The 72,089-nt window shown below is 33.5% G+C and overlaps 3 protein-coding genes across 3 annotated transcripts; 2 read left to right on the top strand and 1 right to left on the bottom strand.

Annotated features, from left to right (window-relative positions):
- The first annotated feature begins 8,129 nt into the window (after positions 1-8,129).
- Positions 8,130-14,194, top strand: LOC138310964 (microfibril-associated glycoprotein 4-like). Its single transcript, XM_069252340.1, has 3 exons — positions 8,130-8,454; positions 11,307-11,418; positions 13,398-14,194. Exons 1-3 carry the CDS (start codon positions 8,149-8,151, stop codon positions 14,087-14,089), a joined length of 1,110 nt encoding a protein of 369 aa, XP_069108441.1. The 5' UTR covers positions 8,130-8,148; the 3' UTR covers positions 14,090-14,194.
- Positions 14,195-14,921: 727 nt separating this feature from the next.
- LOC138310038 (uncharacterized) lies at positions 14,922-16,894 on the bottom strand. The gene is made up of 2 exons (XM_069251188.1): positions 16,890-16,894; positions 14,922-16,116 (listed from the first exon to the last, which is right to left on the bottom strand). The coding sequence occupies exons 1-2, from the start codon at positions 16,892-16,894 to the stop codon at positions 14,922-14,924; spliced, it is 1,200 nt and encodes a 399-aa protein (XP_069107289.1).
- Positions 16,895-28,813: 11,919 nt separating this feature from the next.
- On the top strand, positions 28,814-65,626 carry LOC138310813 (metalloprotease mig-17-like). Its single transcript, XM_069252138.1, has 17 exons — positions 28,814-29,317; positions 38,649-38,842; positions 39,572-39,655; positions 40,667-40,787; positions 49,312-49,462; positions 50,472-50,550; positions 51,068-51,145; positions 51,593-51,744; positions 53,093-53,127; positions 53,552-53,657; positions 55,695-55,877; positions 57,095-57,236; positions 57,864-57,983; positions 61,596-61,647; positions 62,383-62,499; positions 63,205-63,354; positions 64,229-65,626. The coding sequence occupies exons 1-17, from the start codon at positions 29,221-29,223 to the stop codon at positions 64,417-64,419; spliced, it is 2,052 nt and encodes a 683-aa protein (XP_069108239.1). The 5' UTR covers positions 28,814-29,220; the 3' UTR covers positions 64,420-65,626.
- Positions 65,627-72,089: the final 6,463 nt, after the last annotated feature.

Genomic DNA, 72,089 nt, shown 5'->3' with positions numbered 1-72,089 from the left:
ACTGCCCCCCCCGTTCCCCAGGACGGGGGGGCAAACATGTCTTTTTGCCCCCCCATTTTCGCCGACTGAAATGTTCTAAAAATGCATATTTGAAAGAAAAATGGGTCCTCCTGCACATTTTTCGTTCTTCATTCTAAAAAATTTTCCGCTGCGCGGCGCATTTCCTAAAACGTTCAAGCACATAATGTTCAAACTTTTTATAGCAGAAATTCAATACACATGAACTACACTGAAAATGTCCATTCAGGGATTTTACGTACTTCATTTGTATTTCAAAAAATGTCTCTTAAAAGATTATACTTTGTTTATATGTCTTAGCAAGACAATTAATTCATTATCATTTTGAGTTCAGATCGAGCAGGGTTGCATAATGATATAACGACACTATTATCACAATTATCTTTTCTAAATGCGTGTTACTTTAAATTGAAAAATTACCATGGTAAGAACGCTTTAAAATCATTAAAATACATCGTAAAACTCATCTCAGCCATTCTAAATCGTAATTTTTTTTCCGGGGGAGACCCCCGGACCCCCCAAACACCAAAATCTCGCGCCTTCGGGCGCTCATAAATTCATCCAAATGCATCGTAAAACTCATCTTAGCCATTCTAAATCGTAATATTTTTTCCCGGGGGAAACCCCCGGACCCCCCAAACACCAAAATCTCGCGCCTTCGGGCGCTCATAAATTCATCCAAATGCATCGTTAAACTCATCTTAGCCAATCTAAATCGTAATATTTTTTCCCGGGGGAAACCCCGAACCCCCAAAACACCAAAATCTCGCGCTCGCAAAATTATCAAAATACATTGTAAAACTCACCTCAGCCATTCTAAATCGTAATATTTTTCCCGGGGTCGACCCCCAGACCCCAAAATCTCGCGCCTTCGGCGCTCACACGCTAATTTGGCCAATTTGCGTATTCGCTAATTTGGCCAATTTGCGTATTCGCTAATTTCCTTTTAGCGACCCCACTGTCAATAAATGTGCACAAGGATTATATTTAATGATATATAAAAAGTATGTAAAGTATATATGGTTGTGTGTTGAATTAATCTCCTCCTGTAGGTGCGGCGGGGGGGGGGGGGGGGGGGGGGGGGGGTTACAAAATATTGAGGACCTTTGCCCCCCCATTACGTTTCATCTTCCTACGCCACTGATCTATGTGTTGTAAATACTGTTTATGCATGTAAGTCATCATACATAATGAGTTTCACAGCTTAATGCATCAATCCTAATGATTTATAATAGATTACTGAGGACAAACATGTCAAAACATTTTGCCAAAATATAGCATATATAACTTAAACTTGAAAATTTAAGATAACAAATAAGAGTCTTGGACATCTCAACTGAATGGAGAATGGAAGCGTTGAAATTGCAAATACTCGCTCAAACTTGTCACACTGTCGTTTACCTTTATTGTGGGAAATAACCGATGTTATTTGTTAAGTCAATATTTTTTTTCGATTCATAGTACAGTGTAAATATATTAATTAACTGTTATTTATGCAGTTACACCGAGTAGCATTCTATGTACCGGGAAGAATTGAATAACGCAAATGTAGACCAACTATAACTGAAGAAACATGGTTTGTATGTAGTCCAAAATAACAATGACTTATCGCAAAATGAACACATACAATATCCAACTGTCTACGTACATTACATTTACAATATTTGATAAAGCCCATCGGAATCAATAAATAATATATTTGATAGGCCTATCTGTCAAATAATTTTTATCAATGCTTAATACAATAATAAAGATCAATTGAAAACTGACGAAAAACTATTAATAATTGTAATGTATTTAAAATATAAAATGATGTATAAATGTAAATTCCATCTACAATGGACTTGTACAGTTTATTGCATAATTTACTTACATCTTAATATATGTGCATTAAACCAATATCACAAACCTTCAGATCTACGCAATATTACACATATTGATAACCACCAAAATTATGAACTAGAGCACAGTAAATATTTGGATAATATATCACTCATGCTCATCTGCAACAAACCAGATATTTATATAATAGCTCATTTGCAAAAATGTCATACCCCAGGGGTTCCGATCACTTACAATATCCATACCCTTGGGCTTTATTAAAGCAAAACTGAATGCAGCTATGGGGAAGAAATCTGAACCAATCACAGACCTGCAAAAACTTTTCTCTGAATACTACAGAGAGAATGAGGCCCTCCTTCAAAGCTACACAATCAACAACCATGTACCATTATACGGCTCGTTTCATAAACATTAAAGAACTAAATTACTTGTTTTGTTCTGTTATTTTCAGATTACTATGAGATAGATCAGGGATGTAGAGATCGTAGGTGATCGGAACCCCTGCAGTGTTGAGGATGCAATAATATATTAGGATATATATTGGTTACATTTATGAATCGTATTAGGTCTGTCTTGTATAATATTTATATATTTTATAAATTGTAAGTGAAATGAGTTCATTGTTGACAAAATGATTGAATCAAATGTATTTAAGGTATAATAGTATCTAGGTGGTAATTTCTTTCTATTAGGCAATAATTGATCAACATTTACTGTAGTTAAATAAATAATTTCATTCTAGTTACACAATCTACAAATTCGATGTGCTCTCTGATTCTACATTTACAAAATGTGGAGGAAGAACAAAGAAATAGCTTTCCAAAATCAGTTATGCTTATAAATTTTGTAACAGGTCCATTTTATTGCGTTCACACGTAATAATTACTACATTCACATGCAATACTATTGCGCTCGCACGCATTTATTTATTTTCCAAGACCTTTTCCAGCTACCGTAGAATTGCGAGGGGGGATGCGAGGTGCATGTTTTGGGCGACTGTGCACACACAGGGCGCGTTTTATGGAATTTCTGTTGAGTTGGCATTCATATTGCACATGCCTGTTGATGTCATTTCTAACTAAACAGCATGTGAAGTTTTTATTTATGTTTTGTAAATACACCGGGTTTTTCCTTGGCAATTAAGGTCTATATCATCAAACAAACGGTGCGTATTTGAACCCATTATAAACGTCTAATGAGTAAATACGACACGTCGGTCTATAGTATTGACAGAAAGGATCCGAACATGCCTAGACAAACAGTCATATAATCAATTGTGTTCCGAATGGACGGATATTGTATTGGAATTTCCATTTCCCATCATTTCAAAGAATTGCTTGCTGTAAAAAGAAATAAAATACGACCCAATGTCTTGTATATTTACTTTTCTGGACGTTTCTTTCTGTAAATTGATTTATCAAAAGACAACAAACATGACTAGCAAAAATCAATGAATCGATTAGTCAATAGTAGTAATATTTACTTAAAAGAGATATTGATTTTCACGGGACATTATAAAGTTACGTGAATCGTATTAAGAAGTCATATCGGGGTATTACCATTGAACAGCGCTCATTACCAATCATTATGGATTTTAATATTTACTCTTGTCTTTTTAAATTGTTTCTTTTACCGGTAATTATGGCGGATTTTCGCCAGAACACGTTTACGATAAGGACCGACTGCGGCGATACGGGTTTTCAGCCTGGTGATGTATCTGCCGTAATTCCGAACCATGATCTGATGGAATGTGTCTTAGCGTGTATGGATAATCCTGATTGTCTAAGTATGGCCTCCGTAGAGACCAGCAAGATTTGTACTCATACCAATGTCACACTCTCCCCAACCTGTGCGCCCAGCAAGACCGCCCCAGGCTCCGTCATCATAGAAAAGGTAACATTTTATATTTCAACAATATGCTTTAAACGTAGAAGTTTTGACGAGAGGGAATTTTGTACAAATTATGCGAATGTCGCTTGATCGCGAAAATATCCCCGTGCGTACGAAATATAAAGTTTTGCTTATCTTATTTTTATTAATAACAGTTAAGTGGTAAATATAATTTCACAGCAAAGGCTCGTGACATATCAACTTATTGGCCTCGTTTGATAAATTCCATATCACAAAGTATTCATGTAAGATCATATATTTAATATCTCGATATATAATATGTGGAAAATCCTGTTGATATTACTCCTTTTACCCTTATAATATGTATATGATATACATGGATGATGGGGTTAATGATATGATGATAGTGTTGTCACATTGAAATCGATAAGCAAATTGACATTTTTCTGTCATAACGGTTTTTTTCGTCTCAGTTGTAGTACAAGTTATTAGATGTGGCTTTTTGGCTGCCATACCTTCGTCATTTCAATTTCTAAATATTCTCTCCGGGTTGGAAAGTTTCGTCTGTATAATGATATTGTAAACAACAAGTGACTATTTTTGTTCGATGTTTCGATGACTATGACGATGTATCCCCTGTGACGTTCATCAGATAAATTACCAAGCATCTTCATCTATGAAAATTAATAGAAATAATTAATTCAATTAAACATTAATTCAAATTCGTTTAACGCACAATGCTTATGTTTAATTGAAATATTCCTTTTGATATGGCTAAGCAGGGCCCAGTATCACGAAAGTTCCTTAAAATTAAGGAAATCCATAAATTAAAAGTATCCATAGACAGAATTAAAGAAATTAAGAAAAGTTCCCTAACTTAAGATTTCCACTTATCTTCTTTACAACAATGTGTTTTAAAGGTTAATGAATTCCTAAAGGAACGTTCATGAAACTTGAACACAGATCATGCATGTGTTTATACGTATAATACACAAAAATCTGATAATTAGTTACAGTTTATATAATCATGGACCCACCAGAGTGCCCTTAACCATTTTTAGACGTTTTAGAGGCCTCGATAAAAAAACAGTGAAAATCATGTCATACATAGTACTGTTTATGTATATGGTATGTTGGCTTAAAATAGGAAAAAAAAATCATACAATTATCTTTTCTGCAATATCAGGTTGAATGTAGTCTCATCCTGTTGATATTTTTGTTCATTTTCCTAACGATAGAACTATATACAAAACTATTGTATTTTACAAATGTTTACTAATTTTCTTTATTTCCCATGACCTTTTACTAAACGTAATTATCTTGTTTTGACATATTTTGCCTCCAAAAAATCAATGAATAGGCTAATTTCAAACTAAACAGCATGTGAAGTTTTTATTTATGTTTGTAAATACACCGGGTTATTTCCTTGGCGCATCTCTAAAGGTCTATACATCAAACAAAACGTGTCAGCTGTATATGACAACACCATTATATAACGTCCTAATGAGTAAATACGACACGTCTCAGTCTTATAGTATTGCACAGAAAGGATCCCGAACATGCCGAGACACTAACAGTCAATATAATCAATTGTGTTCTCGAAATGGACAGATATTGTATTAGGATAATTTCCATACTCCCATCATTTCTAAAGAATTGCTTGCTGTAAAAAAGAAAATAACACATACGGAACCACATGTACTTGCTTAATTTACTTTTCTGGACGTTTCTTTCTGTAAATTGATTTATCAAAAGAGAAACAAACATGACTAGCAAAAATCAATGAATCGATTAGTCAATAGTAGTAATATTTACTTAAAAGAGATATTGATTTTCACGGGACATTATAAAAGTTACGTGAATCGTATTAAGAAGTCATATCGGGGTATTACCATTGAACAGCGCTCATTACCAATCGTTATGGATTTTAATATTTACTCTTGTCTTTTTAAATTGTTTCTTTTACGGTAATTATGGCGGATTTTCGCCAGAACACGTTTACGATAAGGACCGACTGCGGCGATACGGGTTTTCAGCCTGGTGATGTATCTGCCGTAATTCCGAACCATGATCTGATGGAATGTGTCTTAGCGTGTATGGATAATCCTGATTGTCTAAGTATGGCCTCCGTAGAGACCAGGCAAGATTTGTACTCATACCAATGTCACACTCTCCCCAAACCTGTGCGCCCAGCCAGACCGCCCCAGGCTCCGTCATCATCAAGAAAAGGTAACATTTTATATTTCAACAATATGCTTTAAACGTAGAAGTTTTGACGAGAGGGAATTTTGTACAAATTATGCGAATGTCGCCTGATCGCGAAAATATCCCCGTGCGTACGAAATATAAAGTTTTTTGCTTATCTTATTTTTATTAATAACAGTTAAGTGGTAAATATAATTTTCACAGCAAAGGCTCGTGACATATCAACTTATTGGCCTCGTTTGATAAATTCCATATCACAAAGTATTCATGTAAGATCATATATTTAATATCTCCGATTATACTACATATGTCTGGAATACCGTCCCTGTTGAATATTTACTCATTACTTTACCCCTTATAATGATGTAATATCGGATATACATGGATGTACTGGGGTTAATGATCATGGATGATAGTGTTGTACAGATCAAAACTACAGAAACGATTTAGCAAATTTGACATTTCTTCTTGTCCATCACGGTTTTTTTTTCCGTCTCACAGTTTTCTACAGGACAACAAGTTATTAGATGTGCAGATGGCGTATATTTTCTATTGCTCGGCCGATACTACCGTTCATAGTTCATTTTCCTAAATTCATTCTACTCACGGTGTTGGAAAGTATTATTCGTCTTTAATAATGATATGTTAAACTACAGCAAGTGGACTATTATTTGTTGTGACTGTCTTCGATGACTCTGCAGTACGAATGTATCCCCATAGTGCGACGCATTTCATTCCTGCATAAATATTACCAGATAATCTATCATCTATGAAAATTAATAGAAATAATTAATATTCTAATATAAACATTAATTCAAATTCACGTTATTAAACGCCACAAAGCATAGATGTTTAATTGAAATGCGTTTCCTCTATTGATATCGCCTAAGCCGGGCCCAGTATTCACGCAAAGATCCCTTAAAATCTAACGGAAATCCAATAAATTAAAAGTATCCCCAACGACAAACTTAAGAAATTAAGAAAAGTTCCCCTAACTGAAAGATTTCCGACTTATCTTCTTTACAAACAATGCTTTTTACTACAGGGTTAATTCCGAATTCCACTAAAGGAACGTCCTTGAAAAACTTGAACACAGCATCATGCATGTGTTCTTACCGTATAAGTACACAAAGATCTGATAATTAGTTACATGTTTCTAATAATCATGGACCCCACCAGAGTGCCCGAAACCATAGCTTTCCATAAAAAACAGTGAAAAATCATGTCATACATAGTACTGTTTTATGTATATAGTATGTTGGCTTAAAATAGGAAAAAAAATCATACAATTATCTTTTCTGCATCCTGTTGATATTTTGTTCATTTTCCTAACGATAGAAACTATATACAAAACTATTGTATTTCACAAATGTTTACTAATTTTCTTTATTTACCATGACCGTTTCTAAACGTAATTATCTTGTTTTGACATATTTTGCCTCCAAAAAATCAATGAATAGGCTTTCCAAAATCAATTATGCTTATAAATTTTGTAACAGGTCCATTTTATTGCGTTCACACGTAATAATTACTACATTCACATGCAATACTATTGCGCTCGCACGCATTTATTTATTTTCCAAGACCTTTTCCAGCTACCGTAGAATTGCGAGGGGGGATGCGAGGTGCATGTTTTGGGCGACTGTGCACACACAGGGCGCGTTTTATGGAATTTCTGTTCAGTTGGCATTCATATTGCACATGCCTGTTGATGTCATTTCTAACTAAACAGCATGTGAAGTTTTTATTTATGTTTTGTAAATACACCGGGTTTTTCCTTGGCAATTAAGGTCTATATCATCAAACAAACGGTGCGTACTTGAACCTATTATAAACGTCTAATGAGTAAATACGACACGTCGGTCTATAGTATTGACAGAAAGGATCCGAACATGCCTAGACAAACAGTCATATAATCAATTGTGTTCCGAATGGACGGATATTGTATTGGAATTTCCATTTCCCATCATTTCAAAGAATTGCTTGCTGTAAAAAGAAATAAAATACGACCCAATGTCTTGTATATTTACTTTTCTGGACGTTTCTTTCTGTAAATTGATTTATCAAAAGACAACAAACATGACTAGCAAAAATCAATGAATCGATTAGTCAATAGTAGTAATATTTACTTAAAAGAGATATTGATTTTCAGGGACATTATAAAGTTACGTGAATCGTATTAAGAAGTCATATCGGGGTATTACCATTGAACAGCGCTCATTACCAATCATTATGGATTTTAATATTTACTCTTGTCTTTTTAAATTGTTTCTTTTACCGGTAATTATGGCGGATTTTCGCCAGAACACGTTTACGATAAGGACCGACTGCGGCGATACGGGTTTTCAGCCTGGTGATGTATCTGCCGTAATTCCGAACCATGATCTGATGGAATGTGTCTTAGCGTGTATGGATAATCCTGATTGTCTAAGTATGGCCTCCGTAGAGACCAGCAAGATTTGTACTCATACCAATGTCACACTCTCCCCAACCTGTGCGCCCCGCCAGACCGCCCCAGGCTCCGTCATCATAGAAAAGGTAACATTTTATATTTCAACAATATGCTTTAAACGTAGAAGTTTTGACGAGAGGGAATTTTGTACAAATTATGCGAATGTCGCCTGATCGCGAAAATATCCCCGTGCGTACGAAATATAAAGTTTTGCTTATCTTATTTTTATTAATAACAGTTAAGTGGTAAATATAATTTCACAGCAAAGGCTCGTGACATATCAACTTATTGGCCTCGTTTGATAAATTCCATATCACAAAGTATTCATGTAAGATCATATATTTAATATCTCGATATATAATATGTGGAAAATCCTGTTGATATTACTCCTTTTACCCTTATAATATGTATATGATATACATGGATGATGGGGTTAATGATATGATGATAGTGTTGTCACATTGAAATCGATAAGCAAATTGACATTTTTCTGTCATAACGGTTTTTTTCGTCTCAGTTGTAGTACAAGTTATTAGATGTGGCTTTTTGGCTGCCATACCTTCGTCATTTCAATTTCTAAATATTCTCTCCGGGTTGGAAAGTTTCGTCTGTATAATGATATTGTAAACAACAAGTGACTATTTTTGTTCGATGTTTCGATGACTGGGACGATGTATCCCCTGTGACGTTCATCAGATAAATTACCAAGCATCTTCATCTATGAAAATTAATAGAAATAATTAATTCAATTAAACATTAATTCAAATTCGTTTAACGCACAATGCTTATGTTTAATTGAAATATTCCTTTTGATATGGCTAAGCAGGGCCCAGTATCACGAAAGTTCCTTAAAATTAAGGAAATCCATAAATTAAAAGTATCCATAGACAGAATTAAAGTAATTAAGAAAAGTTCCCTAACTTAAGATTTCCACTTATCTTCTTTACAACAATGTGTTTTACAGGTTAATGAATTCCTAAAGGAACGTTCATGAAACTTGAACACAGATCATGCATGTGTTTATACGTATAATACACAAAAATCTGATAATTAGTTACAGTTTATATAATCATGGACCCACCAGAGTGCCCTTAACCATTTTTAGACGTTTTAGAGGCCTCGATAAAAACAGTGAAAATCATGCCATACATAGTACTGTTTATGTATATGGTATGTTGGCTTAAAATAGGAAAAAAAAATCATACAATTATCTTTTCTGCAATATCAGGTTGAATGTAGTCTCATCCTGTTGATATTTTGTTCATTTTCCTAACGATAGAACTATATACAAAACTATTGTATTTTACAAATGTTTACTAATTTTCTTTATTTCCCATGACCGTTTCTAAACGTACTTATCTTGTTTTGACATATTTTGCCTCCAAAAAATCAATGAATAGGCTAAAAATGGAAATGAAAACCCATGTAAATTGCAAAATATATGTATATGATATGCCCAAGGTAATATATTTTTCAAATATATAAAAAGCATGGGCTACTCGATCAAATTTTCACAATTTTGTAAGTTTGAAGCTTGTAACTCTACCCCAATTACATCCAGTTCTAACATGGGTCATATTTGACTTTATCATGAAAATCCACATTCAATTCATTTGTTTATGTGATATTATATCTGAAATAAGTCCGTTTATTTTATGACTTTCTTTGCCGCAGCGTATTGAAAACCATTCTGGAATTCAAACAAACTCCGCAGTTTCCAGTTAAGCGCCATATATGAGTTGGAGCGGTTTTCAATGTATGGACTTACCTTGATATAATCATGACGGATAGACATGAAACTAGGAATGTTAAGGGAATTTCTATTAGACGGATATATATTATAACTAGGGCTATATAAGGAATGTCCATTAGACGGATAAAGACTATAACTAGACATTATAATTAAGGATATATAATGTATAGGGAATGTCAAATATTGATGTAATGATAAGAAAAATACACGTACTTATTTAGTCCGCTAAACATGCCTGTCATATTAGTTTTCCCCACATTTTTCCTTATCATAAACTCTTTATATGAGGCAAAAAAAATAAAAAAATAAAAAATTGAACAGCCTCATAATATTGGCAGGTTTAGCGGACTTGTACCTAATATCATGACAAATGAAAATAAAATAATTTTAGAAGCAAGTATAAAACCATATAATATACTAAAAATTCTTCTTTATGGCTGCAAAAACCTGTACAGTATAGGATTATTTACACTTAGAAACTCACAAAACTTCTGCATACGTTTCAACGTTTGTTAGATTTAGCACAGTAATCAGGAACATGTAGTCGATAAATTTGTGTTTTCAGTCGATAGCAGATATGTCCATTAGACAGATGAGATTTCCTTCGATCGGATGTTTGGAATGTTCACGCATCGCGCATCCACATAGGAGTTGTTTACACTCTCCGAAAGATAATAATATGAAATAGTGACAATGTCGTTTCTATTTATTTTCAGTTTTTCTCCATTTTGAACACAATGGTTATACAAACTTTTAAATTATTTTCATATCTATAATTCTTTTTATCTTTTATTACATTATTTTTTAACGGTTTAGTCCCTTTAAATGAAATTCAAATGCGTGATATTGTAGCCGACTACATCAAACCAGAACCAAGCACGTGCCCGTTGCCAAACTGGGGGTGTAGCCATATCCATATGCATGTTACGTGTAATAGCCAATGAAATCAGTTGTAAAAAACCTTACCTAGAATGCAACTTATCTAATGTGCATATTTTCATCTCATTTATTTAACATATATATGTATTTTATCAAACACAAGTTATTTTTTATCACATGTATATTTGAAGAATATTGAAAATATATCTGTATTTATTGGATATATATTTTTTGAATTTTAAAATGTTTGGCATGCCAAAGACTATCAAGTGACCGCTTCTCTTCACGTGCTCGTTATCCTTTCAGATTGTTGAAACTGGACCGACTTGTATGAATGGAGGGACCTTCGATACATTGAATGATATCTGCCTCTGTGACGGCGGATATGTGGGACAGCACTGCGAACGTTTGGCTATAGGTAAATACTATTGAAGCATTAAACTGCCTTCTTGGGTGATTTATGGTCCTATAATTTTCCCAGGATCACAGACAAATTGAATACCACGCGTCATCATCTTTTATGACGTCAGAAGTAATCCTGATGATATTTGCGGTAGAAAATAAGGCCTATGAAATACACATGATGTCGCCAGTTCACTTTTGAACATTTTATTAAAAATGTTCTATCTTTAGGACATTCATCATTTTAAAATCTTAGCTACACATAATGTTGGCTTTTTACCCCGGTAGCACGTAAGTACACACAAACAATAGCGCATTGTTAAATAACTCATTGATACCGTGATTTGGTTATGCTATTGAAATTGAAAGCACAGGCAAAAAATGTTTTAAGAAATATTGTCTTGCAAACAATTTTTTTTCATTATCCGATGATATTAATTATTATGACATCAATGCTTATAATTAATTTTCCATTGTCATTTATTAAAATAAAATACGTTTACCCGTACGATACGATTAACATATTAAGGGATTATTTTCTCAAATCAATACGCAACGTCAATCTTTCTATTGTGACATCACGATGTCTGAAAATTTTAGTAAAATAGTTGAATCAAATTTACCCTGACTACCAGATCACAAAAATAAAAACTGCTGAAATTTAGATTAATTTTATCAGTTTTAATTTAAATCGCGAACATTTTGTCCGACGTAATAATTGGTTATACCACAAGCGTTTGACTCTCTAGACATTTTTCCTCTATATATGTAATTTTGCAGAGGCGTTTGGCTCTATAGGCATTTTCTCTCTATGTATATATAATATTGTAGTAATATGAATATTATGAGCCAAACGCCTGTGGTTATACAGTATGTGCGTTTAGAACAGTTTTTTTTTGTTTTTCAATGTAGGGTTATGTAATATGTAATCGGGTAGACAAAGCATGTAAATGTATGCACACATTTCAATAGTTTAACAATAAATGCGAAAAAGACTAAGAAGAAAAAAAAGAGGTTTTGTTTTGTATTCCTTCGCTTACTTGATCACCAAGAATAGTATGATATAAATATTCACAAAAACGTGATGTCAGAAAGTGATATTACTAGTCTGGTATAAAAACAAACATCTCTACTTTCATTTCCGCCAAAAAGTGTGAAAACTATATTTCCGATTAAAAACTAAAAACTACAAATGTACTTTGAATTCGTTCTAATTTCAGGACCACGACGTGGACTTTGACTTGTCGATGGTTACATAAATAAAAATGTTTGAAGTATGTTTTGTGAAATTTAGAAATACATTTTACGAAATACTCAGTACTTCAGCTTCATTAGAAAACTACATATGTAATAATGCCTCTTCGTGTGAAAGATGATATGAGATATAGAAATGATTGGGAAAAATACTCGGACATTTCCGTCATATGCTTGGGAACAACAAAGTGCTTTTCCGAGTTTGCCGGAAAGACCCGATGATTTCCGATTGAGGATATACGCCGCACGATTTTTGTACTCTTGTTATCTAGTTTTCTATTCAATTCGTATTTTCAGTGTACCCAACCGGATGTGGGTAACTGTAGTTACGCTACACAAAAATGGTGACGGCGATTCAGGTCAGATTTAGCATGCCTCAGTTTCCATGTTTGTAGGGCAATGATGACGTGCTGTCAATTATATGTGTTTATTAGATAAATAAATACATTTTGAAGCGTGGCCCTCAACTTTAAATCTCTATAAAAGAAGAAAATAGCCATGCAAATATGACCAGGTGGAAGGTAACTGAATACATGTTATGATCACGTGATTCACCAGATGTAAGTAACTGAAATGCAATGGAATGGTAAATTGTCTTGTAAATACCACACAAGCATTAACTGACATGAATGAAATGGCACACATTTTTACCAACCGGAAGTTGACGTTTTACAGAAAACATATATATTGTTATTACCACTCCATACATAAATTAGTAATATGTACGTTTCGTATCCACAGATTGTGCCGAACTGAGCGAGTTCCCGAACTACATAGGTCGGGAAGGCAATTTCCTGATACAGCCGACTCTCTCTCCCTCTCCGTTCGTCGTGTTTTGTAGCCTCGACACATCCTATCCCAAACCACGCCTGTATATACAGCGACACTTCTCAAAGACGGCCGTTTTCGACAAAACTTGGACGGAATATGCAGAAGGGTTCTATTTCAACGACACCAACTTGTGGCTTGGAAATACATACCAGAGTTATATAACTCGGTCCCGTTCGGATTACGACCTTATTATAGAGCTTGCGGGTCCTCAGTGGACGGTAATTAAACAGAGAGCATACCACGGCTTCCGAGTGGACGACGAAGCTGATAATTTTATCATGACCTTCCAGTCTTCAACTCCCTACTTATTCCCCGACCCAGGCGATTCTTTGATATATGTGAACGGTTCAAATTTCACGACATTGGACCGTGATATGGACGGGATCCCCGGATCTCACTGCGGAGACTTAAGGAATTCCGGATTCTGGTTCACAGCAGGGAATAAATGTGGTCATTGTAATCCCAACGGTCTTCTCATACAGGCCAATAACGAAGAGAGGCTGTTGACAGAAGACGAAGTATTTTGGACCTATGATATGGCTCTATGGTCTCCATGGTACGTACAGATGTACTTAGAAAGACCGCCGCCCAATATAGGCTAATAAACAATTCATGTTAGGGACATCCTCGATACTCCATAGACTATTTTCACTGACGTTAGAGACATCCTCGATACTCCATGGACTATTTTCACTGACGTTAGAGATATCCTCGACTATTTTCACTGACGTTAGAGACATCTCAATACTCCATGGACTATTTTCACTGACGTTAGAGATATCCTCGATACTCCATGGACTATTTTCACTGACGTTAGAGATATCCTCGATAGTCCATGGACTATTTTCACTGACGTTAGAGACATCCTCATACTCCATGGACTATTTCACTGACGTTAGAGACATCCTCAATACTCATGGACTATTTTCACTGACGTTGAGATACTCGATACTCCATGGACTATTTCACTGACGTTAGAGACATCCTCGATACTCCATGGACTATTTTCACTGACGTTAGAGATATCCTCGATACTCCATGGACTATTTCACTGACGTTAGAGACATCCTCGATACTCCATGGACTATTTTCACTGACGTTAGAGATATCCTCGATACTCCATGGACTATTTTCACTGAGTTAGAGACATACTCGATAGTCCATGGACTATTTTCACTGACGTTAGAGATACCTCGATAGTCCATGACTATTTTCACTGACGTTAGAGACATCTCAATATCCATGGACTATTTCACTGACGTTAGAGATACCTCCATGGACTATTTCATTTCACTGACGTTAGAGATACCCATACTCGATACTCGATACTCCATGGACTATTTTCACTGACTTAGAGACATCCTCGATACTCCATGGACTATTTTCACTGACGTTAGAGAATCCTCGATACTCCATGGACTATTTTCACTGACGTTAGAGACATCCTCGATATCCATGGAATTTTCGATGAGATATACTCCATGGACTTATTTTCACTGACTTAGAGACATCCTCGATACTCCATGGACTATTTTCACTGACGTTAGAGACATCCTCGATACTCCATGGACTATTTTCACTGACGTTAGAGACATCCTCAATACTCCATGGACTATTTTCACTGACGTTAGAGATATCCTCGATACTCCATGGACTATTTTCACTGACGTTAGAGACATCCTCGATACTCCATGGACTATTTTCACTGACGTTAGAGACATCCTCGATACTCCATGGACTATTTTCACTGACGTTAGAGATATCCTCGATACTCCATGGACTATTTTCACTGACGTTAGAGATATCCTCGATAGTCCATGGACTATTTTCACTGACGTTAGAGACATCCTCGATACTCCATGGACTATTTTCACTGACGTTAGAGACATCCTCGATACTCCATGGACTATTTTCACTGACGTTAGAGACATCCTCGATACTCCATGGACTATTTTCACTGACGTTAGAGATATCCTCGATACTCCATGGACTATTTTCACTGACGTTAGAGATATCCTCGATACTCCATGGACTATTTTCACTGACGTTAGAGATATCCTCGATACTCCATGGACTATTTTCACTGACGTTAGAGATATCCTCGATACTCCATGGACTATTTTCACTGACGTTAGAGACATCCTCGATAGTCCATGGACTATTTTCACTGACGTTAGAGATATCCTCGATACTCCATGGACTATTTTCACTGACGTTAGAGATATCCTCGATAGTCCATGGACTATTTTCACTGACGTTAGAGATATCCTCGATACTCCATGGACTATTTTCACTGACGTTAGAGATATCCTCGATAGTCCATGGACTATTTTCACTGACGTTAGAGACATACTCGATAGTCCATGGACTATTTTCACTGACGTTAGAGACATCCTCGATACTCCATGGACTATTTTCACTGACGTTAGAGATATCCTCGATAGTCCATGGACTATTTTCACTGACGTTAGAGATATCCTCGATACTCCATGGACTATTTTCACTGACGTTAGAGATATCCTCGATAGTCCATGGACTATTTTCACTGACGTTAGAGACATCCTCGATAGTCCATGGACTATTTTCACTGACGTTAGAGATATCCTCGATACTCCATGGACTATTTTCACTGACGTTAGAGATATCCTCGATACTCTATGGACTATTTTCACTATGGTTAGAATGGACGGCTTTCGATATCTAATTTTCAACAAGTTTTACAAAATCCTAGTATAACGTACAATAATTTATAACATGGATATGATAATTATAGTGTTTAGCGCATTACCACGATATTTAAGGAATCAAAATAAGAATACATTGATTTGAATCAAGAAGACCGATGGGTCTCGCGATCTAAGATGTTTTGTAATCATTTGTTCAAGTATTTACATTGAAATATATTTTGTAGTATCAAAACTATACCAAATTGTACTCTATCATTTTCTGAAAAGTTTGACATCATGTTCTGAAATAGTTTGACGTCTAATATATCAATTTATGAAAATACTCAAAGCATCGACAATGGTATAAGGGGCATAATCGGGTTATGAACATGTTCCATGGTGCACTATAGGAATTTGTGAACAGTTTCACAAAGAGTTGTTGTTCTTGACCCACAATTGTACAGAACATGAATTCTTTTATAATTGGCAGTATTCGACAGCTCATAAATCGCCCGAGTAGAATTTAAAATAATTATTTATAAAAATATAGTATTTATTCTACTCGGGCGATAACACTATATGGACCTCAGAAAGGTTCATAATTGATATACAGTATATATATATAAATTGACACTGTACATACACATATAACGTCATTGTACCCAAATTGATACTGTACCCAAATTAATACCCTAATTGAAAAAATACCTAAAACATTTGTGTTGTTAAAGTTTACCTCATTCTCAGTGGTGATACCAAAGAAGCATCATTTATTGATAATTACGCTTCGTTTTACGTAACTATTTCTGTTATTTTCACCGAAAAATGACTTTGAAATTGATAACTCTGTCTGAAACGTGTTAATCCCTGGAAATGTGGCCGTGCGACAATTACTATTTGTACTATAACAGTGGATTTTTTAAAGCGTAAGGCCTCCTCAAAGAAAATTTTCTTAAATAATGAAATTTAAGATATAAACACTTAACAGAAATAGATAAAATATAGTTGCCACACATTATTTTTTTATTTAGTCACGTGCAAATTGCTCTTTGTATAGCGTTATTTCTCCATCCTAATTTTTACTAAAACTGACTAGATTCAAGTATTTTATAACTTGATTGATTCATAATTAAGTTTGTAGATTTTTTACATTGAAATTTTTTACAATCATTAAAAATAATTGATGGTGGTCTTTTGACATATACACCACATTGGAACTATAGCTTAGGTGAATGCCACAGAAAACTTATTTTAAATCATTGAAATATCACACAAGTCATTACGTGGTGTGACGGGGTACCAAATTAGCACAGGTACTGTTGTGAAAACACTTGTACAATTTTTACAGTAAAATGTATAACTGAATTCAGTATAACTTGTTATAATAAACGCAACTACGTCCCCTTTATAAAGTAAAATCACAAAAATCTATATAAATTGATTTTTCTTAATTTTATACATTTTTTCTTGCTGGGTATCAATTTGGGTACACATCATGTGACAAAACTAGAAATTTCGAGACATGATATTAATCGTTCTAACAATAAAAATAAGCACTGTAATAAGAAAAACAAAGCATCAAAATAAAGTTTGTATGCTCTTTTTGAAAACAAACCAGAAAAAAGTGAAGCATACCAAACAACAAATGTCATATAGGAGAAATCTACGTGTATTGGTATCAATTTGGGTACAATGACGTTACAGTGTCAAGGATTTGATTTCGGGATGCAATGAAGTATTTTAAAGAGGCTCTACCGCCGACAGAGCATAAATAATACTCATCATTTGAACAACAATTAGTGTTTAATCGTGTATATGTATGTCTAATTAACGCAAAATATAATACAAAATAATTAACTATGCGGTGCATGAGTAATCAGTACTTCATTCCATATAGGATATAGTGCCATGGATTTTTTGCGGGATGCAATTAATTATTTTTTAATAATCAAACTTGAAGTAAAATTAGAAGCTCAAACGTTTTAATGGTGATGGTGTAAAGTAAGTAACTTTTGCAACTGAAGAAAAGTACTAAATCATCCGCTTCTGTTTTTTTATAGTGAATACCATTAATCAGCGATGGGGCATCTATAAATACTTTTATCTGAAGTGAAATAAGAAGCTAAAACTTTGCAATGATGGTAATAGTGTAAAGTACGTAACTTGTGTTACTGAAAAACAAGTCAAACTCATCTGTTCCTGTTTTAATAGATATACAAATCACTATTCGTCGGCTCTGTAGCATCTTTAAATGATCATTTGTTGCAATTTTGTCCATGTTGTATTGTAGTCAACATGCACGTATACTTACTAAGCTTCTGTCGTCTTGGCCGAGGCCACGATGGCTGAAGGACATTGCACCCTTTAAACAAATCTCTTTTATTCCAGTAATGTCTTTTTAGTCCCGTTCATTCTTTAAAGTACGTAAGAACTTTCGGCCAAAACGGACATTGCACTTTATATTGTAATGACCTTGTTTCTGCAGTTGTTTACATGTTTCAATAAACTCATATTTCACGCGTGTGAAATTCATGACTGAATGAGTTAAAATACACAATACATTTAAGAAAATATTGCCGTTCTAGGTGAAACGTAGCCGCAATACCATTAGGGTCCAGTTTCTTGAACATTCCCTAAACTTAGGGTATCTCTTAACTAAAAATTATTCATAGGAAAGCATTTCAGATTTTAAGAAAGGCTCCTTAACTTAAGAATACATCCTTAACTTTTGTAATGATTTCCTATGGGAACAAATAATTCAAGGAGTTCCTGAAAGTTAAGGAATGTTGATGAAACTGACATAACTAATTCCCGGAGATGAACATTCTCGTATGTACTGGGATCGGCGTAATTCGCGAAATGAAATCGTTGGTGTATAGAACTTTAGCATAGGCAAGCTATATACGACAAAATGAGTTGCATGATCAACAGTCAACCTAAAAGAATAAGGATAATATTGTAACCGCATGGTTTTGAAATTAAAATAACGAAACTTCTGCCATTAATCTTGTAAGGAAATCGATCACCAATTGTGACAGTTAAAAGTCGAATTAGATTTACCGCGACCATTTGTTTCAAGTTGTTATGTCGACATATAATTCATAGGCAAGAACCTATACAGTTTTGTCTGTTAAATCCTTTCGAAGATGACGTCTTGTCAATAAAATATGTTGAAATTAAGCATATATATTGTATGTAGTATCAAGACGAGTGTTACAGACTGGTCGCAGGGTCCTTGACGGGAATGAAGATTACCAGGTAATAACCGTGGATTTCTTGCCATTGTGTTCGTATTCAAAGTCATACAAAAGAAACGTTCACTGTCTTTTATTACCAAAACTTTACTGTCAAACCCATTTTTGGTAATGATCAATACTTTTCAGCAATAAAGGAATGAATTCAGATTATGTTATCAAGCATTTTATTTATTGGCAATTATAGTTTCCATTTTCCAAACAATATTTGTTTATTTGTTCTATTTCATAATTTTTTATAAGCTTTCCCATCCTAGCTGTATGTAATGGTATATGAATGTAATATGTGGATGTGGCGCAGTGTTAGAAGGCGCAGGTATGTTTGGCTAGGCGATTGGGTGCCGTAGATCGTGAGTTCGAAGCCCGGATAGGGCACGAGTCAATAAAGTGTCATGCTTTGTTAAATTGTGTCTCTTTGATATTTTATATGAATGTATATCTTCATTGTTTATTTGAATAAAATATTGCTTCAATTAATATAACGTACGTCAAATATAGGTATTTTATGTATGAACAACAGTAACGTTCATACTGCCATACTCATGATTACCCTAATACAAGGCGGTACAACACGAATGTACCACAGCCATACACACACAAGGGGACGCCTTCCTGAAATGACTATTGATGATAGGACATTTAAAATAAAAATAAAAATAAAAACCAACCAAACCGCAGCATCCAAATGGATGCAGACATTCGGATCGTATGCATGACAGGTTGCCAATGACCTCCCATGTGTGTAGTGTGTTTCGGAGTATGATTGCTTATATGTTTTGGAAGGCTGTGGTATATTCGCGTTTTGACTCAGTATAATATTGTAAACATTTCCCCTTTTTGTACTGCTATTTGACTCTACACATCCTATTTACAGACTGTCTTGCTTTTAAGCACAAATGTTATAGTATTTACCCTTGTGAGTAATTGCGGTGGATAGCAGCACGTAGCACAACGAAATAGATAGATGTGAACACATGGACTGAACCCATTTATAATTTACATACTGACACAGTGAATATGTCGCGGCCCTCGCACCTGCACCCTCTAACCTCACTAACCTGAAACATACAGTCGTAGCGTGATTTATAAAGTCATATTTGGCCTGAACGTCGTAATCCTTGAGCTTAGGTCATGTAAGAACGCTTGACAGTACGATCAAAGGTAGCCGAGTTTATTTTTTGTTATGGCGCATTCTAAATGTTCCAATTTTTAATTAGTTTACTCAATAAGGTTTGGAGACATGCACCATGGAGTCTTTTATTTTTTCGGGCTAAAAAGACGCGGTTTTAGTATGACAAAATCGTCAAGCAACTTCGATATTCACAAATAAAATCAAAGAGAAATACCTGTATATAATGAGAATACCAGATTAAGGAAAATTATTCAACATTTATGACTATTTCATACAAGTTCAATAGGTCCGAGAGCTGAATCTTTCACCGACACTTTGGAACTAAATGTCACTAAAGATATATTGGCATCACTGTTTGGCATTACCAACACACACGAAATACATCTATGGAAAGTATTTGATATTTAATTTTGAAGGTAAGAATATTTAAATCTGTAGTCAACTAGATCCATTTTGACCAGCCCAACAGTACACTGACTGCTCTAAATGACCATATAGTTCGTAATTATAATTTGGCTTTGGTCTGAAAGGGTTCTGCAATGTTTCATTAAATTTGTATCAGTGGTTTTGGAGATATCGAAAAGAAGATATTGATCGTTTATGAACACACATCAACGATTAGAATATGTATATTTTAGAAGTCTTCGTCTAAAATGACAAAATGACGACGTAGATATATAAAAATGTTGACCTGGTGGACAATTATCAATACAAATTTATATATATAATTCAATTTAAAACACAATATATATATATATAGTGTTACGTTTTCATCGCCGCTCAGTATGTTTCAAAGCACTATATAGAGCGATTATTTTGTCCTTTTAGGGTCCGAGAAGAAATATTCCTATGATTATTAATTTTGATATAGACTTTTTGAAACAAAAGGTTATCGATACCTCACAAATGTCTTTCGGACGGCGGGTTTCAGTTACACGAAACCTTCACATCAGAAGACATGTAGCGATATACTCCGACAGATTTGCTTCCTGCTTTGACGGAATCAGAGATGTTTGGTACCTACGGAACAACTTGCCATATCCATAACCAATCACACATACTTCAGCTTTATTCACAAATTTAACTCTTGATCATTCGCAATGTTATATATGGTCTTGACGTTCTGCATTATTTCTCCACTGTCCTGGCTTCCGACATCGCACTTTCGTTAAAGATCGTTTTTTTTGTGATTTTTTTACTAGCTGCTATACAAACCTTTTTATTTCCTCATCTGTATCGTGATACCGCTGAATATTTGACATTAAATCTAGCATTTGCCCTCATTAGGCAGACTTGGAGACTTCCTGCTTCAGTCGCCCGAGTTTCTACAAACAATTCGGGAAATGGGACGACTTACTCGCCCTGGCAACAGTGGTTTTACGTGCTGCTCGATGTTCCGTTAATATACGTGCAATGTATAGTAAACAAGAGGGTTTTATTGTGTTGGGTTATATTAGTTTAACGTCCTATTAACAGCCAGGGTCATGCAAGGACGTGCCAGTTTTGTTGGTGGAGGAAAGCCAGAGTACCCGGAGAAAAAAACACCGACCAGCGCTTAGTACCCGGGAACTGCCTCACACGGGATTCGAACTCACGACCAAGAGATGGAGGATTTGTGGTAATATGTCGAGATAATAAACACTCGGCCATCGCGGCCCCTGTAGACAAGACAAGAGTCCCTGTTATAAGAAGAAATCGCTCTCTTCAAAAACTATCAATTTCTTACTTATTAGCGTATCACATATTTTCGCGGTCATATCCTGCGAAATCGCGATAAAATTAACGTCGTCAAAATAACCGGATATTTGTATTTGCTATTTCTCACCAGTAATGGAAAATGCCTGGACTAGAAACAGGACATTTTTGTTACCACAACTGGTCAAATGCGTCTATGTGTGACGTAGATTAATTATCTGAGACAGTTTTCAGAGGAGATATCTATGTCAGTAGGTTGATAGAATGCCAAAACGTTTCACTGATATCATACCCCCGGGGGTGTAGGTTTCATCTGTACATACTGTTGTAGATAGCTCTCGTTTATACTTCTGAGTCAATCAAACCAAGTGTTCTACAACTAAAACATCCACTGCATGATAAGCTTCATATACAACAAATGAATATCATAAACAGTTTTACTTTTTGACATGTAATGCAGTTATTTTTTCCAGTGAGAGAAAAATGTATTATGTTCACGGTTTAAATCCTAAGGTGGAAATATTTCTTTTCTGAATGTCATTATCTTAGAAGAACTTGTCGTTTCTGCAGTGAGATACGGATAACCAGACGTAACAACCTGAAGGACGCGAGAACCAAATGCGGAAACTAAATCGGAACATGAATCATGGATGCTGCGAGTGGCTGGATTTTGTGGAGTGATTTTTGATTTTTATATTTGCGTCGTACCATCAGGACATCAGGCCTCAAGGTTTAGCTCTATGAGTAAGACTCGCCGTCTGGGTGAATTCCCTAGTAAATCATGAAATGCATAAGGCATGTAAGGAAACGACAACTGCGATGAAAGTTTCATTGCTATTCATCGTTGTTTGACCGTCTGTTACTGGCCCACCGCCTACATGATTCTGTCTATGACTTAGTTTCGTCATAATTAAGTATGCTTCCCCAATATATAACATCAGTTAACCGGATGTGGTTTACCACTGACATCCCAATCAAGTGTCTAGATGATCTATATATGGATGTATGCAACGAAAAAACGAACCCATTGCAATTTAGTAATGCGCTGGGCTGTGTTATGTTTTAAAACAAATCATAGAGATACATATATAACTATACGTCAAAGCATAGACTGCTAATCGTTATGTTTGGTTGGTCTGGTGGGGCTGAACATCCAGTTACCAACCAATGTCATTGAAGGACGACCTCTCCTGCGTGCAATATGTTGTGTATGGGACTGTTTATGGGAGGCTGTAGCATGTTCGTGTTGTGTCTCTTGTAACTCTTAATGTTAAGACACCGAACAGCAAATCCCATTGATCACATTAATGACAAGACAATGGGTTAACCAGTCGTCCTACTCCATGTATGCTGAGCGCTGTGCAGGAGTAGAAACTACTACTTTTATAGACCATGGCATGTCTTTGCCTGGTAATAAGGATATGTTTCCTATCATTACATTTTTTTTTTCATTTGGTTACTAACATATAGACAGAAGCAGATACTGCAAACTAAGTTACTATCTGGGCGAATTCATTTGTCGTTTTCACGCATACGTTTTCACAACAAACATATTTGGAGACCGCATCTACCGGCGATTCAGTTTCGCGATATCTAAATGCTCGTGAAATACACGAAAAATAATCTCACGCGAAAATGAGTTGGTTTACAGTACAATTTTTACACTTCCGTTTTTTTCTGCTATATAACCTTTCCAGCAGGGAAATCGTTTACACTTGTGTAAACGCAGTCGGTTGTCGTGCAAGAAAACATACACCGGAACACTGACTTCCGCAAGTAGCGTTAATGCACATCAGATTTGGACTATATTGTTTCCGTATTTTTAATTCTTCAATTAAACAATTTAAATGTAATAGAATTTTGAAATTGTATTTCAGAAAAATAAAATATTTGAGTAATTTTGCTTTAATGAAATGAAAAAATATAGTGTTATTTTGGAACTATAATCTGTGTACTCTCTGAACTTGACAACATTTCGCTAGCTGTTCCAAGATTCCATCAATTGACTGGAATCGTATAGCATTCGTATAAAGATGAAAAACAAAGTTTTATTTTATCGGAACATTACTGTTAAAAATAGTCGGTTGAAATGTAAATTGAAAGAATTATTTATCATTGTTTGTTGTTTACTGGTGTGTAAATTGCATTTGTTGGACAGATATTTCAAAATTACGCGCTTATAGATCGTATAATCCTTTATTTTATTTTCGGATTTGGAACAATTAAGGAGAAAATTAAATTTCATCAGTTTCAAATTTCGCAGATTAGAGTTAAGGTATCATGTGTCGCTGAATGCCTTACCTGAAACTACGAAAGAAAGGGCCCACGAATATTTTAAGCTATGCAGTATTTATCTCACCTGGACACAACGAAAGAAAAAACCTACGAATATTTTATGCTTTCAGTATTTATCTCACCTGGGCACCACGAAAGAGGGAATCCGCGAATATTTCATGCTATCAAGTATTTATCTCACCTGGGCACCACGAAAGAGAGAATCCGCGAATATTTCATGCTATCCAGTATTTATCTCACTTGGACACCACGTCAGCTGTCGCTTTGATTAACTTCTTCAGGTGTTTAGTATCCGTTGTTAAGTGGGGGTGTGCGTCAAATATCTCTGGCCGTTGATATAGACAGACGCGATCAGCGTGACTTATGTATATAGTTTGACTGGAGACAGTCATAATGGACGGGAGACAATATAGAGGTGTTACCATGTCTAACACACTATATAGATACTATATAAATATGTATGTCAGATTGGTGTGTACAACTATATAATTTATATAACGGAATTCTTATAATTCCTCCGTGTAGCTAAACCATTTGTTTTGCATATAACAATATTAATTACATTTTCCTATAGTCGAGAAACTTTGTTTTGTTGTTCCGGCAAATGCATTAGATGAAAAAGATATACATATTTACTATTATTTTGTATTTAAATAGTGTACATTTTAACTTATAGATGATGAAGAAATAGTCTCCAAAAAACGCTTGCAACATACGCACGTGCTTACATATGTATCATGCTGTCTGTCTATTTGTGTTGCATTTTTTTTAAAAAGTTTGTGGATTAATTATTTTATCAGATAAGCTCAGGAAGAACAGAATACAGTGTGATATGTGTCATAACTTAATAATCAAATGATTCACGGAGGATTTATCATGGATAACTGAGACGGTATCCTGATTGCATTTAAAAATCGCTATTGAGCATTGGTTGATGAAAACAGATTAAAAAATACCTGACGTAATTCTAAAGCTTTTATTTACCTGTTTGTTCAGGTAACTGATTATTTGTTGCATTAAAAACATAGCAAGTCTGGTGACAAAAGCATTATTATGTTATCGAAACCATGTTTTGTTATTACATGTAACACCATTGGATGTTTTGAATATAACAGTCAAGGTAACGTCTCAATATCACAAAAGAGTTTTAGACAATATGTTGGAAATAAATAAAAAAAAATGCAATCTATATGTCTGAGATATCAAAGAAACAATTTAACAAAGGATGACCATTTATTGACTTGTACACTATCCGGGCCTTGAACTCACGATCTATGGCACCCAATCCCCTAGTCAAACAAACCTGCGCCTTCTGTTATCATATCAACATATCGAACGGACTACCACTTCGTCATAGAAACGTCCTTTTGAGGGGACGTAGATGTTGCGCGTTGGTAAAAGGCGCATGTTTGTTTGGCTAGGCCATTGATTATCTGGTTGCCGTAGATCTTGATTTCGTAGCCCGGAAAGGGCACGAGTCAATACATTGTCATTCTTTGTTTAATTGTTTTTCTTTGATATGAAAACTATATATCTGAGATATTTTGCCCGATGAATGTAATTTTACACTTATCGATTATTTTCCTTTCTATGCTTTAAATCCAATACCACTGCATTCAAAGCAAAAACAGATTCTTTTGAATTAAGATGGTGACACAATTATGGATTTCAATTCTACTTCAAAAACTATAAATTCATTTTATTTTAGTTTCCTTTTTGAAATCTATTATCTGGTAATTCATTTTAATTGACTTTCATTGCAGTGTTGCCTTGCTTAAATTTCAGTGGTTACATATTGCAGTTTATTTACACCATATGTAACAATTATTTTGTATCTGGTACACATGATATCTATGTATCACAACAGTGTTAGGTATCCGTGAAAGATTTGTGATTGTTAACTTTTAGTTTACTAAAATTGCCTTTTATTTTACATAACATATTATCTTCTACTTATTGAAGGACCACGTGTAGATAAATGTCTCGCTTATCATGTAATACATCGTCTACAAATAATAATAAAAATATCTGTTATTTAAATAAGAGGGAAAATTCGACATACTGTAATTGTAAATGTTTATCTTTGTTTCTCCAAAGTTCCTTACATTTTCATAAAATAATGGCTATGTTAATGACACACCTACGAATAGCTTCTAGCGTAAGTCGTTATGTGTCGTTGACTTTTCGATTTTTTTTTCCACTTGATACATTTCCAAGGCCCAATAAGATACACATTATTTTTTTTTGCAATTGCGTATTAATATCGAGGTAGGGAATACTTTAGCGAACAAATAAACACAATTAATGATATTGTCTAATATAACGGGTCAATAACTGCTCTTTCTTTTTACCGCAAAATTTCCCGAAACAGTCCTTCCTTTTTGCATGTTTTGAGTGTATTTATACCGAGGTAAGGGACACTTTAGTCTCCTGTTAACCTCATTTAATGTGTAAGGCGACTTTATGGGTTGATGACTCCGGCTTTGTTTATTTTGGTCGATCAAACATTATCGTAATTGTTTTCCTCGTCTGTGTATCAATGCAAAGGTGCATTACACTTTAGTGAACGACTCGATACGTTAACAATGCAGGACGACTTTCCGGGTCGTTGACGCCTTGTTGTTATGTTTCTAAGATTGATAACGATATACTTTTTATAGATAATACATTCAAAAGGACATGTACACAATACAGGTGTTTTTTTCAACGTCTGATTTGATCTCTACGTTGTATAAGCAGTGAAAATAGAAATTCAATCAATATTTTATATCTAGTTTCTTTTTGTTTTGTTTATTCATTGACTTTTTCCTGACTTCGTCCTGAATTTTATTTTTGTAATATTGAAATTTCTTTCTCTTTAAAATATTTGTTGTTTAATTTGAGAAAGTAAATTGGATGTTTATATTGAAAGACAAACCTTAATAAAATGTTATTATGCAATTAAAGAACATTAATCGCATGTCACTTTATATAGGATGGGAAACAGGCATTACCACAAAAGAAATATTATTTTGTTTAGATAGTAATTATATACTACAAAACAACAATAATAATAAACAAGGGAACTTTCCCTGTTCAAGGAAGGGTTTTATATTATTATTTATTAATTAATAGGATTAATCTGAGGAGTGTTTTTCCTCATATGTACATCCTTGATTGGATTGGATATTAAAAAAAACAATAGCAACACACCTTAACTTACACTGTCAACAAGCCATAAACCATACAAAGAATAAATAGAAGATTGAACTAACTCAATGAGAAATATAGATTATAAATAAACAATGTTGTAGGGAATCCCGATTGTTGTTAAAAATCTACAAAGGAATAATGCAATTGAAGTAATGAGTATGCACAGTAAGTGACAAAACTATAAAAAGTTAAATGAAACTCATCAGCATTTGCAATCCTCAGGTCATTGAAAAGCTTACTTCATCAATTAGACGCTTACATCATCAATTAATTAATGAGAAGGTTGTGCTCTTAATTTCCGGAATAAACCGCACTGTCATCTGCGGTTATTATTTTTTCAACAGATATGTCAGTAATGTTTAATGAAGTCATGCACACCTCCGACTGACAATGCTTTTAATGGTTTGCCCTAGTGAGACAAAAAGATAAGATATGTTTTGTGGTGGTTCTTAGCAAAGGTGTAAGTCTGGACAATATCTTATCACACCTCTGTGAACGGATGACCTAAGGTTAATTTTCTTGTCTCTGTCCCGCTAGGCATACGTCAATCCGGGTCTATTCGTGTCTATATAGCTCGCTCTTCAGCTGGAGAGGCAGATCCAAGGCAGATTCTTTGCTACAAACGTTTACCTGTCGGAGGCGCAAGCGGGGAAACTCACCTGTATAACTTTAATCACTTTATATTCTACTTCTTAAGACAATTCAGTAAACGTCTATGTATTTTTGTACAACTTTGTACGAGTGTATATGAAAACATATCTGAATCTTATTAGTATATTTTCCTATCTAGCGATATTTTATCATATATATGCACACATTTTTTTATGTTTTTATTACACAATTTTTAAAAAATTGTCTTCAAATTCATAAAATAAAAATTAAACAGGCCTATTCCAGTTTCTATTCATATATTATAACTTATCACAGATATATCACTTAGGCTGGCGATTCGGGAATAATACATCTGTTTATGACAAGTCCATGGCTATATACCTGTCAGCGGCCCCCGATGGTCCCATCTCCTATACATTTTGTCATCCCAGCTTTTGCCTATAGTACATAGTCTAACACATCTCTCCACTATAGTATTAGGCGCAGTAAACGACCATCGGGCTGGCTGACCAGGCGGGTTTTCTATGTCGCAAGGATCGTCAAGACCTTCGGACAGGAAATAGGAACAACTGACCACCACTTCTATGGAAACGCCTGACACTGGATAGTAATCTTCTCAGTTATTTGGATTTTTTCTCCGGAATTTAAGGTATTAAAACGGAAAACGTGTGTTCTCGATTAAACCAAATGCAAAAGATGAATACGAGGATCCGATTCCAGAATCGTTATGTAGTCAGTTAAAAACAGTCCAAGCAGATGACAAGAATGGTTGAAAAGTGCCAAATATCACCGCCATTTATGAAATAGGATTACTAAAGAATTGCAGAGTCAATTTATCACTACTTACAACTGTATTATTTTGGGACGATATTGGAACATTAACAACAATGACACGTGTAGCTGCACTCTCCTTAACACTGTCAATAATGCTTCAGCTGTTGGAAAATTCAAAGACAGCAGGATCTAGCGAAAATAAGCAAGAAGGTAAGCAATATTGATTGGGAGGAAAATTGTAAATATACTTATAGTTGAAAATTATATTAACATTTATTTTGAGACTTTAGTGTCAGCAACATAGTAAGGGAATACAAAGTTTTCATGTATGATAGCTTTGAACGTACCTGGCATGTTTGATAAAATGTGCATCTCTTAATCATTCACCTAGTCTTATAACGTAAACCTAGATCACAGTATATCTACACTTAACCATAGGATAATTTATATATACTTATCATAGACTACTATACCAAATAATTTCGAACATTTCTGTCATGTTTGATAAATCTGCATTTCTTTGATCATTCTCCTAGCTTAGTTCCACTTATCGCAATATGATTATTTTATCGACTCCTTTTTAGCGTAAATTTCTTTATGCAGGGTCCCCCCTCCCCGCCCCCAACACCTTGAAATGAGGAGTTTTCTTCCTTGATTCCTATATCGAGAACGTTGTTCACTTGACCTCGTTTCGCAGTGTTGCATTTAACTCGTAAAATATTACTCTAGTATCCCCACACTTTTCAACAATTTAAAACCGTCTTGATTACAAATCAGCAGTTGAAGACTTAGGAGAGTACAGAATTTTTTTCTATCCAATATTTCATGTATATTTCATATTTTCTTCTGGTTTATTCTTTTGCATTGTCATCTTGATTTATAGAATGTGAATGACAAGTGTGGTTGAATCTTATTGCAATGCAAATAAATGTATATTTTACAAATTAATTTCCTGCTTTCCGGTATAATCTAGATATTTTCCCCGAGATACTGCCGTACAGATTAGCTAGTTACAAATGAATCGTTACCTTAGGGTCATTATCTTTGGCGTATTAGCGCTCACCTGGTAAGGTATGCATGCAATAAACGCGAATACATGTGTTTGGAGTAATTACTTTGTACATAACAACCTATTTATGTGCATTTCGTACATACACTTATAAATTGATAGGTTTATATATATATACTGCTTCGTAGCCTTTGGTATATTGAGTCGATACAGTTGTCCTAATCATACAAACCATACCAAATTTCTTGTTTGGTAATTCTGCATGGTTTCAGTAATATATTCCTGGGATGTGAGTTATTTTAAGGATTTTCTCTATTATGTGTTTACATAAATATTTTGCACCATTGCCTTTGGTTTTCCGGGTCATTTTAAACAACTGCATGTAAAACCATGCAAAGCACACCAACCTATTAGGTTTCGTAATATTTTCTGGTCTTTGCTATATACTTTGGTATATATCTCTCCTCATTGCTTCATGTTTTTGTCTTCCTCTCCTTTTTTCGTTCTCTCTTTTGCTGAATGTAAGTAAAAAAGCATGTTCGAAATATGTAAGGAAACAACTTAGACAAAACTACAAATTGTTTGATTAAATAGTTAGGGATGTTCAAGCCAATTGTATTTTTGTCGACGAGATCTTCTTTTTAAACATTATCCTTATTCTTGTAAAACCATTTTCGCTTAAAAATGACATGTATTACAGTTTTATGTGATAATAAGAAAATATGACAAAGACGACAGCGTAACTATTATCAGTGTTGAAGCACAGCGTTTTATTATCCTTACTTTTTTCTGATGTGATGTATGTACATAAACTTATTTATTTGCATTGTATATACAAAAGGTGACATCCTATTGTTCATTGTGTAATTTATTGTCGTGTATACATTAGTTACTGTATGCTCTCATAGCCTAATGTTATAAATGAATTCCGTAGTAGAATTAATCCTATCCGTAGTAAGCATGATAAGCCAAGAACTTGTGTGATATGTGTATTGAAGATTTCGTTTACCGTTCATTATCGTTAACAGGTTTCGAATCAGAATTTTTCTTTTCGAAATTGCTCGGTGCTCTGCATTACCATAAATTTTCGTCTCACTTTAAATTGGACTCTTAATCATTAAATGTTGTTGTTTAGTAAATGTTGATTCGATATCATTTTCTTTTGTTCATAGTTCCAAACTTTCGAATTTAGCGTTTATATTGTGCTGCAGAGACCGCTAACTCTTCTTGAATGCATGCCCCTAGTTTCACTACGTTCCTGAATCAAAGCTCATATTTAGTTTTCCTATATGAAATCTCTTAAGTTTAGGGATTTCTTAAATGTAAGAAACGTTGATTAAACTACGCCAAAGTACTGCTTCATGTTTGTATCTCTGTGTTGTATACATGTATGTATATTTTTTAAGAGTAGTGTTTCCTTATTATGGTTAGTCATATTTATTCACATTTTATTAGCTTTACGTTGTTCTTTTTCGGATAAACTGCTGTCAATTAACAGCATTTCAAAGTTCCAGACTACAATGATGGTCTTCTATTACATTTGATCTGAATGAATAAGTTTCGGTTGGTCTGTATAATCCGTCAATATCTTGTTAACATACATAAACACTTATATTAACTTGTATGAGTCAGCTATCATTATCGTAAAAAACAACACGTGTATCACATCATTAATGGTTTACCTAGATACCATATCAGTAAATGCTGATGCATTCAATTAAGCGGGATACTAATCACAGATTATCGTTTGATCTTACACAACGGCTGTCTCGCTGTCGCAGGCTGTCAACCTGTCGGTCTGCTAAGATATATGTATGATTACTTATATAGAGTGATGATGTCACTAGCCTTACAATGACACTATATAATGTACATCAATGGCTAGAAATAGATTCCTGCACCACGTGCTTTATATGCACTGGGTATTTTTTTTGTCCTCACCTGATATAAATTAAAGATGTCTTTCTAGTTTTCAAATTCAAATAAACTGATATATATCATATAATGGAAAGTTAATTTATCAATCGCAATAATTATTCTATTAACACATTTTGCGCTCAGATTGATTTTCTTTCGCTGATGCATATTGTTTGGTTTGTAAGCAATTAAATAAATTTGGATCTCTGAAAAAATATCGGTATTCAATCCAATGTATTAACAATTGATGGTCGGTTGTAAATCTTGCTAGAATAAAGATTTGTTTATTAGTCTTAAATTCGACATGCTGAGAGCAAAGAATTATATTTTTCAGTTATGTAAAATGAATATATCAAATTGTATTGATAAATTATGTGGGTTTATCTTGCTCTTGCGGTTCATTTAAGAATTTGCAATGTTAATTTCAATACCAGAATAGACATTCATATAATCCGTAAATGTCTCAGACATAAACTTATTTAAATCAATGCGTAACCAAGCTGTCACGTGCAGCTATATTCATTAGAAATGCATATAAGAAGATAATATGTCGATCACTTCATGATATCTTCGTTGAAAATTTATTCAACAAAGAATGAGTCAGATCAACCAAAACCCATAACTTTATATCATCAGATGACTCACCAAAGTAAAATTATTATTTGATGGTGGGAAATAGTCAGAACACGTCTTCAAATCAAAATGATTGAAGTCTTTAATTTCAAAATAAGGAAAGAAAAAAAAATCGGATTTAAATCTTTGTAATTACCTTCACCATTAGACCAATTTACGACCATAAAGTGGTTTTAGTGAAATATTCATATTTCATGTCAAAATGATAAAAGTGAAAGTCGATAAAACTTGAACATCATGAATGTTATAGATGAGTATAAGTAAATTCAACAAAAGAAACTAAGAGCACGTAAAAATGTGACAAAATAAAATCGTTATCAGAAATTCCAAAATGAACTGGATTAACTGGTTAAAAGTTTAGTTATTAAAAAAAACTGGGATTCAAAATAAAATAATATGATTTCAGAAAACAAAATAGTACATAAAAGATTTCTATATCTCACTTGTGATCACAAAATCACAAATAAAAGGCTGTATAGACTGTCCAATAGTTAAAACATCAAAGAAAATCATACCATACGGATAGGAAGATAACTAGATAAAACAATTAAAAATAATAATGATCATGTTAAAAAAACGTTTATAAAAATGTCAGCTTGTTTTTAGTGATATTCTATTTATGTTATGTATCTCAGTATGATGGCTAAAGGGTTTAGTCACTTTACACATTATATTACAGTAGTGTTTTTGCAAATAAAATTGTATCAATAGTTGTTTCAATGACAAATATTTGACAAAAAAGAAGTGAAAATGAAGTGATCGCCATTGCCTCAAATCTGTAATTATTGATAACATGAGCCGTTATCTTTGAATATGAAAGTCTTTTTTTACTTCCGCATATCATATCCCAATTTTTTATGAAATGACAGCAATTAGTTATCACGTGCCTTACTTGTTAATGTTAAGTGTGTCTAAGAAATAACGTTTTATGATAATATTTTTTTATGTATATCAAATAAATAACGCAATTACTAACAAACAACACGATTATGAGCATTTAATATGACATCGTCCCAAAAAGCCATATACAAATGATCACCCAAGAATGATTTTTTGTCTATTTTTTCAGTATGGAACTCTTCAGTAAGGAGATAAGAATATTATTTGTAGCATGCATCATTAAGTGATTGTTGGAGTGTGAAGGTTAACTTCTAACCTGTAAAGACTGGACATATTATACACGAAGCGTAATTTTTGCACATTCATCACTTACTTATACATGGCATATTTATATTAGATCGGATCTGCTGTCCTTGACCAAAATCGTATAGTTGTCCATGTGTTACCACAAACGGGAGTGATGTCACTACAATAGGATGAACAGTGAACATGATAGAGTACTTCCTAGATGATATAGAAACCTTGGTCGAGTTGTTTAGGAGCTGAATAGGCTAATCACATTACTTGAACGAAAACATGATTTTGCAGTTTGCTATTAATTACTTACTTGCTTGTTATAGAGAAAATATAATCACAACTTTTGTAGCAATAATTAAATGACACATTTCCCTAATTTTCCTGTTTAAGCTAATACTATTTTGCAACTGGAACCAGCACAATAATTGTTATAATATCATTTTAGTTAATGCATCAAGCAGCAGAAATTTCGAATACGTGTATATTAGGAGAAATAGGATAATAAGCATTTCGTATAATGTGATTATTCAAGTACTAATTGATCGTAAAAAACCTACATGTCATTATAAATATGTAGTCTGTGGGACGTATTTTACAATCTTTCTTTATAATCCATTTTCCGCTTCACCAGTAACTTTTTAACCTTAATTCGTCCCTAAAAACAGATTGTCCAAAATTTTCACGGACCTCTTTACTATATTAAAAATGTGTTTTTTTTTTCAATAAACTTATTTTTTCAATGTTATAATACATGAATGTTGATTAGCATACGTCACCATAATTATACATTGATACAGAACAATGACGATTTACTTTTTGAAATTAATGTCAATATAGATCTTCATGTCATTTATTGAACTACATGTTTCAAAATAAAGCTGCATGACATTGCGTTAAAAGAATACCTACTGTATATTGAGGTTAGATAGGTAGTCGGTCCGGAGACTGTGTTGTAGACAATGTTAAACACAAAGGTAAGTAATGCTGTTAAGGCTATTTTATCAATGACATGCATAACCTTGTGACACTAAAAATAGATAAAATATATCTCTAATGAAAGCTTTCATTCCCGAAAGTATTGAAAAGTTTGTTAAGATTACTACCAACGCTACGGGCAGCAACTTTGCTCCACTGTGGTATAATATCAATTAGCGATCACACGTTTCCGGTGCTGTTTATGGTCTAATTCAGAAGGCAACGTCATGGTCCAATAAATGCGTGATCAATCAGCCTGGAAGAGGCACACGTAGACAGCATATAATGCACATGATAATATGTCAATATGTATAAAGATGGGCTATGCATAATATGATTATACTACTGCGTATGATGGTTATAAATATAATTTTCTGACGTAGACGTAACATAATACAGCAGACATGTTTTTTATGATTTCTTAAAATGAAATCCAATATTGTTGTTTAAAATATCGCATAGCCGTAATTGGTAATATTAGATGTTGCTATCAAATGGAATACCATCTTCTTTTGTACATAATTAGATATGTATTAACAAGTTTTCAGAAATTCAGTTACAAATAGAACAGTATCGTTTCGTACTCAATAATTCGAATTTAGAAGATATAAGTTTTCCGGCAGTTATTGTCATTGTCTTATGAATTTTACTTAAACCGAACTGTTGATTGTCATTTTATTCCCTTAGATTATATTTGCATTAGTACAGTACAACCTGTCATAACGACCACCTCTATATTAAGACCATCTACGTCATAAGACCGCTTTTCTATAATCCAATAAATGACCGGTTTTAACACAATTGACTTGATGTATAAAGGCTACCTGGCTACAAAGACACTTTTTCTCTGTAACTTGGTTTGTCTTTATAGAATGGTTTGACTGTGCATTTAATAAGACATTTTACCATTTCCATGCATTGTTTACATTTTGTCGCCTGATACGGCATTGGATCGATAGACACGTGTATGTGTATTAAACGTAGTGTGTGACGTCATAATGTCGTTAGCCCAATTGCATTGTCATAATTGTCACCATTTATGACGAGTATTTGCGTTAGCGATGGCCACAAGCTATTTATATACCGGTTATGACCGTCTGATTCACGTCAGGCTGAACAATTCTTATACTAAGGAGAAATATTGACAATAGATTTAACATCTATCACAGAAGACGACTTAAACGCCTGCTCGAAAGAATCAGCATTGTTATTTTTTTATGTATTTCTCATCCGACTGTTTAGCGAGATCGTGAGCGGTCTATCCATCAATGTTCGTCAGACGTTTGGCTTTATCAGCCCCAGGGTAGGTCAGCAATTGTTGACAGAGACTGGTCATTCCATAGTGTGCAGCGAAATGTAGAAGTGTGGGGTACAGTTCACCGATACGTGACTGTCAATATTTAAGGAATACATGTAACGACACGGGGCAGAATTTCTAGATTGAAAACATATTACAAGGTGCAATAGCCATAACATGTATGTACGCTTCATCACTTATCTGCACCTTTTAGTAATGGTACTACAGCTGATCAACATTATAACATGTGTAATGAGCTTTTCAATTTGTTAATGTTTACATTTGCAACACTTTCCCGATGTGCAAAAAAAAGAGTATTGTTCGAAAGATGACATAATCTACCCAGCTTCATGAGAGTGATTTTCCATTACAAGGAGATCGATTGGGTCAGAACGTTGACCATTAGTAACTCTGTCCACAAAGTCAGTGACTAATGCTTCTTTCTTTTTTTTTGTCTGATGATTTGACAGGAGGAATTAGGCAACAGGGCAAGTCTACAGAAACCCGCTCCTTGTATTTTGTTTTAAATTGTCTCAGTTAGTGGACCTGTAGTTTATTACGCCGTTGACATAGTTTTCCACTTTTCCACTACATAATTGTCTGCAAAACAGATTTTCTAAATCAACTGGCATTGCTATATTAATATCAAGTTTACATAGCTTGATTTGATAACCGATTGCAATTCCCAGTCGAATCTCTCAACTCTCCATTGTTTTCTCCGATAAGTTGATAATTCATCATAAATATTATCCTTCCTCAATCGATTAATCTTTTGATGCTTTCGTCTCGTTCCCTCATCTTGGTACAGATGCACCTCTTCATACATCTCACTGTTTAAATAATGGTAAAAACCATGATTCAGGTGCATTTTTAATTTAAAACCCCTGAATAATAGTTGACCATCATTTTAAAATAGGACACTGACGCATCTGTACTCAGAGTGAACAGCTGTCTAAAACTTTTTGTACTAGAGTAAAATCGCACGTAACGTGGCCGCAGGGTTTTATAACAAAGCTACATCTAGTGGACGCTTGACGGGACCGCTTCATCAACGCCGGTCTTCAATGGCGATCTCAAGGTCGATGTCAATAGGTCAAGGTCATGTGTCGAAATCGAGACGTTATATGTCGGGTCCGGAACACGGCGATTCTTCTAATGCAACGTGTACACACAGGTTGTGTATGTTGTTGCTTTATTAAAAACACATTTAACATCGTCGGATAGAAAGAATTTCAGGTGTACGGCTGAAGATATATTTTCATGTGAACTGAATTTATTAAACAACACAAAGATATTGTGTAATTATATATTAGTCTCCATGGTAGCAGAAATTTACATTTTATAATACATTATTGAGCTTGCAGATATAACCAACGATATCTGGTGGATGCCATTTAACATTTTATTATCTATAGTATTTGACAGCTGGTCTAGATAAACATACGAATTAGAGAATGTGTTGTACAATATACATTATTGCTACAATATTCAAATGCAAATAAGACCGTTATTCCTGAATTACAATTACCACCAGTATACAATTTTGTAATTTGAAACACATAGTATTACTTGTTCTCTAGTGGAGAAAAATATTTTTTCTATGAAAGACTATATGACTCTTTCATATGTACATATGTAGGATAGAACTATTCCACCCGAGGGTACAGAATTTTGGGTCAGAACCGAGGCTTGCCGAGGTTTCTGACCCAAAATTCTGTACCCGAGGGTGGAATAGTTCTATCCTACATAATTTACATATGAAAGAGTTATTTTCTCACATTGCTTGTCGAGTTACTTGCACGAAAGGTGAGGCAGCCATTTTGTGACAAAATCTTAACTTCTTAAATAATTGATCGATTTTGAAAATAAGAACGCCATTCGAAAGAGGTCATCAAAGTTTGGTTTATATTAATAAATATAAACAAGAAATCTTAGGTAAATCAATCGAAATAGAAGAAAAATGACGTCAACTTTGGCTGATATGACGTCATCTGATTATTCGGCAATTGTGACGTCACAGCTATGTAAGATAGATTTATCTTACATAGCTGTCTTTCATGGGAGAACTCTATCTTACATGGCTAGCTATGTGAGAATATTGTATCTACAGTTATTACGACAGATATTTTTGAAGGACACAGATACTCTTCACTGAATCAGAAGTATATTCGTGCTGCAAAAATCAAATATGATTAAGATGGCGTCGAAACATTGCAATAACTTATCTTCTCTTGAGTACATTACTGATTGTATTATTCGGCAACAGTAAGCATTTTCAAGCATTATAACTGTTTGTTTCATATTGTCTCTGAATATGATATGCTTTGATAGTTAGGGTTTTATGTATAAGGGGCTCTTTCATATAGAGGAATTGTTTTTACTTTATAATATAAAAAATAAACGAAAAGAAATACTCAGCTGGCATTGAGATATCAGATGCTATAAAAGTTTAATATTATTATTTTAATATCAATGAATATCATACCTTTAGTGATTATTAATTTTTCTTAATTTCTATTTAATTTTTTAATAAGTTGACATATTTCATTAATATTACCTTTCAATTGGCACAGGTACATTTAACTACAACATCCGAGTGAACAGACAAACAGTGACGTCATCACATCCACAACACATGAATTTTGTAATAGAAGACCAAGGTCAAAAAGAGACATTAAACCTTAAACGTAAAGACAATATTGATATCAATTCTCCGCTGTGTTCATTATCGCAGGGCCAAACACTGTGTGAGGTCGGCGACATTGACGTAAGTGTGCTTACATACCTTGTATAATTCAATTTCAATTTCAACAATATTTTATTGACATTATATACATAAAAAGGATCGGACATCAGGCTACGCCTATTTAAGTCCTCTCCAGTATAATTTAATAGCGAGTTTACATAGAAAATGAACCATTACTTGTAAATATTAAAGTACGTGCGGCATCATTTAAAAAAAATTTGACATGCCACCCTGAAGGTTAACTCTAAAAAATATTTTGTTTTGTCCTTATTGTTACATAGATGGTTCTATAAGAGCATACTATGTCAGTAATAAATTTAACATTAATCTTCAGAATTTGTGTCTAAAACGTTTTCTCGCAATGCATATGACAATCACAATCTTGTAATAGTATTTTACTCTTCGATGGTCATCATTTAAAGAAAAATCCACAAGGACATCGCAACACAAATGTTGCTAGATCCTATCAAGATTAAGAATTTAACGTAGAAATGAGCCTCAATCTGACTGAATTTAAATTAAATTACTGGCTGGTATAGGAGTCAATTGTTCCCTTATTCGCACCATTAACGTTTGCCTCATTCTAAGAAACATACACAATGACTACATGGTCAAAGCTTGTCTTTGTAACTGACTGGTAAATAGAATGTAGCATTTTAAATTTTATTTCTTGTTATGACATAGAATACAATCCAAATAAATTTGTTGATTTATGTTGACATTGTAATAATACTGATTTTTATTTTACAGAATGTTGCATTTTATCATTCAAAGGACAGAGTTGGTGCTTTCTCTGTTAAAGTAAACAAAAATGAAAGAAGAAATAAACATATAGTAAGTATGTTTTGTAACAAAAGTCCAAATCATTTATACAGTGAAGTGAGTTTATATACATGTGCTGTCTAACAAAGTTTACTTTAGTATATCAAAGGTTCATTATTCGGTTGGATATAAGCCTTTTATGTCATTTACTAGAAATAAGAACGAAAGATACGTACAGCAAAATACAGTTATAACGAATATATAAGGATCACTTCGATTTACTTTGTTATAAACATAAAGCATTGCATAAATCCATGAAAGCGAAATGAAACCTATAACGTTACAACCCTGAATCATTTGTAAGCCTATTTGTTACAAACGTATATTACTGTATGTGTTGGTAAGTCGACATATGTTACGGTTTTATTTCTAGTTTTAAACTGCTTCGGGAAAGAGAATATATGTTCCATGTATGTGTTTAATGATATATTAATATAACTCATAATAACTCATTTTATTTCTCTAAAAAACAAACTTATATCAGAATGCTAGCTCCGTCATCTTCATTTTTATTTCTAGTTTAAAACTGATTTGGGACTTTATCTCGAGAAGAGAAAATTGATTCCGTTGAAAGATTGAATGTCATTTAACTAATTCTTGCATTTCTGTTTTTTCTTTGCTATATAACTTTACCAACTGGGAAATCGTTTATACTTGTGTAACCGCAGTCGGTTGTCGCGCAAGAATTCATACACCGAAACACTGACTTCCACATTTAGTGTTAATGCTCATCAGATTTGGCCTATATTGTTTTTGTATTTTCAATTCTTCAATGGGACAATTTGAATGTAATGAGTGTCTTTAATTATATTTCAGAAAATAAGATATTTGAGAAATATTGCATTCCATGGAATGGAAAGAAAAGAAAGTCTTATTGTGCATTTGTTGAACAGATATTTCAAATGACGCGCGTTTGCGTGTCATGTTGAAATATCTCTCCAATAATTTCAGTTAACACACCAGTAAATAACAAAACAAAAAAAATCATTCCTGAAGTAATGCTTATTTTGTTATTTTTTTCAGGAAGGCGTATTTATATCAGAAGACAAAGCCCATATGGTAGCTCCGTCATCTTCACTGTCTCATCTCTTGATTAATGAATCTATACATCACATCACAAAGCGGAGTAGTTCATTCGTGGCAAGTGAGTAAACTGACCTTTATATTCATACACGGTGATTCCATCAAATATAGTGATTTTTTATATTTTAAACGATGAAAATATGTAATTGCCATTTTTACTATATCCACCAGGATAGTACGATCGTTTAGTTTAATACTTATATACAACAGCGTCCTAATACACACATATATCAGATAGTGCAACACACTGTACACGTGGAAGGCCGTCATATGACGTCACATAACTCACCTCTGCATCTGATCCGGTTATTCCTGTATTGCATCTACTCATATTTTATATCTTTGTAAATATTCCATTTATATATGATTCGATTTTGATTTAAAACCAGGTTGTGTGATACGCTTGTTGTTATGCTTTAATACTTAATTTATCCATTCCTAGTATTTTATCACATTACTTCAAAAAAATTAAATTAGGAAAGAAATATCTATATAAAACATTTTTATTTCCACTGGCGGAAACATGCTCTTCAAAACTTCGTGTCTGTTTAAAAAAAAACGAGTACAGATTTTATTAACTAAATAACATAGTTTTCTATGCTCATATTGTCCATGTTTGCGGTTATGTAGATGTATTTAATATTCCCACAGACAAAATCATGTTTCCTATTTTAGAATAAACATGTGTTTGTTGTTATTTTCTCAATTGTTGTCCTGGTTGTCAACCATCAAACCGCCAGAACAAAACACCCACACAAGACCACGACCTTTCAAGTGTCATTTTCCTGACCTAAATGTAGTTGTTTATTTGTGAAGCGAACCGTCCGGAAAACAATAACTATCATCAGATAAAACCAGACTGAACAAAAGACAAGAATTTTTGTACGCAGCAGTAAAACAAGAAACCCAGTTTATTTTAACTATTGACTGGTTTTGAATATTACTTACGCCAAATGTCTGTTACAAGGGGTAAAATTAACTAAAATCTAATACATCTTTAACTTGCAGATGTGGTAGAATCAAACACTTTTCATAATTTCATTGCCCTGGGGTCTTAGATTTTCCCGGGGATAAGGATATTATTCGTGTCTACATGTGTTTGAATTAGCAATGGTGTTTAGTATCCGGAAATCACTTTGATAATAATGTCTCGCTATTGTTTTATTACAACTTCAAGCAATCTCTAGATGTTGATACCGTACTATTTTTAGGGTTATTATTGGCCATTTATGAGGTCAGTTGCGGAATGGGCATTGCCATTTCTGAGAAGATATGTGTTCTTTCAATTGTACTCCCTGTTGATCACTTGCGGTCACGTCTGTCGTATATTCTTGTGTTTGTGTCTGATATCGATTCAGTATGAAACAAAAATATGAACCATTTCAATATCTCATTCAAATTTTCAGTAAGACTCGGGGAAGCTTTAATTAAAACACGTGTACATTATAATGCGATTATGACGTCGCTTATGTGAATACCTTTTGTATTTACTAAGTAGGGAAGGGATAGTCGTCTGATTATCTACTTTGATATATTAAACAAACTTTGACGGTACGTCATTGCACATTATTGTAACCACGTCACAACTTCAAAGTGGCAGAATATATGTTAATTAACGTATGAATAAGGTTTAATGTACAAAAATGCAAATAATATCAGTCATTCTTAATGTAATTCAGCTACATAATATTGAACACCGGCAATTCATGAGTCCTCAAATTAAGTCTTATGAAATGCATATAAAAGAGCTTTCTTTAAAATATAAAAAGAAAACAAATGCGATCGAAAATCGAAAAAGCTATGGAAAAAATAATAATGTTTATCAGTCAATGCCACATAAATCAACATATATGTCTATAGTTTCATGAATAGCCACAGCTGGGAAACAACTATACCTAGCAATTGAATACTTGGTTTTACAATCTAGAACCCTGCTACCCTATGGTATGGTCATTATGATAGCACGTTGTAACTGGCATGGTACAAGAGATTTTGCTATTCCCATCCTCCTCATGTGTAACTTTGTAGGTCAAATACAACTTCCGGATATGTTAGACAACTCTTATTAATTGTGTGACCCTACAAGGTATAAACTATTGCGTTGTTGCCAGTATTTTAGAGTTATCGAGGTACATTGTACCTGAGGGTATTTATGTATGTTATCATAGTAGGTCAGTGATCAGAGTGACCTAACAACACCTTCTATCCCATAAATCAGGCGAAGGCGTTAGTGTGCCAATAACCATTACGAATTAGTATAACTAATTACATGTCAACGACGCTAATGAGTTATCTCCCTTAGGAGACATGCATGTACTTCTTGCGGTCGTTGACCTGTCTCCTATAATGTGATCAGCGCAATCAAAACGAACGAAAGTTCAGTGACTTTAAATTTTAAGAAATGTTGACATCTTTCGATTATATGACAAAATGTCTTTAGAGGTTTATGATTCTATAAAAATCTCTTTTTACTCATTTTAGAAATGCAATAATTATTTCATGTTTTAGTTTTGTAAATAGTTAAAGTGTGCCGCGTCGTAATTTTCTTGACCATGAATCAAGAAGAGCTTTTCACGTGTAATTCACCATCAAAAGTAACCAACATTTTTAAAATAACAATACTGACAGGTAAAACTTTAAATTTTATGAAATCTAATAAGAGCACAAAATGAACCTGGCAATATTGCTAAAAATCATTACATTTACGCCTACAGTACAGTGAAAGGAGTACACATGGTCAGACTATGAAACCAAATTCTGGTCTGCAATTTTATTGTACATTTTCACAGTATTATTAGTATTTGTTAAATGCCTTATGCAAATATGTTTTCATTTAAATATACTTAAAGCATAGCAACAATTTAGTACAGCGCAAAACATTTGTGTTTATAAGGCATCATACATTTTCACTGTGCCTTTGAATAATGTTCACAGCTTTATTTATCAAATCGTATGGTTTTTAATAGGTTAATGAAGAAAAACAACATGTAAAAGTTTTCACCCAGTTATACGGCAAATGTAACTTTAATGATAAAACCGAACAATACATTTGCGTATAAAATAAGACAATTTGTGTCATAGATCAATCAAATATTGATGTTAGTTTCTACTGGTTATTTATTATTTACACAGTTTATTAACCTTTTATTTAAAAAGAAGTACACCACCTGAGATAAATATACAAATAATGATATGCATTACTACAATTATAAAGGCCATTGACGGGTTTACTCCAGACGAATACCTAGATAATTGCTGAAACAATTATTCTGACGTCAAAGTACTGTCATTTATTGTGCCCTTCGTGATTTGATCTTGATCCAAATTGTTAATCATGTTTTATATGTTTCTCGAATGAAGCGTGACTTTTTACAACCACTCTTAACCAACATATTCTAGCGTGCGATGAAAGTTTGCATATTTTGTGAGCAAAAATGAACCGCTTGGCATAGGTAAAGCATAACTAAATGACTTTAAATAGAGAGAATGAATCGCTGCGAGATTTATTCTTGGTATAGGTAAAGAATAACTAAATGGCTTTAAACAGAGAAAATGAATCGCTGCGATATTTATTCTGGGCATAGGTAAAGCATAGCAACATGACTTTAAATAGAAAGAATGAATCGTTGCGAGATTTATTTTGGGCATAGGTAAAGCATAACTAAATGACTTTAAATAGAAAGAATGAATCGCTTCGAGATTTATTCTGGGTATATGTAAAAAATAACTAAATGGCTTTAAATATAATTAATTGCCGTGGACAATGTCGGTTGGATTGAAAACTAGAAATTATGTGGCAACAAAGTTGTTGATTTACACAAGACTCTCAAATCTACACTCTCGCACCTTTGCCAGTTCAAAAATGATTCTGGCTGTTCAAAACAAACATCAAACAAAATCAAATGTTTTCGTTGATGGTTTATATTTTATAAAATAGCACAATAATTGGTTAAGGGATTTTGGCCTCTTTCAATCGAAATATAGGTCTTAATCATATGCCATTGGATTAATGTACGTATGGTTCTCATATACATAGCGCTAGTATCCCTGCATATATAAATATATATCATTAGCATTTATTATATGTTAGAAGAGAAAGACGTCATTAAATAAAACAATAAGAATGTCAAATTGTCATCCAGAGAGTTACAGATGTTTGAACTTATCCACAAAATGTATTTAAAATGATAATTAAACTGTCAAATTCAAACTGTTTATGATTACTTCTGAGCAAACATACAAACATACGGCTAATAGCTTTGAAATGTTTATAATAATTTCTATAACTTAGATAATCTATTGTCTTTGTCATATGTTTGTCTTTGTGGCATGCCTGATGTATCACGAATAAAAAAATACTAACAGAGTTACAGGTTGAGTTCATTCCATTAAGACCATAATTTCAAGATTATAGCCTGTTAAAGTATGACACTATTGTTTTTTGTTTGTTTTTTTTAGATTTGATATCCATATTAATAATAATAATTTCTTTCGTTTACGTCAAAAACGACTTTATATTTTAGTTTCTACAATTTCGAATCAATACATTTTATTCCAACTGTTGGACTAGGTACACTAAATTTAGGATTCCCAATTATGAAAGTTTGCTATTTGAACGTATCTGGTCAACTTTTCCTCTCTGCTAAAGCTAAAGTTCTATCAAAGTTTATCTGTCAGTTTAACCATGAAGATATCCCAGGGTACTTTCTTTTGGGATTGGGAACTTAAAAAGTATTTCGCGGGGGTAATGTTTGTGGTCTTGTAGAACAACGCTTCAAAAAATGTATGAAAATTTTATTTTTTATATATGAAAATATATAAGAAAACCTTGGAAATGACGAAAGTTTCTCTATAAAGGGTAGTATACCGTATAAAATGCTGAAAAAAACCCATATACATTATTCACGGAACAAACATCTTATGATTGAAACATGTGTTTTTTATATTTTGGGGTTCCAAGGCAACCAAGGCAATAACGAAAATTTCTCTACAAAAGATACCGTATCATATGCTGATAAGCATATATATATAATAATTCCCCTCCTAGCTGACAATCAGACCGAGGGTAAGGACCTCGATGGACACCTCCGAAGAATGTTTTATCGTTAAGGTTAACCCTACTCCTCCACAATACGGCGTCCGGTCCTCACCTGATGTCAGTGGAGCAGTATAAATCACAGGTGATGACTTTCCTGGCACCATTTCGTGTTATCTGCAGTGTTAACGTCGGGGATATATCTCGATCTGACATATAGGACATTTAGTACGTCTGTCACACCAAATTCGATTTCAAGAAATGTGTGTTTTTTATATTACGACTTGTTATAGGCATTTAGAAAGTTGGTTTTTGTTTTTCTGGGTGTCTTTGATCTTTATTGATTATCTATACCTAATAAGACATTAAGTACTTTTTCACACCAAATTAGATTTAAATAACAAAGTTTTCGTACGTATTATTTTGATATTACTTCTTATCGTAGGCTTAGAGTAGGTCAAGCTTTTGTTTGATTTTGTTTTTCTGGCTAACTTTGATCTTTGTTGATTATCTATACTTAATAATACATTTCTATGTCACACCAAATTCGATTTTAATAAAATGTTTTTGTTATTTTGATACTTCCTCTTGTAGGTCAAGAATTCGTTTGATTGGGTTGTTTTTTCTTAGCTTATAGAAAATCTTATTTGATTACCTATGCTTATTAAGGCATTTAGCATGTCTGACACACCCAATTCGATTTGAATAAAAGTTTTTGTAGGTATTGGTTTGATAATGCTGTAGCGTTAAGTAGGTTAATACCTCGTTTGATTTTGTATAGCCTTGCTGTTCATCTTTCATCTTTCATATTATGTATGTCTTTGATCACTCATACTTCAAAAAATAGAACTAAGCGTTTGTGCTGCTAACATTTCTTTTCGTCAGAACGAATGCTTCCTAGATTTTAAGCATTAGAATACGGGAGGTGATAATGAATGGTCTATGTAATATGTTATTCGATTTAGTTATAATTTATTTTACCATCAATAATGCTTTAAAATAAAAAATATACCTTTTGGTGTTGGTGAGTTGAACCGCGATATAAAGGTAAATTATAAATATTCTTACGCTTAATTCTACCATTACTTATGATTTAAGGTCATTACTTGTTTTATTCGCGCGAGTTTAGCGATAATTTCAAAAGCCGACCATGGAAAAAAATAAACGCAATCATAGTATTGAAAAGAGATAAGAGTATTTGCTTATTGCGTATATATATAGTATGTATTTTGGTTCCATGCATATCATTCAGTATTCCTTATACTGAAGTGCATTGCTAAATATATCTGGGTATGATGTATGGTGTGTAATATAGGTGTTATAATTAAGTCCGCAGTATTGATGTACTCATGGAATACTCCGTACATTTATGTGTAAATGTGACAATTTATGCAGTGCATTATGCAGTTATTGGTAAGGATAAAACATGCATTTCCCATCTGTGAACATTCATCATCGCACACAACAAACATTTATTGTTCTTCCTTGTGTTTCTCTGTCATTTTGGAAGCATGCTGTGTCATTTCTAATTCAAGTAGGATGCTAAATACCTCTATGCTGGCTCTTAAAGTGCTTCATTTTGTCGCCGCTTGGAAACTGTTGAATTGCGTATTCGCGATTTTTTATTTCAATTTTCAAATTATCATAAAAAAGCAAGTTGTTTTTAGTTTCGTATTCCAGGTTTGGTGCCATGGTGATAACATTCATCATAATGAATATCTTTTGCCACAAATAATCTTTAATGATCTGTCTTTATAACAAAAGTATTCCTATGGAAACATATACATAGGAATCCATTTATATCTGAACATTAAAGATATATATGTGATGTTGATTATCTTTTTCTAAAATAACACGGAAGTTATAACAATAGTTTATCATGTTTTCAATGACACGCCAGTTTAATATGTATGTTATAACATTGGCTATTGACTCTAAAACGATTTTTCATATCAAATATGGTGAACAATGGCTAATAAAATCCATAAATTATCAAATTCTGCTAAAAATATAGCCAAATCTGATTCAAATTTTACATTTCAACAGCTTCAAATGATAACAAAGCCATTTGATATCAGCTATATTAGATGTGAATTAAGATAATTTTACGATACAAACTAGCAGCTTAATCAACTTTCCATACATTAGTATGTGTCATATGTACTTAACATCCATGGAAACTGACCAACGGTCAGCCATACAGGGAGTGGTCAGTTTAAGTCGAGTCACCAAAACATATACAAAATCCGGCCACCTCCAGGCTATTACAAATATAAACATATATACTAAGTGCGCATTAGGACGACCATCATGCCTAATTAGAACAGCATTGCCCCGCACAGCCAGACTGCAGGTGCATACTGAGACATACACTCATTACCTTCATCACACCTGGTCATCAATCTTACTTTTTAGAGTACATCGTGATTGCTCGTTTATTATCAAGATAAGATAATTTGTTATATAATGGTATCTACATTGTCCTGTGAGGTTATCTTAATCAGATTACTTTCATACGATTAGGCATTAGCAGCAACTGCAGATATTATTTAAACTGTCTTGTCGATATTTGTTTGTTGTATCCATGAGGACTAAATTGTCAATATTATTGTAAGCATACCATACGACATAACATCTTAAAATAACGTTATATCTCTATACGACAATTTTTGTTAATTGTCATTCAGAAAGGATATAAAAAGAAAGTACCTTGTCCGTAATATAAACTGTACAAAACAAGACAAATCTTATATGAATATGTACGATTACAAAATACTGTTATGAGTTATTGCCATGTTTAATGGATAAATTATTTTTGTCGAGTTTCGAGTCGACCTTTGAAACTCGAAAATGTTGACGCGAAAATTGACACTTGAACAAAAGTCACTCTGTATAATAAATGACAGCCAGGTGATAATGCTTAAATTATATATGTCTTAAAATCAGATAAAAGAAATCTAATTTTCACACCAGTATGGTTAAAATTGTAGTTCTTTAATATAAAAAAAAGAAAGAAAAAACGTCCATAGGTATTTTAGTTCCATTTTATGCTGTTTCATTTTTGTTTGACATTTTTCTGTGTTAGATAAACTCCCAACTGCTTTAATGTCAAACTTTTCAAGATTATGTGACGATAAACATTCTTACATACAATTTCAAGATATACTGCTTTATAAGAATGGTCTAATACTTATCATAAACTGAGCATAACTCATGAATATTGTCTTCGTTACACATATGTATACTTTACCAAGTTCGTAATATCACAATGGATAATAAGATTTGTGCATGGTAATGGCTATTCTATTGAATATTACAGGGTTATCTGCCCTTGTAGATTGATCTTGTGACAACATTATTTACTAGCCTAAAGTAATACGTGCCAGAGAAAACGACGTGAATTTCCATAAAAAAATAATCACGTAACAATGGATAGGTACCCGTAAGGGAGGTAGCTCTGTTATATGCAAAGATGGAATTACCTTATTTAATAACAATTTCTTTGCTATGTGCCTTTTGTTTGACATTAGACCATTTCCTATCATTACAGGTGGCCGCACAGTCAGCATCCTAGGACGTCGCATGGTGAATATTGTGGAATCTTCAAACCATGTTAATGAGTATTTAAATGAAATGAAAGAAGAAAACAGCGATTATATTGTCGAAGTTCTCATCATGATAGATTACAGTCTCTATAAAAAGTACGTATTCAGTTATTATAACATTAAAAGGATTTGATATATGGATAGGAACGATACGTGCATTCTTCAGAGAGATATCTGGGCCCAGTTTCATGAACATCCCTTATCTTTAAGGTTACAAAAGTTAAGAACAAAAACTTAGGCTAAGGAGGCTTCCTTAAGATTCGTAATGTTTTCCTATAAATAATTTTAAGTTAAAGTATTCCTTAAAGTTAAGGAATGTTCATGGAACTGGAACCTGGTGGTTGCTTAGGAAAATATAACTATATCCTGGCAAGCCTTTGGATTTACTTGCCAATATATTTATCTCGGTTTGTGTCTGTTTGATTCCATTATTCTACCAGAGGGACATTAATTGTAGTATTCCCCGATGCTTGCCGAGGGTTTACAATAAAACATTTTCCGATGGTAGAACCTATCCTTCCAACCCATATATGAAAGGGTATTTGTCACTCATACCTCTGTATTAAAAATGTTCTCCATATAGTTTATATAACGTTCATATTCTATACCTCTTCAACAGTTTAATTCATAACTTTTTTTCAGCCCCCACTCAACGACTGATTTATTGTATTTTCATTATTGTCATATTTGGTTTATTTGGCTTCGTTTGAAAAAAATAATAGTATAGTAACTTTAATGTTACCATGTTTATGTTAAGTGTGTCTTGATAAAGGTTTCGACTGTATTGGAAATTCGACAATATTTCTGTACATACTGTTTCAATTTCTTCTTTGTCCCATATTTTATTATTTTATGATTTTCAACTAAGGATAAACCATTTACTTGGACATTATAAAAGTGCTGAGATTATAAGCCTATAATAAATAGTAGAAATTAATAACCAATTCTTAAAAGTTAGTTGTACGTGTAATGATGCAAATTACAGAGTATCAACCTTAACCCACGCAAAAACACAATTACAAATTTCACAAGGACAAATAATTCGACAATATGCCAATACAGAATAATTTGGTGTTTATTAATCCACGACTTTATTAATTTGTAGATTTTTAGACAAAGCGAATGGACAGGATGGTGAGGCTATAACTCAACTTCGGTACTACTTCGCTCATATAGTAAATGGGGTGGGTATATAAAAACCTAAATTTCACATTTCATATAAATATTTACCGAGAAATACAAAATTGCATGATGAATAATATAACGTTAATGTATTACGTTAACTCGTATTACTCTTTTATTATAGTTTTTGTGCTGTTTAATAAATGATTCCTTTACTTTTCCTTGTGCTCCGCTGAATAAATTCGAACTTGAAATAATAATTTGTTTTCCATAACTGTAATGCCATTTTTTTTTATCTTTATATGGTGGAGTCACTTTTGATTTTTATTTAAGTTGAATTGTATTTGATTATGTGCTTACAAAACTGCTGTGTATATTGAAACATGCTTCATTTTAACATTTTCCAGTATTCCAATTATTAATAGGTTATTTGTTTCTTGAAGCATTTCACATTTAAAAAATATTAGTATACAGTTTTCGAAAACGTAAACAAGATACCTTTGCATTTCTATCATTCAAGTATTATCTCCCTTTGTACGGAATCACCAAATTCAACGCAGTATGTGTTTGCTCTTCCAGATGGATCTCCGATATTCATCAATAAATAACACAGATTTTAGAGTTTCTATAAGATTAGCAGGATTTTTTGTTGCAAAAGTAAGTACTTTTTTTCTAATTGTACTAAATTGTTAAACTAAAAACTTGTATTGTCACATTTACTAATAATCAAAGTAAAGTGTAGTTTGTATTTTCTGCTGCAACATTGTGGTGATTTTCCCAATAGCTGTTACAGTTGTTACATGTAATTAAGCGTTTTTTTTATAACAAAAATCAAAGACGTGATGATTTTCACTGTTTTATTCAAATTAAACATTAATTCTTATTTATTCTTTAACATATCAAGTCAGTGAAAATCTCAACAAAGGTCATGACCTCGACATCAATTTAAAAAAGACAATTATATCGTACAGAAATAATCAATTTCATAAGTCTGGATATATATTGACAGATTAAAAAATGTTATCAGAACAAAACTATATAAAGGGAGGCAATAAGGTGTTGCTTTCTTTAAATCTTTAAATTTCACTTAATCTGTTCTTTCAGAATAAAACAGACCTCCCGTTTGTATTAACATTCCGTCAGGGAGGGGATATAAGGTCAAAGGTCGATGGGAGTGCGACACTGCTCGGTTTGACGAACTTCCTCAAAGGGAAACCGAATCTACCTCACCACGATCACGCAATGTTATTTACAGAGTAAGTATTGCTATCTTACATTTACATGATCTACTTTATTATTATTATGTGGTTAATTAGTTTCACGTCATAATAACCGCCATGGACATCCAAGGATGACCGTCCATGTATGTAGTATGCTGCGTGTATGAAGTGCGGGTGTGTTTTGGGAGACTGTAGTATTTCGTGTTTAACATTTAGTAATAGTGATGAAACTGTGGGCCTGTTTTTGCTGTATTATATTACAGGATTATCTGCCCTTGCAGGTAGGTATTGATTGTGACGTCACATGTTTGCGAGGGTAACGTCATACTTTTCATAGAAAATGACTAGAATTGCACTAACAAAATAATGATGCACAATGTATAACTAATTAAAAGGGAGCTAACTCTGAAATTACAAAGGCGGATTAGTGCGATCCCGCTAACATATGCCGCCAGAGATACAAACATTATACCGTCTACGGTCAAAGGCTTAGTTAGGGTAATATATTTTGAACTATTTGATTGACTAAGTCGATAAAATATGTATCACATGGAATGGGTGATTAAGGAAAAACTTCAATTAAGGTAATGAGATTAATTAATAGATGGTGGGTGTCACAAGGTTTATATTATGTATTAGTGGTACACAACAGCAAATGTATTAGTCGTGTCACAATTTCAAACAGCGCAATATACTGCCATGTATGATCCCCAAAACATAACAACAGATGTCTACTACTCACACTGGGGATGTCGGTCATACATGTGAATTCTGTCGTTATAAAGATTACAGTTGCCAAGGGTGAGTTAAAAGGAGTCTATCAGGTCATACTATTTTAGTTCCATAATAACACTTTAATTCCTAAGCTGGTCACATGGAAGATAATAAGAAAACAGGAGTTAAGATTAACATATTTATTTTGGACAAAGCAATGGCTGATTAGACGTTTACACCTTACTCTCACTCCATTGCATCAATGATATGCCATAAGCCTATTAGGATTTCAAAGAACTGTTTAACTGGGGATGCAACTTTGCAGAAAGACATTTTGAATAAAAGATTCACGAAGCTATAGCACTCCTGGGAAGAAATAACCTAAAGAGCATTGCGTAGTCCATGCGAACTAACTAAAGCTCCGACGATTCGCTTTAAAGATTACCTTAAAATTAAATTCATCTGAACGTATCCCAATTCGAGTTGGTTACAGAATATATATATATAACAAAGTTATAATGTAATACAAGAATGGATGTTACTTTCAGATTTATCAAATTATGTATGTTCCATTTGGTCTGCAGAACGAAACCTTGATAATTAATTTATTAATATTATTTTTGAAATTAATTTATTGATTGATTATCACATTTTAATTGTTTATTTATAGACACGATGCCACTAATGGACGAGGACATATACTTGGTAAGCTAAACTAATGTATATAATTATCTTTCCCATTATTGGCGAACTTGTATGAAAACAATAGATATTATATAATATCAGGAAAACCAAGCTATATCCTACGTTGCTGATAAATATTTGAATGAACAAGAAGTTACCCAAATTTGTGTTTTTTTGTTTATTATTGATAAACGGAAATTTAGTCGAAAAAGTAGGCTTGTTAACGATTTGAATTCTTTTCAATATATCTAATGATTGATACTGTCAAATTCGCGTTGGTTTTGAGTTTTACGATCAAAGAACATTCGCAAAAATTGTTTTGTAATGGTTGAAATCGCAAAAATAAGGCGCGTAAGAAAGTTGGTTTACGTGTAATGTATGTATGTTGACAATAAATAAGTATAGAATATGTCCATTACCTTTGGTATACGTCTGTTTCCACCAGGTACGAGTTACCTCAGTGGTATATGTACTCCAATGAGTACATCTGTTATAGTGGACCACGGTTCGTACAACTCCGCCGGCATAGCAGCACACGAGCTTGGTCACAAGTAAGTACAGTAAAACCTGTCTGAGCGACCAACTCTATAAACAGACCTCCTCACTATAAAGACATTTTCCATTGTCCCTTGGGTGGTTTTATATATCTAAACTCGACCGTTTACCCATGTCATACGGGCATTCATCATGTTTTTTTTTCTTTTCACCGGCACGACTGTCATTGAAAGATATGTTAGTGTTTAAATGTGGAGGACCCACCTGGAGAAATGCCAAACTGTGGCCAATACCTTGCATCTGCCCTGCCTGGATTTTGAACTCAGATGTAAACAGCTTGTGGTTATATGTTTGAATATTATGACCTCTCGACTACCATGACCCATAATGTCATATCATAAAATAATTCTACAGCTCAAATTAAGACGTATTACTAACATCATTATTGTAACAGATATACGTCACATGCAATTATTTCGTCATCATAAATACGCAATGATTGTCTCCATACACGAAAACGTTAAACCCGAGACGGATTTCTTCTGCTAAATGTAGAAACGAAATTTTAGTGTTCTCTTTGATTGCTAAGATCTTACACACGTGACAATGTAATATAAACTTTATCAAATGTGTCAAAAGATCCATGGCCGATTAAATCAAAATCTTTGTTTAAATTTTATATTACATAGCCATCTGTGTAATGTTGCCCAGATATGTATATTGGTATATACACTACATGCCTATTATTATCGTCACAAATCTCATGAGTAACGAAATAATAGATCAATGGTCACATAATAGTTCAAATCAACCTTAGAATGCTTCTAAACTGATTAAATAATTAGTGTGTATGCATTCGATTGAGTTTGCCAGTAAGTGCTCTATAAATGAAATGATCTCATCCGACGGTTTGAGATATCACCCTTCACTCTCAGATACATCGACGTGATTTAGAAACCACACAGCAAATTGAATTTTAAGGTTGATTTTCAGTAACACTGCATTTCCAAAATTGAATCATGCTATTTTGGTAGCATTCAATTAAAAGTTATATTCTGCAATCTCCGCACGATGCGGCGCCTATCTCTTAACATGGCTATATTGATTACAAGTATCTGGCATAAGAGTTACATCTGCCAATCAAATGGCAATGTAGGCTTTTTTGAAATCTAGCGTATACTTGATTATACAAAATGTAACCAAAATTGCTTCATATATTTGTTTTGTGTATAAATATTGGATACAAGACAGATAGTAGTAATCCATTGTTACGTCATGTTTTTGTAACGTTATTTGTGCTCTTAAAATGATGACAGTGTAATCATCTACCTGTAAAGTCAGTTACCTCTATATTATACAAATACAGAATAGAGAGACCGATAGTTCAGTAAATATATATCTATACTCTGAAAAGATATTCTTCAATTTAGAGAACTACAGGTCTCGCAAGATAAAATTAATTTGTAATGGTCTATAAATAGAGATAAGTGCATATAGCGATTACCTATCGTACATCTGTATCTCTGTTGATGTGGTTACGTCATCACGTGATCTGACTTGGCGGTTTAGATACATATCACTTAGATGTCTCTTTTTTACTTAATTCCACTCAGAATGTAAAATTGAATGAAGACATTAAGAAACAAGTAAAGGGATAAATCAACCATAATGTGTGTACTTAATATTCAACAGATTTTAAAATGAATGAAGGTATTATTAAAAATAAAATGGGATTACTCAGTCATAGAAAAATAGCCATAACTGTGAGTCATAATCACAGGAAGGGGAGACAAATCGATATCAAATATCACCCACGTTGTGTTGATATCCAATGTATTGAAAATTTCTATTACATTCTGTTATTGTTATGCATATTTATGTCAGAAATTTCGCTGTCTCCGATACCATTGGATATAACGTTTAATTTTGTGATGCATGCTTTTATGTGATTGTTAGTATGGCTTAACTTGATACTCCTTGTCAAAGAAATTTCTTTATATTTTTTAAAAACACATTGTCGTCATGTCCTTTATAATTATCGCTTGTTGTTTAATTGTTATTTTAAATTTCTTGTTTTCCATTATTTTATTTAGCCTCGGAGTCATATACCACGACGGGGACTCCTCCGCGTTAACAGTACGATGCCCAAAAGAACTGAACTACATTATGGCTCCATCGTCGGCAATTATCAACAGCAAGACAAAAGAATACAGTTTTAAATTCTCAGATTGTTCCATTAGACAAATTGAACTGCAGATGAAAAAGCTTTCAAACAGGTAATTCAAATACGAGGCTAGTTTTTAGAGTCAAGATACGAGCTTTCAATATTTTTGACTTAACCAATTTGCTGGAAGTCATAAAGATGTAGTCACGGTTTTGCTTTTTACTGGCGTTATGAGAATTGGAAATTATTGGAAGTTTTTAATTTGAATCAATTTGTTGAAACTGCAGCAATTATGACTGACGCATTCAGTGTTAACAAAACTTTAAACGAACGGATTTTAAACAAATAACAAAACAAAACTAATTATTGAGGCTTGTTACATGATTTGCAGGATAGTCCTGTGGCATTTGATGAAAGTACAACATAACATTTTGACAAAAAAGTTTTATTGCATCGATTCCTGATGTTCTTATGTATGCAATACCTTGTAGTTGTAAATTTCTTCAACCAACTTTTAGAATAATATAATGATAAATAGAAATTTATTCGATCTCGAGAGATCCATATCGATATTCTACAATTAGACGATCTGACATGTTTTCTTATACATTGTATTCTTCCTTAGCGACCCTTTTTCAAATATTCGATATCTAAAGTGAAAACGATGAAATGAAATTAAATCTGATTCAAATTATCTCGATCTGGCTCTGAAGGTATATATGAATCAAACATTTCTCAATATTTGTATTTTGTGGATCACTTTTTTCCGGATCAAAGCTATGCTCGCGAGATTGCAAAAATATCATCCCCGCGAAAATAACCGGCTATTTATTGTTATAAAATGTTTTGACAAATAATGTTTTATGTCATTAATTCGTTCCTTAATACAGAGAAAGATGTCTTACAGACCACCTCTTTATAACGACCAACTGTGTATTAAGACCACATCCGTATGGCCCCTTCAGACAAACCTGATTTATTTTATCTATATATATTGATCACTTGTCTATACAATTCTCTTTTTCCTTGTCCCTTGGATGATTTTATGGTTATGTTTGATTATAGTAATTTGGTAAAAAGACAAATGGAAAAAAACCCATATTGTTAAATACGGTACAAGATAGCTGAAATGATCAAATGAAACAATAATCCTTGCGAGTATGCCTTAAGACAATAATTGTTATTTGATAATGAAACTGATTAAAGGCATTTGTATTTCATTCTAAGATAATGATGTGGAATGTTCATTGAAATAACGGAAACGTAAACCTGAGCTTTTGTTCGAGGAAATAACAAAAAAATATTGACGTTTTTGTTATGTGATTACAGGAACAGGAATTGCCTTGCCGAGGATACGGGGCCATCATTGGCGACCATTGTAGTAAAGCCCTATCTTATGATACCACCGGGTCAAATCGAAGATGTCCATAATCAATGTCGAGATGTATACGGCAATTCATCCTTTATGTGTGTAAGTATAGCATCCCGTAAATAAAAAGGACAATTTTGTCTAACAAATGTTGGGAAGACAGTGATTTAGTCTACTAAATCTCGAGAAATTATCTGAAATGTTTTATTACTTGTAGTTTTCATTTTATTTTATATAATTTATATATTCCGAGCTTCGTTTTACATTTATGTAATATATTTTGCATACTGATGGGTCATGCAGGACACATATATACTAAAGTACTCTTGTTTAGTATTCAATGATAATTTTCCGTGTTTGTTATTTTTAATTTATTAATGAAAATATCGAAAAGCATGCAATTAAAAAAACATAATCTTTACTTTTTCTTTAATTTTATTAAAACAAAGACATTAACGTACTTCAAAAAGTATATTTCATGTTAATAAATTTAGACACTGGATTTCAATTTATATGTATAATTCTTACTTCAAACCAACTTTCTTTCGTGGCAACTTAATCTCGTTGTTTGCGAAGATTAACATTCATGGATTTATTTTCAACAGGAATGGGTAGTGTTATCAGTATTATTGACGTAGATATAAGTTAACTGTTTGGATCGCAAAACTCGCGCAAATAAATCGCTCGCGAAAGAAATTTGTTTACAATACGTATTTTTTGTTATTTCAGCCGCCATCTTCCACTGATGAAATGTGCTATAAGATGTACTGTTATGATCCCAAAAGGAAGATATGTATAACGGCTAGCGAACAGAGAGCAGCCATGGGTTCATCTTGTGGAAATAAAAAGGTAAGTTGAAATGAAAACACACACACACACATGTATACATTAATTTGGATAGAATACATGTTTACGGTGGAACGTGGTTGATACGATTATTCGACAGCCTGACTTAACACGAACTCTGATAACTCGACAACCTGGCTCAATACGAAGTTATTGCCGGTCCCGGCAGCATTTGTTCTTTTTCTTTGTGGAACCTGGCCCTGATTTCTCGAAACAAACTTAAGTCAAAAACTGACTTAAGTCATACATTTTATATGAATTACAAGAAAAACTAAAGTTTTTGACTTAAGTCTGTACTTTTGTTTTGAGATATCGGGGCCTGGCCCATAAACAATGTTATTGAAAAGTAAATAACTTTATCACATAATCCGCCGCCTGATATCCAATGATTTCGCCTATGTGATATTTTTGCGTATGTCAATAGTGTAACATCACTTAGAGCGACTTTCATTGACTGAAAATTTATTGCGACGTCCACTGGATTTTCGAAATATATTTTAACTTGTATGTAGGTATTTGTAGTTTTGTGATATAAAATATCATAAATTTGTGTTCATTTCATAGGAAATTTTATGAAAATCTTCTTGAAGTTTTATTTTGGCTCGCCAAGGATCGAAAAAATAAAAACTTCTTAGACTCGTTTCATAAAATCTCATATAAAATGAGCACTCAAGTAGGATCCTATATTTATTGCACTTTGCAGCTGCCTGTGATGTTTACATTATTATTTTATCGACAAAACTTAACACTTCATCCATTATTCTTATGGTGAAAATGACTTAGAAAACCTGAAATATTGCATTTGATGTCTACAGTGTCTTACTTGATATACTGCAGGGTGTTTCACTTGTAGAAATATACATTATTTAGAAACAATATAAATCAATCATTATATATGTATCAACATGATGCAAAGCTGCAAATCCTGAGGGTTGATGCCATTCTGATGCATGCTTGTTTTAAATATATATAAAATAATTTATCACTGTGCATCATGTGATAGCTTGCAGGCACCGATTGATATCCGTCGTGAAGATTTTGATTGATGTAATTTACGCTACGGAAATTACTGAGAGACATTTCGAAGTGAACAAATGTAAAGCATTATACAAAGTGGTAATCAAGAAACAGCATAGATAGTCAATTTCCGTCGGAAAATAGTAGAAAGCACCATACCCAGAGGATGCGGTTTATTTTAAAGCTGTTTAATTACGATTTACAATGTGTTTATCTTATCTAAAAGTTTCCATGCTACAAAGATGTAGTATTTACTTAACATACATACGCAGACACCATGATTTTTCGAGTTGATTTATGTGTAACAGGAGATGCGAAAATGTAGCGGGCAGACCGGGATTCGAACCCGGGACCCTCCGAACACTAGCCGAGTGCTCTACCGACTGAGATACATGGTCACCGATGATTGCCCCAGTCTAATCCTGCTTTTCTCCTCCCTCCTTTCTCGAAGTCTTCGCCCTCGAAGACATACGAGACCCTTCCAAAGCCACCATCATGGGTTATTTAGTTGGGCGCCAAATCTGTAACAGGAGGAGAGAAAATGTAGCGGCCAGACCGGGATTCGAACATCTCATTTGTAGAAATGATCGCATGATCCCGACAGTGTAATTTATGTAAAGAAAACTCAGATAGTCCTAATTTGATATCGTGGTGCTGACTTTAAAGATCCAACCCCTGATAACTCGAATACCCCGTATTCCAAACGTTTAACCGAGTCCATTGCATTTCGAATTAAAAGATTTTATTGTATATATCAATGCACATTCGATCATTGACTGCACAAAATATGATGTCTTCTGTAATATTACTAATGGCTGTACTTAATCATTTGTTTTAACATCTTCGATAACCTAAGACTCAGGTTGTGTTCTGAATGATACAAATGAATAACTAATGAATAATTCCTTGGTGTAGTAAGTGTGCGTGTACTAAATAGAACACACTAATATATAAACAGTTGTATCATTTGCGCCATTGAAGGATTGCCAGCTGTCAATCAAACCGCACGTGACTTTCCATTCTGTTTTGTGTATCTATGATGCTTGCTCCGACTTGAATAAGAACACGTAGGTTTGCAAGCACGAGACATGGCTTTATAGAACGTCTGGCGATCGGTCAATAACCCAATTCCCTGTCGGTATTTAACAAACCTATGCGTCTTTAAGCTCTACCTAACGTACGCATTCTATAAGAGCATGAACAATACACCATGAAAGTTAGACACGGAACCAGATTGACATATTGTGATCTTTCACCATGTCTCACGAGAACAACTTTAAAAAAATTTAAAATCAATGGTAAAATCGAGTGATATCGTAATGGGAAAAAAGTATTTTCGGTAAAATTCACAGTCGTGAAGTTCCGTATAACCAGTTATTTCTGCGAATCAACATTTCCAGCAAAAAAATCACGATTTTGCGTTACTTGGTATAAATGTTTCGACCAGTTCTCTATGTTTCGCGGTTTTACCCTAAATCTATATGCACCATTATGCAAATAACATGTGCAAGGCCTGAATCGTGTCAGACGGCATCATCTGTTTGATTAAAGGCAAATATTCCATTAACAGAAAAAATATGATTGTAAGACAATTGTACGTTACTTCAAAATGGCGATAGAATCCAATATGCCTACACTAGAAAGGTCAGCCTTTTAATCTTGTCAGGCTTCTCGGGGAATAAATATCATCTTTCTCTTTGTATTGATTCACTGGCCACTTCAGGGGAGTTCCTTTGCATATGTCCCAATAGAACCTTGACACCAGACCTCGTAAAAGTCCGTGATGGATATTCTTGATACTGGTTTTGATACTGTTGCATACTTTCCGTGACACGTTCCGTTGATCACAGATAAAAGCTTAGCGGTAATGAATATTCGAACTGTTGATCCTGTATCATAGAGCAAGATTTCTGTTAGGAAATGTTTTACATGATTAGCGTTTCTTTGTTACCAAATATATGTATAACTTTCGTTGTATTGTTATATACATGTACAATACGGGGCTCATTAATCCACTAATCATTTGACGACTTACTGCCATGGATAGCGGTGTCATTCCGCCAAAGCATTTTATAGTCCCATGGCTTCATCTGCGCCTGACGTTGTTGACTTCCGCATTTGTCCTCTTAAATTACTTTATCTTATACAATAAGTAATGGAGTTCGCTTTCAGTATCAGTGCACTGAAACCATGACACTGACTGAAATATCCGTTCACCGGAATGAAGCAAAATGACACTTGTAACAACGATACAAGTAGAGAGAAGACTCACAGGTTTACAATTCGCAATATGTAAAGTCTTAAATGATACATTATATTTAGACTAAATGTAGAGGACCAAACACACGTCATTGCAGAGGGAAAAGTGCAGTGATGTTACTGTAACATATTAATTATAATAATTATACACAAAATTTATTATGAAGGAGAAATCAAAATTATGTCATTTGTGTTTCTAATCAAGGTGTACTTTTGATGTACACATGTTTCTATTGCATTTATACAATTACGACACGTGAAACAAAACGATAACATATATGTACCAAATATGAATGTCCAATGCATGTAATAGTATTCTTCAAATTTAACTTGTTTCAGTGGTGCAAACTCGGGAAATGTGTGTGGGACGACAAAGCCCCATCAGTTCCAGGTAAATCCCTATAACCAAATGTTTAAGAACATTAAACAAATCAGATATACATTCCAGATAATTAGCAAGCCACATTTTACGTTATCACACGATAACAGTGGTAAGAGCTGTTGGAATAGCGAGGCCTTTTACAATGCGCAGAAATCCTCATTAAAGCTTTGGAGATGAACATTGAAACCTGCCTTAGCGACCACCTCTCTATAAATAATACCTCCTCATAAAGACGAATTACTTAGGGCCCTATAGGTCCCAAAAACCATAAAGGAGACAGCTTTCTCCTTATCATATTGGTGGTATTTATATACAGGGTTGCTTGTCCATGTAATTGTATATAAGAAAAGAACTTTAAAACAACTTAATTGAGGACAGACATGTATGTTTATCCTATTTTCAAGAAATCAAAGTGTGCGTTTTTCCCCTTAAAAGTGTAGGTGTGTGATCGGGTTTTTTTTTACCATAAACGACATATTTGCTTTCCTTCTGAAATCATGTGACATGTTATTTCATCATAGCAGTCTCGAGAGTCTCTTCATAATGTAAGTGTCGATGCGACATAATGCTTTGTCTTTCTTAACTGAAGTGACATCTAGTTTAGACATAATTAGGCTATTATGTAGCCACTTGTGCCTTATAGAGGACATCAACAGGACTAAAGATGCCATGGGTTGACAGAATGTCATTTACACATGAAATAATAAGTTTATCATGCTATAACAATTTGATTCGTTTTGACAGGTGATTGCCCATTCCCCGACGTTCCACCCTCGCGGACGAAATGTAGCGAAGAAGCCTCCCCATTTAGATGTAGAGACCCAAGCTTCTACAGACGTTGCTGCGAGTCCTGCAATAAAAGTAATTAGCAAATGCATGTACCCTCCTAACGCATCAACAGACAGTCACATTAGCGGCAATAATGTGAGAGAAATGTCAATTTCCAGAGAAATCCTCGATATTTAATGATTGATGCAGATTGCGTCGGCAGCTAGATTTAGGCCAGATATCGTTCTAGCCTTCTATCTTGTGTTCTGCTATTCGACAATTATCATAATGCTGATGATAGTGCTTTGCTATCCTTCGGGACAAGTACTTCGTCCAATATCTCAAAGTGATATAGTCTATCTCAATTGAGCACAAATACCGTTAGGCAACTCTGGACAAAAATATCGTAAAATGCTGCAATAGAATGTCCCGTTTTCATGTATATTTGGTGTTATTGGTACTTTGAAGGAATTATTTATAAGTTTACTATGCCCTCGACGAAGCGGAATTTAAACGACACAATAAATGGTGATCAAGTAGCCGTTTTATGGTGTTTTCGTATTTTACATGTAGGCGTACGGCTGGCGTATTTTTAATCTTAAAGTAGGGTTTTGTGTTATAAGATAATAAGAAAGAAAAACTAATTCTTTTTGATTGATTTCAAAATCAGGTTATTCATTATTCATTCTCGTCTTTAAACAAGTATATATATTAATACACATTCATTTGATTTAAATAAATATATTGATCGTTTTTATTTGTAAAAGTCAGATTAGCACAAATTCAATTCTCTTTCAGATTTTACCAAAGAAGAATCTTGCAAAGACATGAAGATACTTATAAATGGATTACAATGTGGGCAATTTATCCAACGATATGGCACAGATATATGTACTCTGGATCCTAATGTTATGAACTTTTGTTGTAAGAGCTGCACAAACCCACCAGGTAATTGTCCGTTCGTAATTGATTAAGATAATTAGAAATGTTCATGTATAATACAAATGACATCGATTTTCATGTAGCTCTGTTGGTAGATTAGCCGTGTTCAGAGGTTCGGACTCGATCTCCGTTATCACTGCTAATATTCCATTTCTTATTACACATACATCTTTTCTGATATGCATATTAATAGTGTTTAAACAGTAACCATTCACTTATGCATGCGTACATACAACTTTATCTGATGTTTTCCTTTTGTTTTTTGTGATATATATCTATATTTTTTTTTACTATTGCTCGTTTTCTTTATTTTTTATTTTCTTTTTTCTTTATTTTTTATTTATTTGTTGTTTTCTTTATTTTTTATTTATTTGTTGTTTTCCAGTACTGCTTGTTTAATGTACTGTTTATTTTATTTGTTTTAGATTCAATGTCGCTATCTTTGCTGTCAAGTTAATTTTATTCGAGTTGTGAAACTCCCAAATAAAATAGTAGCGTATTTATGTTTAGAATTGACAAACGCGCGAAAAGAGTTCTCGCGGATATTTCTTAAAGATGAAACCGTGAAATTAAACAAACTTAAAGTAGCTTATTCTGTATATGCATATTGCAGACTTAACTTCCATTGCGGGTAGATATTGAATGTGTTTGGGAGCGTAACGTAATACTTTTCGGAGAAATTGACGTTAACTGTGTCCACACAATACTGACGTCAAATAAATACCTACTCCCAAGGGAGTTTACTCTGTAATATGCAAAGACGGAATAGGAGTCTCCGTTAAGATTTAATGCGTTTTATCAAATTAAATCCATCAATTTTGCCTGAATTGTTATGTATTTTCTTGACAATTAAATTAATAGTTTGTATATACTGTTACAGCACCAACAGTGTCCCCGATAGAGAACAACTCCTACTCACATGTGACGGCTTCCACATGTACAGACAACAGCTTTGTACGGATTAACGGGTTAGAGTGTCAGGACTTTATTTCTCAGAACGGACGACGTGTATGTGACAGAGACATGATCAACAAACATTGCTGTGCGAGCTGCTACCTATTGAAAAGATAACACCGAAATCTCTCGTGTCAAACTTCAATTCTTTAAAAATTTTAAGAATCTGACTCTCCGAAAACGTTCACAAAAATGATAATTTTGTGTTCGTTTGATGGGTGTGATCTTTTTGAATCCAATATAACGTGATGTATTGTTAAAAGCTGAAACAACGATCGATATCAGTATACACATTCATGATATGAAAGGGAGCAAGGCTTTATGCTACTATGTCCTTGTGTATGTGATATGGATAGGATTGTAATAATGTTGCTATCATTAAGTTATTCAAGACTGCATTGCTTTAAATAAGAAGCGAGTTCAAAACAACATTATGGTGCAATGTTGGTAAATACGTAAATGTTCGTAAGCAAACCTATGACGCTCTTCAACGATATTAATACTCGGTATAAATGTATCAAGAGAGAAGGAAAGAATGACGTGGAATAAATGTGTGAAGAGAAAAGGGAAGAATATGAGGAGGAAAACTTAATTTGCTCTCGACTTGTATTTACAGTGTTCACCCTCATATCTCAGATAAAATAAAACTTCTTTTACACACATAGTTCAACCGGCTCACATGTAGTAATATGCGCTGTAAACATGGCACACACTGTCAATGTTTCCATGGGCTTTGGCGCACAGCGGCCAACTCGAGATGAAAATGCTACCAAGCAGAGGTAATATTACGTCATGCTGTTTAAAGAGGGTTAACAGCCTTCGTGAGAGCCTCTATTATGCATCCAACAAGTTTCACAAACCATTCATATTGTTCAGGTGAAGATAGTGCTTTTACACATAATAAGCTGGACCATTGATGACAACTACATATTAAGAGAATAACGTTTTCACGTCGATTTAATATTGCTATGTATATTGTGATGGTTCTAATGTACGGGAAATTTTATCGCACGCGCAAATGTGTTGGTTAAACAATATTCATTTTCTTTTAATTGGAGGTTCGATATGTTGAACAGGGCTATTACAACGTTTTGAATAAAAATGAAATGTTGTGAAGCAGTATGATGTGTCCCATATAAAGAATATTCTTAGACTAGTTAAAAGAGTATTTCGTATTTGAAAAAGACGTATTGTTTTTTTTAACTAAGACTACGAAAACTGTGCATTATGAAAATTTATGAATGTTTATGTTACGGAAAAAACATATTAGTGCAAATCGTAATGAAATTGGTCGAAATCTGTAGGTACAACAGTTTATTGTGATAAGTTACTGGCCTTGGCCATAGACTGGAAACACTACAGAGTATTAAACACTGAAAGAAATCTCTTGAAGCGGCAGATAAAAAACCCCATTTAATACGGACAATTGCGAATACGAGACGAGAACACATATGTATTCTCGTACCTACACGAGTTTTGTACAGAATATATATCAATAATATTCTTCGTTAAACATTTATGCAAACTTGTAGTTCAATAAATAAAAAAATCTCAGATGTAGTGATATTTGATTCACATGATAAACAATTAAATGATAAGGTAAGATTATCACTTCATAATAAGTGTTATTGTTTCCTTTATGGAATATATAACTGCTCTCTATGAAAATCATCGAAAATCCATCTTTTAAAGATTATACATAATCAGGTTAATGAACTGGCATTGTAGATTGTTAATCTTGTCTTTAATTGCTATCGCTGTCATGATTTTTGGTTTATTATGTTTTAGTTTTAAGAATGGCAACACAACTATTTACATGTATAATACTGTGTTCGTGCAAGTATTATAAATAGATATTTTTAAAAATGATTTGAAAATTTGTGTCAAAAAGGAATGTAAATAACACACACAAACAAACAATGATAACGACATATTTTATATGTTATTACACCAAGAAGATGTTCTCGTGTTGGGGTTCTTATCTGATTATATTTAGTTACTTCCCTTCGTTTTATGAAAGGGAAGTAACTCTGATACATACATACCCCTAACCATATCGTTTATCCTTAACACTATCGAGTCGTGATAGAATGCCGATGTACATTGATGATGTCATTAGAATAGTGGTATACGTGTGCTATGTATAAAGTTATTATGACTTTATCAATATTTATTCAATACGAGTCGGTATACCGATTTCGATGTTTTAACGAAGTGCTGTTTTGTTATTTTTGTGAATATTTTGCCTGTTATCATAAATTTGGTTCTGATTTATAATCAAATAGGCTAATTCATGTAAGTGCGTTGAGCGATTGGGTTTGAATGAGAGTGGACATGGATGTGTATATTTTTGTTTTACTTCTCAGTCCTTGTAATAAGGCATATTATAATTATTCACTAAATTGTTACATTAAACCCCGACTTTTTCACAAAAATCGATGATACATGTGTCTGCCACACAAATAAATGACGTCATCTTGTATATGTGATTTTAAGGCATCGATATCTTTTTTTTAACATTCTGTTTCAAAAAAAGAAAGGAAGAAATGTTACCTCTCTATAAAATATGTTAACGTTATTTCTGTTAGTAAGAATATACTCTTTGATTTATTTTGCAAATGTTTGATTCTGATTTAAGTTACATGTAAGTTGTGATAATTGTTTGGCCGAATAAATGTTGATACCATCTTAATATAGTGTTGGCATAATGGTTTAATCAGAAGCAGGTATCGTCTTTTAAACTTTGTAAAATTGACAGTTTTGACACTAAATAACTATAATGTATATCGTCAACAAACCAGATCGCTGAAGGTGAATTCATCAAATGAAATGTTTGTTTTCTTTAACAATGCAGTTTGTTGTAATTCACGAATGTTACACTAATATCAACAACTGTACATAATGTAAATGTACTTATTTTAGCGGTACTACACTTATATCAAAAACTGTACATTATGTAAATGTACTTATGTTAGCGGTACTACACTTATATCAACAACAGTACATAATGTAAACCTACTTATTTTAGCGGTACTACACTTATATTCAACAACAGTACATAATGTAAACCTACTTATTTTATGTGTTTTTATGTCTGATTCACGTACAGTAATACACTTGATGAAACGTTATTTCTGGTATTGAGCCATCTAATTTTTCTTATTTCCATCTGCCATCATAAATCGTTATTCAAATTTGGTTTAGCATTTAATATAGAACGTGACTACACGAAATGTGCTAAAATAAGAACGTTTGCTTAAGAATTGAACGTCTTTCAGTTGGCATTCACAGCCCATATGAACTGGACAGAAAAAAGTTCCATGAAGCCCGCTAGCGCTTCATTTTACATCTGCCTCTGACAAGTTTGCATTCATATTAGCTATGAATGCCAAGTGAAAGACGTTCAATGTTTATATTTAAATTTTGTTACAATTTATAGTGAAATACCTAGGGGCTTTGCATCTATAATGAATAAATCAATATTTATCGTCAGGGATGGAACATCCATTTAAAGAGCCATTTTCCGTGATCGCTGGCACGGCAATTGTGACGTCACAATAATAATGACGTCATAATAAGCGATTGAAGTGCATAGTCTATATTACTGCCAACTGCGCTTGGTAAGGTTACATAGTGAGACTGCAGTGAATGCAAATATAGCAGAATGGAGTAAATCAAGCACACACCAAGATCATTCAACCTCGATGCCACATAACATAGGGTACGACTTGAAATTTTGGAAGCCAATTTATTCAGAGAAAAAAGGGTTCATCAATTTATGTATGGTATTTCTTTGTAAAGTGACAAATGGGTTGTCAACAAACAAAGGAGATAAGCGGGAATACGGTAAACTGAAAAACTGCTTATTTTACTCAGATGTAATGAAATTTAAACCAACTCATTTTTGTCAGGCATGTCGAATTATCGGTATACCGACATTAAATGTGTTGTTACAGTGAATATACGACATGCAGTAATTGTTCAAAATTGATTGGAATACTGGTATTTAGAGGCAATAATTATTTCAGAACAGCTGTGTCAAGACCCGAAAAGCCCTATGTGGTAATAACAAGCAAACACTCGATAATTCATGCATAACACTTATACATTAAAGAGATATATGACAATTACGTTTTACCAAATCATTTCGGAATTATATTGACGAAGTTTCAATATCTTAAGTATGGAAGTAAATTACACTTGCATGTACAAGCTGAAATAATTGATTTCTATGCACGAAATGTGTGATAGCAACATTAGTTTTTTGGAACCTGGTAAATTGTGATGCATCTCATTGCTATAGCGGAAACAACATCTTTACATACAACTGATAGTAATTCTGCGTGTTAAAACGACCATTTCAGTAGTTGTTTTAAGTGTTGATATGATATCTTATTCGTTCAACTTCGTTTCACGTTTTTGCAAAAACCATTTGATACCAATCTTAAATTGATTCGAACTTATTGAACGTTTAACGATACCTTTTTACAGAACCGAAGACCATAAAATCCAGGCTGATCTAAACCAGTGTTATGGAGGAAGACGTTAGTGATCTCGACACACACATAGACCACGTCCATAAAGTAACCAACCCTTCGGCAAATTTTAAGCACAATTCAATAAAATAACAAAGCTTAACTCTTGACGCAGTTTATTCAAATGAGCTCCAAGTGTTATAAATGTCATTTCAATTTTCCATTTAAATTCAGCAAAAATAGATGGTTAACAGACATTTATCGTTATACAGGGGTTTCGAGATACCAAAACAACGTGGGTAAAGTATGATTAACCGTTCATTACATCCACCTCCCTGTAATTAGTGTAGTTACAAAATCACGCCAAAATCATAAGAATGTGATACTAATCGACGGTAAATCGTACTTTACTCACGTCAATTTGGTATCTCGAAATCGAAGTATTGTGACTGCTGTATTCGTGAAGACGTTGTTAGATAGCTAGCGAAAGTCAACATATAAACAACAGGGCCATTCTGTACATTGTAAATATGTAAACATATGCATCAACACATCCAAGTCCTGTAAACGTACAGTAAGGGTGTTTACACACACACACTGGAGGTTCTGATGGACCATATATACTGTCACATGGTAAATTGTGTTTATTCCAGTTTACAATGTTCAATGTTTGTTTATTTACTATTTTTATAGTTATTATTTTGTTTATTCATTTCATGCCTACGCTCGTTGATGGTCTCGTACATGTACAAAACAAACAACATCATTTTTTTCAAATAATTGCAATGTATTGAAAAACTTCAATTTAATTATTAGGACAATATGTCGATATTCTATGCTGTCACTACATCCTGAAAAACTCATGACCTGGATAGATCTATGGTCAATCTTTATTTCTCATTATATATAAATATGAATTTCCATAACCTTATCCAGGCTGTGGGTTCTATCCCGGATGTAGTGTTACAACTGATGTCAGATACATATAAGTTTTAGGATCTCCTCCTGTCTTTGAATCTGGTTAATAAAAATCTCAATTTCAAGTTTAAAACAAAAAGTTTACTTCTTCTACAATGTCATGATGTTCATCCAAACCCAGGACCCAATGTTGGAGACAATCAATATATACACAATGATATCTCTATCTGTCATGTAAATGCCTGTTCAATAAGAAACAAACTAGATATTATCGATACTGAATTTGGCGAATTTGGTAATGTTTGTGTCAGTGGATCTCATTTAAACCCCTCAATTAAAGATAATGATATTTGCATTGAACAATTTCCACAAGTCTTCAGAAGAGATAGACAGAATAGACAAGGCGGAGGTGTTCTTATATATGTAAAAAATAATATTGTAGCAAAAAGAAGACCCGATATAGAATCTAACGATATTGAACTTGTATGGATAGAAGCCAAATTTAACAATAGAGTTGTACTTATTGGTTGCTTGTACAGGCAGCCTAACTCCCTAGTAAATTACTGGGACAAATTAGATGAAGCAATTGAAAAAGCAAACAGTTTGAATAAAGATTTATTTAGTTTTGGTGATATTAATCGTGACATGCTGAAATTAATCCCTAATTCACATCTTATGAGAATTATGATAAAATATGGTTTGCAAAATATTGTTAATGAACCTACTAGGATAACCTCCACATCTCCAACATGCCTTAACTTAATTTTGACAAATGATACTAGAAAAACTTCTAACGTAATTGTTCATCCTCCATCTTGTAGTGACCACTGTGCTGTAAATGTATCAATTTCATACAAAACTCTTCATAAACAATGTTTAAAAAAAACTCTACTATATTTCAATAATGCTGATTATGAAAATGCTAACAATTATCTATCATCAATTGATTGGGATGAAGAATTAGGTAGAACTAATAACATTGAACTTCTAAATGAATCCTTTTCTGACAAAATTTTGAATTGTATTGAGTGATTTGTTCCTCATAAAACTGTAATTATAAGACCCAATGACAAGATATGGATGAACAATTAAATCAGATTGAAAATGAGACAGAGAAATAGACAGCATTCTAAGGCTAAACATTTAAATACCCCCTCTTCTTGGGGAAAATATAGACAGCTAAGAAATACTGTTATCACCATGATTAGAAATGCTAAACATGATTATTTATTGAAATTACAAAATTCTCTTATTGATAAAACTATTCCTCCTGGTAAATGGTGGAGAATAGCTAAATCCGTCATTAATAATAAAAAGAAAAATGATACAGATTATCCCTTGGAAATCAATGGTGAATTAACAATACACCATATAGACAAGTGCGAGTCTTTTAACACTTTCTTCACTTCTATCTCTACTACTGATAAAACTGCAGATGATGTTCCAACTGATATTCCTCCTTTCCCACACCAATTTTCTAATATAACTATAACTGAGCAAGATGTATGTGACCAGCTCCACAGTATCAATGTCAAAAAACCGCCAGGCCCTGACTCAATTCACCCTAGATTTATCAAAGGTGTATCTTAAACCCTTATTAAACCTTTACATATTATTTTTAATAAATCTATTGAACAAATTTGGAAAAATGCTAATGAAACAGCTATACAAGGGCAAGGGGATGAGAAGTGATCCATCCAACTACATGTATAGACCCATATCCGTTAAATCAATATTTAGTAAGATGTTAGAGAAAATTGTTTTTAAATATCTTTTTAACTATCTATCCATGAATGGAATAATTTCCAAAAAATCAATCTGACTTTCTCCTTAAAGACTCTGCTGTTGACCAACTTATTTCAATATATGATACTATTATGAAACAGCTTGATAGAAGAAAAGAAGCAAGATTAGTGTTTGATGATATCAGTAAAGCATTTGACAAGGTTTGGCATGACGGACTTATATATAAATTGAAAAAAATATGGTATAAATGATAATGTTTTAAAATAGATTTCTAATTATTTGATTGATAGGCAGCAAAGAGTAATTATTGATGGATATAAATAAATATCAAATTTTTCGCAGATGATACTTCCCCTTTTGTACTTATAATAATGATCAGGTAGCTGCAGCTGAAATACTAAATAATGACTTGAATAGAACATCTATACGGGCGAATAAATGGGGAATTCTTTTTAACCCAAATAAAACAGAAGCACTTTTAATTTCAAATAAACATAATGCTGATATACTTCATCCTGACCTTATTTCCATGAATAATACTGTAACTAATGTTAATAAACATAAACACCATGGAGTTATTTTGAATAATCGTGGGACATGGTCTGACCATGTAAATGTTATATTTGAAAATACCTACAAAAAACATAA

The sequence above is a fragment of the Argopecten irradians genome, chromosome 16 (genome assembly GCF_041381155.1).
Source record: "Argopecten irradians isolate NY chromosome 16, Ai_NY, whole genome shotgun sequence".
NCBI classification, from domain to species: Eukaryota; Metazoa; Mollusca; class Bivalvia; order Pectinida; family Pectinidae; genus Argopecten; species Argopecten irradians.
This window is presented reverse-complemented; position numbering and strand designations above follow the sequence as displayed.

Coding starts and splice junctions, on each gene's coding strand:
- LOC138310964 (XM_069252340.1), top strand. CDS start 8,149: ATGGATTTTAATATTTACTCTTGTCTTTTTAAATTGTTTCTTTTACCG. Junction 8,455..11,306: donor GCTCCGTCATCATAGAAAAG/GTAACATTTTAT, acceptor TTATCCTTTCAG/ATTGTTGAAACTGGACCGAC. Junction 11,419..13,397: donor CTGCGAACGTTTGGCTATAG/GTAAATACTATT, acceptor TCGTATCCACAG/ATTGTGCCGAACTGAGCGAG.
- LOC138310813 (XM_069252138.1), top strand. CDS start 29,221: ATGACACGTGTAGCTGCACTCTCCTTAACACTGTCAATAATGCTTCAG. Junction 51,745..53,092: donor CACGCAATGTTATTTACAGA/GTAAGTATTGCT, acceptor GTTTATTTATAG/ACACGATGCCACTAATGGAC. Junction 62,500..63,204: donor CTGCGAGTCCTGCAATAAAA/GTAATTAGCAAA, acceptor ATTCTCTTTCAG/ATTTTACCAAAGAAGAATCT.